The 66396-nt window shown below is 39.4% G+C and overlaps 4 protein-coding genes across 8 annotated transcripts in view; 2 read left to right on the top strand and 2 right to left on the bottom strand.

Moving 5' to 3' along the window:
- Positions 1 to 6118: 6118 nt before the first annotated feature.
- On the bottom strand, positions 6119 to 30860 carry LOC148284904 (stimulator of interferon genes protein homolog). 3 transcript variants are annotated; one of them, XR_015823560.1, is made up of 8 exons: positions 24895 to 25079; positions 21685 to 21720; positions 17325 to 17554; positions 15143 to 15430; positions 11175 to 11346; positions 9362 to 9475; positions 7964 to 8129; positions 6119 to 6377 (listed from the first exon to the last, which is right to left on the bottom strand). XR_015823560.1 is itself a non-coding variant. In XM_088233231.1 (7 exons), the coding sequence occupies exons 3-7, from the start codon at positions 17490 to 17492 to the stop codon at positions 8020 to 8022; spliced, it is 852 nt and encodes a 283-aa protein (XP_088089357.1). In that variant the 5' UTR covers positions 17493 to 17554; positions 21685 to 21720; positions 30679 to 30860; the 3' UTR covers positions 6119 to 8019. The 3 variants fall into 3 exon arrangements, 2 of the variants coding, with proteins under 2 accessions (XP_088089357.1, XP_088089346.1); XM_088233231.1 differs by lacking the exon at positions 24895 to 25079 and adding an exon at positions 30679 to 30860 and having other exon boundaries at positions 6119 to 8129; XM_088233220.1 differs by having other exon boundaries at positions 6119 to 8129; positions 24895 to 25092.
- Positions 30861 to 31016: 156 nt separating this feature from the next.
- Positions 31017 to 35065, top strand: LOC148284903 (putative lysine-specific demethylase 4F). The gene has a single exon (XM_088233210.1). The coding sequence runs from the start codon at positions 31258 to 31260 to the stop codon at positions 33382 to 33384; it is 2127 nt and encodes a 708-aa protein (XP_088089336.1). The 5' UTR covers positions 31017 to 31257; the 3' UTR covers positions 33385 to 35065.
- Positions 33411 to 62773, top strand: LOC148284902 (uncharacterized). Of its 2 annotated transcripts, none has more exons than XM_088233248.1 (7): positions 33411 to 33429; positions 51211 to 51252; positions 52736 to 52893; positions 55958 to 56126; positions 58251 to 58451; positions 60783 to 60900; positions 62273 to 62773. In XM_088233248.1, exons 2-7 carry the CDS (start codon positions 51243 to 51245, stop codon positions 62454 to 62456), a joined length of 840 nt encoding a protein of 279 aa, XP_088089374.1. In that variant the 5' UTR covers positions 33411 to 33429; positions 51211 to 51242; the 3' UTR covers positions 62457 to 62773. The 2 variants fall into 2 exon arrangements, with proteins under 2 accessions (XP_088089374.1, XP_088089364.1); XM_088233238.1 differs by lacking the exon at positions 33411 to 33429 and adding an exon at positions 49239 to 49320.
- A 2108-nt stretch (positions 62774 to 64881) lies between these two features.
- eIF2Bbeta (eukaryotic translation initiation factor 2B subunit beta) overlaps positions 64882 to 66396 on the bottom strand; it is a 19313-nt gene continuing 17798 nt past the window's right edge. For both annotated transcript variants that reach the window (XM_088233192.1, XM_088233202.1), the window contains one exon: positions 64882 to 65000. In XM_088233192.1, coding sequence (XP_088089318.1) covers positions 64928 to 65000 — 73 coding nt within the window. In that variant the 3' untranslated portion in view covers positions 64882 to 64927. The remainder of the gene's footprint in view (positions 65001 to 66396) is intronic.

The raw sequence follows: 66396 nt of genomic DNA, 5'->3' as shown, positions 1-66396 counted from the left end.
TAATATCTATACTATTCTCATCATCGCCATCATCATTCTCTTTCCGCACCAAACGGTGCATAGGGCACCGCATCGGCACAGTATCTTGATCATTTTCGTTACATGAAGATAAGATGATCGGTCTTACGCTTCACGTGCCAGTCCAGGGACTATGAAATACTCAAGTGTAAAAACTTTATTAAATAAATATTTCAGGTCAACCATGTCTAGGGTTATCATATGACATCTTGCCTTCATGTAACGGTGTGCGAATACAGTTCCCTATGCACCATTAGGTGCGGAAACGGAATGGCGGTGGAAGTTTTTATTATCTCATGTTAAATGATCATTTAGTGACTTATGTTATATTCTAATTAAGGCGACGATATCTTATTGTGAGGTGAATTGTTACACATATATGTGCTAGCCTTACTTACGCACGTAGATGCTCATAACATCACCAACATGATATGGATTGTTAGCCGGGCTATGTGTTACAATGGCGCCCAACGAGGATCCATGTGTTACAATGGCGCCCAACGTGGGGCTATGTATTACAATTGCGCCCAACATGAGGCTAGCAATGTATGTAAGTATGTGATCCTATGAGCATCTACGTTCGTAAGGAAGGCTAACGCACCTATGTGTAACAGTATCCAGAAAATAAGTTCTGTTCTGTATTTCTTTCCATTGCAGCGCTGCAATGTTCCTGAACTATTGAGAAGGAGTTGACGAGTTCCATTGCGAATTAGTTGTCGTGTACGCTTCGTGGTGCTTGTTTGAAATGCCGAATAAAATTGAAAATCCCGCCGCTTGCGAGATGAGGTCTGTAATTCGTTTCATCAATGCAAAGAACATCAAACCGGGCCCCATTTACCGACCGGGTTCCAATCCGTTTTTGTGTGAGCGCGGGTGGCTATTGTAAGTATGTGGGTGTACATGTGCGTGTAAATTAATGCAAAAGTGTTTGTTTTGAGAAAAAAAAATATTTAATGTTAATTTATCGCAATCAAAAGGGTCAATATAGGATAAATTCTCTAGAGCTGAATGTGTACGCGGAGAGTTCTGGGCATAGTTTGTACGAGCAGCTGGCACACGAGAGAGCCACGGTAGCCAGGGGCCTTTAGAGACAACTCTGATACAAGAGCCGGACTATCAAAGTATATCACACAGAGCCCCCGTGTCCAACAGCAGACGGCGATTTTCTAAACTAAGCGAGCGGTGATTTTCGCAGGAAGACTCGTCGACAATATCGCCATTTAATTCTGTACAAGTTAACTGTTTTAAACAAAAAAAAACAGACGTTCGAACAGAAACAAAATGAATATACTGTAGGCTATAGTGTAAATATACCGCCAGAATAACTGTCATAATTTTGGATTACGAAATTTAAAAAAATATTTTTAATGATTTTCACAAAAATTATTTTGTATTTTTTTTCATGAATTTTGTGTTATTTTTATTGAAATGAAAAATAACTTGTTTAAATATTTCTTTGTACTTAAATTTAAAAACACGATAGTGAAATTTTTTAAATTGCATAAAATGCACGCAATGATTTTTTCCCTAAATATTGGGAAATTTTATTTATATGGTATCTTTTTTTTACTATGGCAACACAGAATTTCAACTGTCATTTACATCGCGGCAAAACTGTTTCACACTTTTATGACGACTGTTTAAACCGTCTTCTTTTCACATCATTTTTAAACTTTCTGCATCGCAATTTATCGACGTGAAGACTTAATTCTTCCTGATCGCGCGTCAACTGCGTGTCACAATTTAGTGAAATGTCAATATGACGCTTTTGTTCAAAAAACTGAAACTTGTATTAAGAAGGATTTAATGAAAAACTAATTGAGGACGCCGAAATGTCACTAAGAATGTATTTGCTTGAGAAATGTGTCAAAATACAATTCAAAATAGTCTTTAAAAAGGTCAAAATGCATTTACTTTGAATTTAGTTTGAGACTATTTTTTTTTACCTTTTTTATTTATTTTCCATTTTGAGCGAACGCGGCGGCGCGCGTCATAGAACAATAATAGTCCAGAAACCGCGTACGCGCATCACACTGAAGCCGACAAAACTACTCATAAATTAGTACTTTTACGTTTCGGCCATTAGTTACTGTGTACACGTAGCTTAGTACGCAACTGCCGATTTAAATTCAATTACGCCGTGTTGTGTCGTTTTTCAGTGTCGCAATACTGCTGGGACTAAATGGGAATGGGGTGGGATCCGGATTTACAAAAAATGTTGTTTAAGAATTCGACTATTTTACCGTCTGTAAGATTGTCAAATAAAACAAGGCGGACATTCTGTCAGTATTGCCAGGGGTAGTCGAATGTTTTACCCGGGATTCTATTAATAAGCCTTAGTATAATATTAGTACAGTATTACCGTGCAAGAGAAGAGGTTTCGGGTTCGATTCCCGACATGTTTTTACACTAGAACATTTCATAGTCCCTGGACTGGTACCTGAAGCATAAGACTGATCATCTTACCTTCACGAAACAAAAAAAAAAGATACGCTGCGATTGGTGTACCAATGCAGTGCCCTGTGCACCATTAGGTGCGAAATGGAATGATGATGATGATAGTATTAAACTGAATACATTTTACTTAATTACTAAATTATTATTTAATGTTTTTTTTACAGTCCATTCAGTAATTTTTTTGTGGTAAAACATAAAATAACACGAAATTATTTTATATATGTGTTATGATAATATATTGTTCGCGGTTTGGCAACATTACGCGGCCACTTCACGCATGCGCGCAGGGGAATGTCAGACTTTTGCACCCTGGTATATTATAATTCTACGTTTGAGACGATATTATTTCGTTTATTCTCTTTTTTACTAGTTTTTTGACACATCGAATGAGTTTCGAAAAAATTTCAACGTAAAACGAAAAATGAAAAAAATGCTAAGAATGTAAATGTACTGAAAAAATATGGGACCTGAACATTTCGGCGTGAAAGTTTTACTGTAATATTAAAAATAATACTGCGGACAGGATCGAAGCTTTGTCCTGGGCCAGCCCGGTTCGAACCGAGCCGAAACAATGGTTTATTTTTCAAAATGGGCGCGATCGCACCGCGCATAGCCGTTAGAATAGTGGAAATACGCAAAAATAATGCACTTCGCGTCGGAGTTCGCTTCCGACACCGCTGTAGGACGATTCGATGCGAAAAAAACTATTTTTAGATTGAATCAATCGCGTCTCGCATAACTTTAGAAAATTTGTAGTGAAACTACACAGAAACAATTATGTATGGCCGAGTCGGGCAGAGTTCGCAAGTTGCTTGCGATTTCTGCGACCCAAGAGTGATCAAATTTCACATAAGATACCGTTTTTGTCTATGGCACGTGTAGTATATTTTACTATTAGTTATATGGAGTTACGGAGTTCCGGCGGCAAGTTTATTTCAATAAAGAAAAAAATCATCCTCTCAGAGAGCTATGAGCCCCATTTTATTGCTCAAAATCCCCCGACTCAAAAGTCAAACCAAATCATCAAAGGGGTCGAGAGTCGAGTTACAGAAAATGGCAGCTTTGGAAAACCGGGAATGCGGCCAGGAACAGCGAATGCCGCATTCAACAGGCTGTCTGGAGATCGGATATTTGCTCGGTGAAAGCCGAATGCCGCCTATATAACGCCTGCACAACACCTATTCTCCTCTACGGATGCGAATCGTGGCACCTCACTAGGGCCCGAAACAGCGAAGTTCGGAGTTTTGAGAATAGGCGTCTCAGAAGAATCGGCAGTTTGTGCCAGAACCACGGGACGAGAACCTGACTTGGGAGGATGCACAGGAGCTGGCATGGAATGATGACGTTGAAATTTTATATACATATAATTTATATAAAAACAAGGTATAACCCTTACTGTCCCAAAAACGTCGGCGCGTTACGGTGCTGTGTAGTCATTACACATGCAAAAGATGAGAGATTTTATATCGGAAAAATGTAATATTCACAAGCAATTGCTTCAATTATTTATGGTTGAAGTCAAGTGATAATATTTTTAATCCAATTGCTAAAAACATGAAAAAAACATTAGCTCATGCTCGCAGCGCGGGCGAAAGAACCGCGCCTGATGAGCCGGGAAGCTACTAACTGGCGTCCGGGAGAAGTACTAGAAACTTTGCTTTTCGCGCAAATTGTCTCTTTCGCTCCCGAAGATACCCGCATCATCGAAAGCGAGACGTGAAGAGTGTGCGAGACAATTATACATTAGGATTAGTCTTACGGGATTAGCACCTGACTCGGGAGGATGCGCAGGAGCTGGCAGCCGACAGAGATGCTAGGAGGATCTTCGTGGACGCCATACGCTCCGACCAGGGAGCGAACATGGACTCTTGATGATGAAATTTTATATACATATAAGGGCGGGCGGGGGCATATTGCCATAAACACTGATTTAAAAAAAAAGGCTCTTAATGTCTCCTCTGAAGTGGTTAAATTTGTTATTTATGTTCAAAGCATTATAATTAATGTTAGCAAATATTTGTATATAACCACTTACCGACTTTTTGTGTCTACCGTTTTCGGGACCACAACCTCGTAGCCCCTCCCATTCCTAACCCCCACCCGCACACATTCTGCAACATATGGCTAAATATTACTAACCTAATTGAAGTGCCTGTTTGGACATGGTGATGTTTGCATTTTTAACCACTCACCGACTTTCTTTTCATGTCTACCGGTTTCGAAACGTACCCGTCTTCGTCAGGACACTCGCTATACTAACACGCAAATAATAAAATACACTTTCACCTTTACCATCATCGTATACATAGTATTTACGAAAAATTAAAGTTAAAGGGGATGCAAACACCACCATGTCCGAACATGCAATAAAATTACGTTAGTAATATTTAGGGATATGTTGCAGAATGTGTGGGGGTGGGTTAGGAAAGGGAGGGGTCGGGAGGTTGAAAGTCACACGATTGGTTCATTTTTAAATTCGTGCATATAAAACTGCATTCGTAACTCAAAACAGCGAAATTTAGACTTACGGCAGTGTACTTCTGAGGTTGGTACTTCTGTCTATTGGGATTAAACTTGCCGAACGTAATTTCGACAGTGAATTACTACGGAAGGATTATTCTGGGAACATTTGCCGACTCTTATTTTACTTATGTAAATCCTTTTAAAAAAAATTATATTTCGTTTTTATATCCAATCGTATTCTGTTGGTGTCCCGGCGAATGAAGAATACAGTTATGTGTGTGAAATAGAACCCAGAATCTTAGAAGAGTGTTCCCCGATCGATAGCTGTCCTGAGACGAAAATACGCCTCGTAGCGAGCGTAGTGGTTAGTACGTCTGCCTGTCGCGCTTCGAGTTCCTTTAAAAATATTTCATTATCATTATTTTTCTAATGGTGCATAGGGCGCTGCATTTGTACACCAATCGCAGCGTATCTAGATCATTTTTGTTACATGAAGGTAAGACGATTAGGCTTACGCTTCAGGGGCCAGTCCAGGGATACCTTTTCAAATGAATGTTTCGCGTCGACCATGTCGGGAATCGAACCCGAGACCTCTTGCACGGTGAGCAGACGCGCCGACCACCACACCACGACGAGGCAATATTTCATGACAAGACATGGCCGATGACACATCACGAGTCCTGCAAAAGCCTCGACTTCCGCATCCTTCTGTAAAATGTTCGGTGAAGCATTTCGATCATCCGCCGCGCGAAGTTAAGGTGATCAGCCTCGCAGTTCGAACAGCCTTTAAAAATCAATATACCCCGCCAGGATTCGAACCCGGGACATCATGGGATCGAGCGGAGAGCGCTCGTCCAGGTCTCTGGTCCCGTTTCACACCCAGAACTGACCGCAGGCCCGGAAGCCCAGTCAGTCAACCCGAGGCTAGTCAACTCGAGCAACGTCAACTCGAGCCACTTTTCTCGAACCTACGACGCGGCGTCTCGGTCTTCCGGGCCTGCTCGCTTCGCGCGCGCGTCCAGGCGTCGGGAACCATTCTTAGATTTATGTTTAGGATTGAATCGATAGTACTTAGTATTTTACGTTTGTTAAATGTTTTCAGATGTTAGGAGAAATTATAGTGAATTGTTATATGTACGTATACAACATGAGAGAGGATGAACGATGAAAAATAAACCTATTTAAATATTTGTTGGGATTTTTATTTGTTTCCTTCGTCCATTCCTTACGCCCGTATTTTATTTATTTATTATATGCGCCCAGAGGGCTTTTACATGACTGATTTAAACTTCATGCGATACGTGCTGTGTTAGGCATTACACACGCAAAAGATGAGAGATTTTAAATCTGAAATGAAGATACTTTTGGCACATTGACTGCTTTTGTAAAGGGTTAGATTATTTTACTATTATGGGCACTGGCAACTCCGGGTGCCAGGCCTACCAACACAGAAGCGCAACGCGTCACTAACGACTGTGAAACAATTCGGACCCCCTCCGCCCAGCATTGATTCCAGTTGTCTTCGAAACAGCAGTGTAACGTTTCAAATAAACAATGTTTGAGTATGTCCAAATGCTTGCAGACTGGCTGGATTTCCTCCCTAGGGAGTTATTCATAATTAATGGTTTCAGCTCTTTTACTTCACAAAAGTCAACAGATGGAAGAACATGGGCGGAATGGTGAAAGTTACACAGTGTGTAAAGTGGCCACTTAAACCAGCCAGTGACAGGTCATAAGCCCTGTTAATGCCTAGACTTCCACATTCCCTTCTCAAAAATGTTTTCCCTCTCTGTTGCAATTAATTTAAAGTTACAAATAAATTAATTTCAATTATTACACTGGTGTCACCATGAGGAACTCAAAGTTTTGTATTTCTGAAAGCACTCCTCGGTCAGTTCCGCCGATTGGTCCGTTGACGGCAAGTAAACCGGAAACCTTCCACAACTCTCTTATCATTGGTTGATTCAATATGAATCATATTGAACTAATGTACATTTTCAAGAAACTTTGTAGTATAATTTGACGCTCTAATTAAGAAAACTTTTTTTGCATCCAATTTCCCGTAGGGCTGAACTTCTTCATTGGTGACCCCGCTGTGATTATTGAAATTAATTTACGTTAAATTTTACAAGTAATTAACAACGTTTCGAGGAGAATATTAGGCATAAGGTGGTTCGATTTTTTTACTAACATTGAAGTCGAGAACGGACGCAGCAGCCTCCTAAAACGAGCGTCTCGAGGATGCGGCGGTGGTCCTGGCTCGGACGCGTACCGCGCATTCCTCGGGAGAACCTACACCCGAGCTGCCTCTTCTTTAAACCTGCGGGCTCACGCCGTCCTGGAAGGCCGATCTTTCGACTTTATTCGGCGGAACTAAGAGGCGCTGGATTGACGAGAGCGCTGGCTGACAGGGTCTCCTGGAGGCAACTGGTGATGTCCACACGCTCCACTGAGGAGCGGATGTGGAAGAAGGGAAATTATGTAAATATTTTCAAATATCTAAATTAAGTAAATGAGGCCTAGAATTTCAATCGCCTATGCGCTCAGTAGCTGCAAGACTTTTTGTAATATAACTTCTATTTTAATAAATTTGTTTTTTATTTAGATTTTTAGAATATCACTTAAACTCTAAACTTCAAATAAAATAAAAATAAAAAATGTAAATAGGGGCTAGATTTCTTACTGTCCATGCGCTCTGTAGCTGCAAGACGTGCTGTAATCTAGCTCCTATATATCATAATTGGAGACGAGGAACTAGAATCCCAACCGTCCATGCGCTCTGTAGCTACAAGACGTGCTGGGATATTTATTTATTGTGCAGCGCCCTTGAGGTGATTTTCACAAAAATGGCGCTCTATAAATTATCCAAACATATATATATATATAAGGGAGAAGAAGAACAACGTTTCGAAGACGGCCGGAATCAATGCTGGTCGGAGAGAGTCTGAATTTAGTTTTTCAGTCGTCGGCGTCGTGTTGCGCTTCTATGTTGATAGGCCTGGCACCCGGTTGCAAGTGCCCATACAAAAACATCGTGAATGTGACAGTATTGATCAACGACCCTGGGATTAATTACATCCGTTAGGAGGAAACGCTGGCGGACTGTGAAAGCTGAAGCTGATGACTAGGACAGCTCGCGTTGATTTGCTGCAGCAAAAGTTTGGCAATATTCACATCGGACCTCCCGTCATCTGGAAAAATAACAAATATATCAACGGCGGAAAGGAAAAATTTAATTTATTTAGTCATTTAAACGCTTTATAAACATTTTTTAATTTGTTGCGACAGAGAGGGAAAACATTTATGACCTGTCATTGGCCGTCTCTGTTGCAACAATTTTACAAAACAAACAAACCATCCCGCCGTTAGGCAGAAAGGACAGAACGCCACATCACTCTGTCTTTGCATACATACCTCGCTCCCTCTACATTCATGCATCTTCTCATGCACGCGCGCCGACTATTCCTACTCTCGACACGTCCATCTTCGAGTATCTGATGGACTCGATCGTGCCACGTCTTTCTCGGTCTTCCCCGTTTTCTGCGTCCATCAACATTCGCGTCGTAGATCCTTTTGGCCGTCCATGCCATGTCCGAACCGACGCAGCGCCCCTTTCTCGATTCTGTCGATGATGCGTGTCTCGGCCTTGCACAGTTCACGGATCTCGACATTTGTGCATAAATTTACCACATATTCGCCCGAGGGATCGCATTTCGACAGCACTTAACCTTCTTTCATCGTGGTCAATATAGTGCAGGCAATTGGTAAAATAAACCAAAGTAGGGAACAAAATCCCGAACACTCCTCTAGTGGAACGGCAGGCCCGTTGACTGCTGCCAACAGGCCGGCTTCTCTTGAAGAGTTTTAAGTGGTATCCTCTCCACGTGAGCAAATGCTGAGAAGTTCCCGATTGGTCCACATAAGTATATTCCTCCTGATCCTAACAGTTTAGATAAATTTAAAGAAATTTAATTGCAGAAAAAACCACTTTTTTAAATATAAACCTTGTATATTATAAGCAAGGTAAATAATAAAGCAACTCCCATATAAAAAAATATATTTATATGAAAAATATATAAAAACCTTCTTTCATCATTATTTTTCCAATTCCATACATTAGACTCGGCACTAGAACTCCATTGTGAACTGCTAGTTTCACCTCCTGCGATAAACATTTGTTTGCCAAAGTAGATTTCAGTGCGCCGTTCACCCTGTTCCCGGCACTCCCCCTCCTTTCAATGTCTTTCTCAGTCTTTCCATCCCTAGTAGAATTATGTAAAAATTTACTATATATATATATTTTTAATTATGCACGAAAACATTTCCAACAAACCATCGGTATTCGTAGTATATAGGTGAATTATTCCTAGGTACTCAGATTCAGACATTCCTAGAAGTATTGGGAGAATAAAATGGCACTTACTTTCAAAGAACACAATCTCACACAGATCGCGGCACTCGGGATCGGCAGCGATTATTTCCTTGAGGGCGAAATAAAAATTCAGGGCGGAATCTCTTTTGTACATTTTGTATTCATCTGGAAAAAGACACATTCATCATCACATTTAGTGCATGTTCGGACATGGTGGTGTTTGCATCCATAGCCGTAACTTCCATAGTCTAGCGAAGATTAGGCAGTACAGTACAAAATTGCATTTTGCCGATTTACATGCGGTTTTCAGCGTAATGTAGATCTTTACCACGAGCATATTTATAGCTATTAAAATCTTTGATTTATTAAGTAAAAAAAAGTCAGGAGCATACATGTTTTTTTATCTCTCGCCAGGGTTGCATTAGACGAAAATACATAAAACAAAAATTTGGAAAGATGTCATTTTTTAGTGTATAAATTTTGATTATTTCCTTGAATTCCTTATAATTTCTACGCATTCATGTCTTTTTACTGGATTTTTGATAATACTAAAATAATATCAACCGACATTCGATACATTTTTGAAAATCGCATTCCTAAATAAAGTGCACCCCTGTTGGTGAGAAGAGCAGAGTTTGACATTTGCAAAAAGAATACTATATTTGAAAATTAATTATTTAAAGTTTTGGAATCAAACCATAAACAAGTGCCTAGGTACCGACTTAAATTCAATATTTGAAAACTAATTATTTTATACTCTGAAATTCGATCATGAACAAGTTACCAATGAAGTTACACTATCTTTTTTACGTTTATCCGAACGGTTTTTACACGCTTTCACGACACAATCAAGCATTTTGGTTTCCAATTAAATGTCAAGCTCACGTCTCGCGGTTAAAGAACGACTAAATACGCAAAGGGCAGGACAGAGCGTTGGACATGAGTTCAGAGTCGTAATTTAAGAGGACCCCGGGTGCGTTCATGTATGTAAATAGGTCGCTGGTTTGTAAGTATACTTAATAATGTTTAATCTCAAGAGGAAACGTGGTCTGACTTTTCTTCATACAAACGTATTCTCGTATTTTCTCTCTGGATTATGGCACTCGAACAGTAATTTTTTACAGAATTTAGATATTATGGAAACTAGAACGTTATTTATTTAACTTTTTGTACATAATGTTATTTGTACATTGGCGGGCTTATTGCCAAATGGCAATTTCTTCCAACCAACCAATAAAATAAAAGTTTTATTTTTATAATTCAAGTTACAGAACATATTCCATAGAAAAAAATATATTAAAAAGCCAAAGATATATAAAAATAGAAATAAACGTATTTCTTTATAAATTACCTTAAATCAAAACTGTTACTCAATGAGAAAAAGGAAAAAAGCGGAAAGAGGAAAAAGGAAAGGAGGAGAGATTAAGGAAGAGAAAGAAGATGTTTCTTCAGACGTGATTTAAACAGAGATAATGTAGTAACATCTTTGATGGTGGATGGGAGATGATTCCACAGTCGAGCCGCGTAAACACTATATGAGTTAGAGAAGTAAGAGGAATTGTGGATGGTTATTAAGAGAGTGCCTTGAGAATTAGAACAAAGAGGTAAACCATGAACTGATAAGCGGCGACGCAGGTATATAGGAGCGTTAGGACTATGAAGTACATTGAACAGAAGTAAGAGGGAGTGATAGTCTCTCCGCTGTCTAATTTTGAGCCATTTCAGTTGACTACGATAATCAGAAATGTGGTCATTTATCATTTGTCAAAGTAATAAAACGTTCCAACTGTTGCGTATATTTGATTATTTACTCTTTTCGCCAAAGCGCTATTATCTCAGTTTCGACCTGTCCCTGTCTACGTACCGCTGTGGGGCCCCGGCCTGCTCGCGACCTCGTAGTAGCGGCTGAGCGGGGTGGCGCCCTCGGCGACAATGTACACGGGCAGGCTCCCGTCGCTCTGCACTATCTTGTATATGGAGTGCTTGTACCCGCGTTTTATGACGCCAGAGTTGTTGTGGGAATCCATGTCGAGACTCTAAACGAAAAAACTGGGTTATCATCGTAAAGTACCCAAATATTGCACCAGACAGGAGAGAAGTTCGCACATTAATGATACTAAAAAAAATTAAATATTATGAATAATAAAAAGGAGTAAGATGACAACACGTCTTGCAGCTACTAAGCGCATAGACGATTGGAATTCTAGACCCCATTTACAAAATTTAGGTATTATAAAGGTGATATATGAAAGCTAGATGACATAATCATCGTGCAGCTACAAAGCGCATGGACGAGGGGAATCCCAGCAAAGCTAGAATGATATCAATAAATTTACAAAAAATAGAGCATAGTAAGTTTGTCAAGTGTTCATGCCAAGAAGCAATAAGAAACTAAATAAATAAAGCACTGTTTCAACTCCACGGTCAACAAAGGGAGATAGATGTCCGAAGAGAATCTTTTATAAACAGTAGGTAGATACCGTCGCCATGTGGCCCACTGGCTGCGGGAGAATTTCTGGAAACGCACGTGTGTAGACTGGGGGAGTATGCCTATAGTTCCAACGACTTGGTGTCCATTTTGGTCCGTTTAATGAGACGCAACATTCCTGTTCAATTCACTTTTTACATGAATATTACACAAACGCGTGTGTGAGCGGTTTGATTTATCATTTTGTACGTTATTCAATAATAAGGCGTTTTCTAGTAGGTGAATTGGTTCAGCCGGATGAATCTCACCCACATGATAAAGGTTTCAGCTCATTTACTTCACAAAAGTCAACAGATGGAAGAGTTGAGGAAATGTGGATGTTCAAACATAGGCAGAATGGCGAATGTCACACAGTGTGTAAAGTGGCCACTTAAACCAGCCATTGACAGGTCATAATCCCTGTAAATGCGTAGACTCCCATAATCCTTTCTCAAAAATGTTTTCCCTCTCTGTTGCGCAAATTTAAATATGAACAACTCCCTAGGGAGAAAATCCAGCCGGTCTGCAAGCATCTGGACATACTCAAAACAACGTCGGCTATTTTCGTTTGTGTTTGAAAATGGATCAAAGAATTTGTATCTAATTTAAAATTAAATGAGGTGTGTGAAATGTTCATAAAGGCCTATGGTGAGTCTGCTACGAGTAAAAAAAGAGTTTGCGAGTGGTATAAGCGTTTCCAAGGTGGCCGTGAAGGCGTTGAAGATGGCGAACGGCCCGGACGCCCCAGCACATCAACAACCGATGAAAACGTGGAAAAAGTTAATGAAATGGTTATAAACGATCGCAGAATCACAATCGGAGAAGTCGCTGATGATGTTGGCACATCGATTGGCTCGCGCCATGAAATTTTTTGGAATGTTTCGGGTATGAAACGCGCGGCAGCAAAATTTGTTCCAAAATTGTTGAATTTTGAACAAAAACAGCGGCGAATGGAAGTCAACGACGATGCAGAATTACTGAGACGTGTTATAACAGGCGACGCAACATGGGTTCACGGATGTGACGTCGAAACTAAGGCTCAATCGTCCCAGTGAAGGCATTCTGGACCGCCAAGACGAAAATCGCCGAGCGCGCTGAACACGTCCAACCTTAGCGGCTGCCACAGACAAAGTAACCAATGAATACAGCTGAAATTTTGAGCATACTTCAGGGGCATGTATACCAACATAAAAATACAATCGGACTCTCCAAATTCGAAAATCTTATAAGTTTCTCTTCCGCCGTTCTTCCAATGGTGTCTGTGGTGAGGCATCCTTTTGAGTGATTTGGGGATTTTTGTAGACCATCTTTTGAACCTTTTCCAGTAGCTCGATGTCTTTAGTAAAGTGGGGACTCCATACTTCAATAAAGGTCTGACGTAGGTCATTCATATTTCAAGAAATATCTGGAGTAATATTTTGGAATGCCCTTTTAGTCAAGTAAATTATTGACTCGGCTTTCTCGGCAATAGACGTGATGTAAGCTTCCCATTTAAATCCATTGATATGATTGTGCCGAGATCTTTTTGATGCTTTACGGGTTTGAGTTGGACACCACCCAAAAGTATACTTAGGGTAGTTTCGGCCTATGTGAAGAACGGTTCGCGGATTTGGTGTTGCTATGCGTTATTTTATTTTATTTTGTTTATTCAGAAAAACAACAGCAATACAAAAAAATATACACAACATTATAAAAAAAACATAAAATAAAGCTAAATCAGTTTTCCACATAAATACAATTATAAAAATTTAGTTCAGTTAGATATTAATTTATAGAAGTGCATGTGTGCGAGTTTTTTTGTGTGAGGATGCGTGTGTAAGTGAGTGGAGTGTGGTTTTGGTAGGTATGTGAATATGTGTGTGAGTGTATATGTGTGAGGGTGGGTGTGTGTTTGATATGAGTGAATAGAAACATCTTAAATTTATCTTTATTTACTTTGCCACTGAACCCTAATACAAATGAATGCGATTACCCACCTTGTACTGGGATTCTTCCGACCTAATACACTAAATTTATTTGTCAATTTTTAAAATGTGTAAATGGGGGCTAATTTTCTAACTGTCTATGCGCTCTGTAGCTGCAAGACGTTCTGTAATCTAGCTCCTATCTGTTATATTTTTTTATTGATCTTAATTGAAAACGAGGAACTAGAATCCCAACCGTCCATGCGCTCTGTAGCTGCAAGACGTACTGGGATATTTATTAATTGTACAGCGCCCTTGAGGTGATTTTCACAAAAATGGCGCTACATAAATTATCCAACTATATATATATAATAATAATAGAAACTTGGCTACGGTTTCGACCTTAGAGTAATAATGCGTAACCTAGAGAGAAGCCCTATCACTATGTTTCATAGAACGCAAGCAATGTTGGTTAGCAACAAATTGGTAGCCATTTCGTTTTGCTTGACAACAAAAACATAACGGTTCGATCGGATGCTTTTGTCGCTGTGCTTGGCTTTGTTTGTAAATAACGATATTTACGTTGTAATAAATAAAAATCTACTATGGCGAATTGCAGTATGTTTGGTTGCAGAAATAGGAGCGTCAAAGCTGTTAAAGGAGTCAGTTTTCACAGGGAATTGATTCCCAATATTTTCCCATGATTTTTGGCATTTATTGTCCCGACACGTGTATTATGTTGCTTCAAAACTTTCTTTATATCAACGTATTTACCTCAGATACTATTTTTTCTAAATTTAGGGGATAAATTTGTGAATTAAAGCATGTTTACTGTTGATAATGACAGTTGATTACGGGCAATATGTCGGGGCCGCACTAGGCATCCATGCAAAGTTTGAGTCTTTATCGAGTAGAGGTCTATTCAAATTTTACTTGAAATAGCAACGTTAACCTTGAAATCGCATCTAAAATGACGTGTCCAAATTTCAGGCCGCTACGACTCGCCGTTTCGGAGATGTGACGGACAAACAAACAAACTCAACACGGGATTTTGGTTCCACGGAGCTGGAATTTATGTCTCAATAAATGCAACATAAGTATACTGTGAATAAAATGAATAAATAAATAAAAAAAATAAACACACGCGTGTATTTTCAATTTTATAAAATAAATATAGGCGAATTGTGGAAAAATAAATTGGAATAACCCTGCAATAATCAATAAACAGGTACATATTTACAATGTGAATTAATATTCATTTGGCAATTTGTTGGCCCATTGTTTTGCTGCGAACTGTAGCTAACTTAATACCCAATAGTCATAGAATGGTTTTCTAACGTTTGGGCTTTTCTCTAGGTTACGCATTATTACTCTGAGGTTTCGACCGAAAATAGAACCCAACTTGAAAGCAGTTTTGGCTGAAAATTGAATGATTTAGAATTGAAAGACGATTCAACTTACCACGGCGTTCTCCAAGCGGATATTTGTGTCACTATTGTACTCCTCGAGGCTGGTGGGGCAGGCCATGGAAGCCTGGACCACTACGAACAGCTTCTTGACGGGGACGGTCACGTCGTGGTTGGCCTCGAACGTCTGGATCATCTCCAGGATGCCGGAGTTCTGGTCGCCCCTCTCGGGGAGCGTCATCTTCAGGTACCGCAAATAGTAGCCGTACGCCATGGAGGTTCCGAAGTCCAAGCCGTCCGACTCCTTGATGAGGCTCGACTTTATCTTGGAAGTTATGCCGTTCTGGAAAATAAACGCGCATCACGCCTCGTGCACGTTCCGACCGAGAAGGAGAACGCAACAATGTTTTGAGTATGTCCAAATGCTTGCAGACTGGCTGGATTTTTTCATTATGGAGTTGTTCACATTTAAAATTGTCGCAACAGAGAGGGGAAACATTATTAAGAAGGGAATATGGAAGTCTAGGCATTTGCAGGGCTTTTGGCTGGTTATGGCAACTTTACACACTGTGTGACGTTCACCATTCTGTCTATTTTTTACCTTTATCAAAGTTTTCCCTCTCTGTTGCAACAAATTTAAATATGAACAACTCCCTAGGGAGGAAATCCAGCCAGTCTGCAAGCATTTGGAAATACTCAAAACATTGTAGAATCAACTACCTGGTAAAAGGAGAAGTATAAAAAATTGGAAAATTGTTTTCAGGCATCGCCCAGTAGGTGATTTGGTTCAGCCGGATGAGTCTCACCCGCGTGATGAAGGTTTCGGCTCCTTTAATTCACAAAAGTCAACAGAAGAGTTGAGGAAATGTGGACGTTCAAACATGGGCAGAATAGTGAATGTTACGCAGTGTGTAAAATGGCCACTTAAACCAGCCAACGACAGGTCATAAGCCCTGTTGATGCTTAGACAAAAAATTTTAAGGAGAACGTATTTGATGTAGTGACGGACCAAAATCACAACTGAAACTTATTTAAATAATAATATTTAGAGTTTGTCCAATTTTTTGTAGACAAGGACTGGATTAACCTCCGTGGGGAGCTGCTAACATCAACATATTACAACAGAGATGAAGAACATTTTACAGAATGAAATATAAAAGTCTAGGCATCCACAGGACTTGTGACCTGTCATTGGGCACTGTTTAATAATATGCGCCTACAAAAACGCGACATGTTCGGCGTCGATATTTGTGACGTCAAGATCGTGACGATGTTCTATTTAAATTAAAACGGTCACAAACAAATTTCGACTCACGTGTATATACATAGAATTAAGAATGGTCCAGAAGGAGCGTAGAATCATATTTGAATACATCGGACAGTGTCCAAAAATCCCCACTAAGCCCCACTTTCGCCGCGCGCATTCGTGATGTCGCCGCGTAATGTTGCACGACGGGAAAAAATATAGTCATAACACAAAAATAAGGTTAAAAAAAAAGCAATCTGTCACGCGGAAATATTGATTGACATAACGGAGTAAGTAAGTAAAGGGTCATTTAATAAAAGAAATTAACAAACAAATTTAATTTTACATAATACAGATATTTTTACATCATGTTAAATAATATTTGATGTTTTAAAGATAATGTCGGTCAAATGTCTACCACAGAGTTGTTTAATCCGAGGTCCAATTTTCGTTAGTTCTCTCATTAGATGAGCAAAGTAGGGTAAAAAAATTTACTATCCTGGCAACAATGTTCATTTTGTTTCTTCGACAATCTGACAGATGGAAAAATAATTCCATTTTTTTTAATTTTTTTTATAAAAAGAAATATTTGCGTTCTTATGATTTACCCAAATATTTAATTTTGAGGGCCATTTTCAACGAGTTGTAAATAACTCACTATTAGAAAATGGAATCAAGTTGGGGTAGAGTGTGATTCGAACCACAGACCTTTGGTCCGTGAGTCCGAGACACTAGCCACAGGACCACAACCCGAGCAATTTTATGTAATGCATTTGCTACATACACATTCATTTGCTATTTACACATGAAATGTGATTCCATCCTGTTTCTTTTAGGTCCTAGCAGTAATTTTACACTTTAAAAGGACACAACACGGCATAGTTGAATTCAAATCAGGAGTTGCGTACTGAGCGACGTCTACAAAGGAACTGATAGAAATTTCTGGACTATTCTTAATTCTATGTTTAAAGCGTTCGGCCACGAAACTCACTCGCTCCAGGGCCTTGACGAGGTAGTGCCCGCTGAGGAACACGGCGATGGCGCCGTACCTTATCTGCTCCTCGCGCAGCCAGGCCATGCAGAGCGCCGACGCCGCGAAGAGCCCGTAGACGGGCAGCTTGAAGTCCGCCGCGATCCTGGCCGCGCTGTGGGAGGACATCGCCCGCGAGACGACCAGCCGAAGCAGCACTTCGGAGAGCACGAGGAACACGACGAAGGAGGCTGCGAAAGGGAAACACAATTTAACATACATATATATATTTATTCATGTATACGCCCAATGAGCATTTTTAAGGACATATACTACTAGCATCACGCCATTTTCCCGTAGGGGTAGTCAGAGAGAATGGACCGCCATACACGTCTATCCTGGCATACAATCCTAGCCTCTTCCACATTCATTCACCTTGTCATACATGCCCTTCGGTTCCGTCTACTTTTAACATGACCAGACTTAAGATTTTGGTTTATCTGATCGTGCCACGTCTTCCTCGGTCGTCCCCGTCTCACGTCGCCGTTCATTTCCGCCATATATACTTGTTTTACCATTCTCTCGTCGTCCATTCGTTCTACGTGACCAAACGATCTGAAAGATCTCTCAGATTCAAAAGGGTGTTTTTTATTATATGTAACAGTTCTTCACATCCTGACCTATTGAGAAGGAGCTGACGCCATTATGAGTCGGCTGACTGTTTCGTGCGCTTCGCGGTGCTTGTTTGAAATGCCAAATTAAATCATCTCAAAGACCCTTTCCTCAGAGAATAAACATTAAAAAATATTATAAAAGAATGTAGAAAGACACAATGGCACATAGTAGACTCTGTGGGAGTGGAAGCGGGAGAGAGGTGTTTATATTTAATTGAATTTATTCATTTTTTTAAGAATGGGAGCAAAAATGAGTGGTACAACTGTTGACTGTCTTCTGTATGCTGATGATGCCGCGCTTCTTGCTAGCAGCAAAGCAGACCTTCAATTCTTGGTAACAAAAGTCTACGACGTATGCGAGAAAAGCCATTTGCTTATGAATGTTGATAAATCCAAAGTGATGGTTTTTGAAAGGGACGAAAATATAACTAAATGTGAGATCAGCGTGAACGGAGATATTCTGAATCAGGTAGGAGAATCTGTGTACCTGGGAAGTATGTTTACTGGGGACGGAAAGGCCGGGAAAGATATTGACAGGAGGGTGAGTGCCGGGAACAGGGTGAACGGTGCACTAAAATTTACTTTGGCAAACAAATGTTTATCGCAGGAGGCTAAACTAGCAGTTCACAACGGCGTTCTAGTTCCAAATGTATGGGAGCGAAGTATGGAATTGGAAAAATAATGATGAAAGTAGGTTGAATGCTGTCGAAATGCGATCCCTCAGGCGAATGTGTGGTAAAACGACGCACGACAGGTGCGCAAATGTCGAGATCCGTGAAGTGTGTAAGGCTGAGACACGCATCATCATGACAGAATCAATAAAGGGGCGCTGCGTCGGTTCGGACATGTGGAGCGAACGGACAGCGAAAGAACGGCTAAAAGGATCCACGATGCAAACGTTGATGGATGCAGAAAACGAGAAAGACATGGCACGATCGAGTCCATCAAATACTCGAAGATGGACATGTCGAGAGTAGGAATAATCGGCGTGCGTGCATGCATGAGAAGATGTATGAATGAAGAGGAAGCGAGGTCTGTATGCCAAGATAGAGTGTTATGGCGTTCTATCCTCTCTGCCTACCCCTACGGGGAAACGGCGTGATGGTTTGCTGTTGTTGTTGTTGAATTTATTCATTTATTTATTCATATTTTTCTCTTACAAACTATAATTAATAATGAAAATAATGTGTCCTCACTGCCACTGGGGGGGTTCCCCGTGCCGAGGACACTTAACAATATACTATTTTGAAATGTTCTTACATTTGAGAATGAAGACTGACTTAATAAACAGAGAAAATTGACAAAATGTTCAGACAGTTTTAAACATAATTAATTTATACACATCTAACAACAATATTTTGAGTTTGTCCAAATTTTTGCAGACAAGTACTGGATTCAACTCCCTAGGGAGCTGTTAACATTAACATATTACAACAGAGATGAAGAACATTTTAAAGAAGGCAATATGTCTCGGCATCTACAGGGCTTATGACCTGCCATTGGCTGGTTTGAGTGGCCACTTTACACACTGTTACATTCACCATTCTGCCCATATTCGAACATCTGTATTCCTTCAATTCTTTCATCTGTCGATGTTTGTGAAGTTAAAGAGCTGAAACCTTTATTTATGCGGGTGAGATTCGTCCAATTGAATTATTTCACCTACATACTAGACTAGGCAACGCCTAAAAATGTTATTTTTTCAATTTCTATACTTCTTCATGGACCAGGTAATTTATCAACCTAGACTTCTATATTACCTTCTCTTAAATGTTCTTCATCTCTGTTGTAATATGTTAATATAAACAGCTCCCCAGGGAGTTGAATCCAGTCCTTGTCTACAAAAATTTGGACGAACTCAAAATATTGTTGATAAATTACCTGGTCCATGAAGAAGTATAGAAAGTTAAAAAATAATATTTTCAGGCGTTGCCTAGTCTAGTATGTAGGTGAAATAATTCAATTAGACGAATCTCACCCGCATAAATAAAGGTTTCAGCTCTTTAACTTCACAAACATCGACAGATGAAAGAATTGAAGGAATACAGATGTTCGAATATGGGCAGAATGGTGAATGTAACAGTGTGTAAAGTGGCCACTTAAACCAGCCATTGACCTGTAGATGCCTAGACTTCTAAATAACCTTCTCTTATATGTTCTTCATCTCTGTTGTAATATGTTAATATAAACAGCTCCCCAGGGAGTTGAATCCAGTTCTTGTCTACAAAAATTTGGACAAACTCAAAATATTGGTGTAATGTATATGTTTGTGTATGTGCGTTCATGTGTGTGCGTGGATGGCTCGGAGTGTACATTCGATATTTTTATTTATTTTAATTTATTACCTCCATGGAAAACGCAAATGTCAACAATTATTCTTTTCTCACTTGAAATTCTTATTTATTTATTTTTTTGTCACATTTAATGTTTTTTTTACATTTACATTTTTTTTTTTGCACCACTACAGGCCAGGAGGCCCAATTACAGTGGTGAATTACATCACAGAACACCCAGGCTTGAGAAAAATCACATTTTAATTTTTGCGTTCTCACCGGGAATCGAACCCGGAACCTTCCGTGCGTGAGTCAAGCGTCTTGACCACTCCACCACGGAGGCCGCTGTGTTTATATCTTTTGCATAATTTATGAAAACTTAATTAATTTTTGTATGTTTACTAGAGATTCAAATATGGACAAGGATATTGAAAGGAGGGTTAGTGCCGGTAACAGAGTTAATGGTGCCTTAAAGTCTGTCGTAGCAAATAAGTGTCTATCGCAAGAGGCTAAATTAGCAGTTCATAATGGAGTTCTGGTACCGACCCTAATGTATGGAAGCGAAGCATGGAGTTGGAAAAAAAGGGACGAAAGTAGACTGAATGCTGTTGAAATGCGATCCCTCAGGCGAATGTGCGGAAAACCAATGTATGATAGGTGCCCTAATGTCGAAATTAGAGCAGAATGCAAGGCTGAGTTAAGCATTATCGACAAAATTAAGAAAGGTCTTTTGCGATGGTTCGGTCATGTGGAGCGAATGAATGATGAAAGAACGGCTAAAAAGATTTACGATGCGAATGTGTCCGGTTGTAGGAGTCGAGGAAGGCCGAGAAAGACACGGCATGATCAAGTACAACAAATTCTTGAAAGTGGTCATGTGAAAAGTCGGAATAATCGACGTGCGTGCATGAGAAGATGTATGAATGTGAAGGAAGCAAAGGAAGTGTGCCAGGACAGAGTGGTGTGGCGTTCTATCCTCTCTGCCTACCCCTCCGGGGAAATGGCGTGATGGTTAGTTAGTTAGTTAGTTAGTTAATTAATCTTTTTATGATAAAAAAATATTGTTTTTAAAATACTTCTTATGTATGACTGTATGTTTTCTGAATAAAATAAAAATAAAAAAAATAAATAAATAAAAAAAATGTACACACATGTATTAACTTGTTTACTTAGTGACAATGTGCACTGGCAATCGTATAAAAAAATCTTTCTCTTGTATAACGAGTAGCGTTACTAGCGTTTGTATCGAGCAAATGCAGTGGTCTCATCTTCCTCGTAATAACCAAGATTGACTGTTAAAAAAATTGCATTTTTAAAAAACTTTGAAACCGGCCGTTAGAAAAAAAATTTAAAAAAAGTGGTTAAAACAAAGATATTTCAATTAACAAGGTTAGAGCTTTGAATATAAAATTAATGAATTAATTCATTTCTTACCTGTGCCATGGATGGCATTCCAAATGTCTGCGTAAACTGTAAAAAAAAAAATATATTTAAACAATAATTATTGTCAACAATCTTTTGAGTTTGTACAAATTTTTGTAGACAAGGACTGGATTCAACTCCCTGGGGATATATTGTTGATAAATCACCTGCTCCATGAAGAAGTATAGAAATTGAAAAAATAACATTTTCAGGCGTCGCCTAGTCTAGTATGTAACTAACTAACTAACTAACTAACCATCACGCCATTTCCCCGGAGGGGTAGGCAGAGAGGATAGAACGCCACACCACTCTGTCCTGGCACACTTCCTTTGCTTCCTTCACATTCATACATCTTCTCATGCACGCACGTCGATTATTCCGACTTTTCACATGACCACTTTCAAGAATTTGTTGTACTCGATCATGCCATGTCTTTCTCGGCCTTCCTCGACTTCTACAACCAGACACATTCGCATCATAAATCTTTTTAGCCGTTCTTTCATCATTCATTCGCTCCACATGACCGAACCATCGCAAAAGACCTTTCTTAATTTTGTCGATAATGCTTAACTCAGCCTTGCATTCTGCTCTAATTTCGACATTAGGGCACCTATCATACATTGTTTTTCCGCACATTCGCCTGAGGGATCGCATTTCAACAGCATTCAGTCTAGTATGTAGGTGAAATAATTCAACTACACGAATCTCACCCGCATAAATAAAGGTTTCGGCTCTTTAACTTCACAAACATCAACAGATGAAAGAATTTTAGGAATACAGATGTTCGAATATGGGCAGAATGGTGAATGTAACAGTGTGTAAAGTGGCCACTTAAACCAGCCATTGACAGGTCATAAGCCCTGTAGATGGCTAAACTTCTATATTACCTTCTCTTAAATGTTCTTCATCTCTGCTGTAATATGTTAATATAAACAGCTCCCCTGGGAGTTGAATCCAGTCCTTGTCTACATAAATTTGAACAAACTCAAAATATTGTTGATAAATTACCTGGTCCATGAAGAAGTATAGAAATTGAAAAAATAATATTTTCAGGCGTTGCCTAGTCTAGTATGTAGGTGAAATAATTCAATTGGATGAATCTCACCCGCATAAATAAAGGTTTCAGCTCTTTAACTTCACAAACATCGACAGATGAAAGAATTGAAGGAATACAGATGTTCGAATATGGGCAAAATGGTGAATGTAACAGTGTGTAAAGTGGCCACTTAAACCAGCCATTGACAGGTCATAAGCCCTGTAGATGCATAGACTTCTATATTATCTTATATTAAATGTTCTTCAACTCTGTTGTAATATGTTAATATAAACAGCTCCCCTGGGAGTTGAATCCAGTCCTTGTCTACAAAAATTTGGACAAACGCAAAATATTGTTCTATAGTAATGATTAACAAATTATTTGCAAAAGCTACTTATGCTAATGATCTGGTATTTATTCATTTTATTTTTATTTTTAGACCCATGTTTTAATATGGTTTTTTACAATATTTGAGTTTGTCCAAATGTTTGCAGACAAAAGACTGGATTTCACCCCCTCTGGAGTCACTAAGATTAACGAATTACAACAGGGATGAAGAATACCTTAAATAAGGGAATATGGAAGTCTAGGCATTTACAGTGCTTATGACCTGACATAACACCGAATATGCTACTAAAAATATACAAATCCTATGTCAGATTAGATATGGAATCCCTATTTTGTTAAGGATATCAACTTGTCGGAAAGAGTCCAAAGACGAGCTGCAAAGTTGTCGCCGAGCCTGAAACTTCCGGCTTCCGTATGCGGAGACTGGAAACTCTCGGTCTCAGGGCGCTGCAGGAACGGTGAGAAAGCGGAGACCCGATGGAGACATACGAGACACTCGACGGTCACTATGGCTGCCCAAATTTGGATCCCTCGAGCTTAAACGAGACGCTCGCCTTCGAGGCCACAGTCTCAGGCTGGAGTGATTTTCTACATTTCCATTAACAAGACTGGCATTACCATTAAGACGACACAGCTTATATCAGCCTTACATAATGCACGTATCTCGACATTTGCGCATCTATCGTACACAGCTTTACCACACATTCGCCCGAGAGATCGCATTTTGACAGGGTTCAGCCTACGTTTTTCCAGTCCATACTTCGCGCCCATTTATCGGGGCCGGGACCGGGACTCCATTGTGAACTGCTGATTTTGCCTCTCGCAACAAACATTTGATTCAAGTGCACCATTCACTCTGTTCCCGGCACTCGCCCTCCTTTCCATCCCTAGTAAACATACTTCCCAAATACACAAATCCCTCTACTTGTTTTAGTATAACTCCATTCACAGCGATTTCACATTTAGTCATAATCAAACATTGTTGAATTACTACCTGGTAAAAGAAGAAGTATAAAAATTGGAAAATTGTTTCCAGGCGTTGCCTAGTAGGTGATTTGGTTCAGCCGGATGAATCTCACCCACGTGATAAAGGTTTCAGCTCTTTCACTTCACAAAAGTCAACAGATGGAAGAGTTGAGGAAATGGGGATGTTCAAACATGGGCAGAATGGTGAATGTTACACAGTGTGTAAAGTGGCCACTTAAACCAGCCAATGACAGGTCATAAGCCCTGTAAATGCCTAGACTTCCAAATTTCTTCTCGAAAACTTTTTCCCTCTCTGTTGAAATAAATTTAAATAAATAACTCACTATTAGAAAACGGGAATCAAGTTGTGGTAGAGCGGTGTGCGAACCTCGAACCTTTGATCCGTGAGTCCGTGACATTTGAAGAACATTTTCTTACTGCATCCTACTACTGCTACCACCACGCCATTTCGCCGTAATGTTAGGCAGAGAGAATGGACCGCCACACACTATCCTGGCATACATTCCTAGCGTCTTCCACATTCATACATGCCCTTCGGTTCTGTCTGCTTTTGACATGACCAGACTTAAGATTTTTGTTTATCTGATCATGCCACGTCTTCCTCGGTCGTCCTCGTCTCACATTGCGGTTTATTTTCGCCATATATACTTGTTTTACCATTCTTTCGTCGTCACAAACACAAATTCCTCTGCCTGTTTTAGTATAACCCCATTTACAGCTATTTCGCATTTAGTCATACTTTCAATTCTTTCAGAATATTATTTTAAAACGAAAAAAATATCCATACACGCCTGTCACAAAACTGCTTCAATCTACAATCGAATATGATAAGCAATATTAAAAGAACTTACGCAGAATTAAGATAAGAGACACCACTGTAAGAACCGAATTAATTTCAAAGTCCTTGGACTTCTTTTTTTCTGGTTGAGGATACATTTTCATCATATTGTGTCACGCGTCACAAAACTACATACAAATAATTATATTTGAATATCTAAAATTCAATGTTTTGAAAATGGTGAACGTCAGCCGCGACTCAGAGAAAAAACAAACCATAGATTTAAACGCGTTCTGTCCGTTAGTGATGCGAGTCGATTATAGTACTCGAATAATTAAACTGGGTACCTACCTTGATCGATAGCATTTTTTTCCCTTTATTGCGGCCTCTTTCTAAAATATTATGATAATATCGAACGAAAATGCGCACGATGGGAAGATAAAGACGTCATACTTCACCTTGACGGTAAAGTTGAAGATAAATTTCCTCTAGCGATTACGAAAACACACTACCGGCCTCCCACCTTCAAGTTTTGAGTAGGTGCATCGATATGAAACAAGGGAAAGCGTACGTCACGGTACACATATCTACGCACTGAAATGACGTAGCTTCAGTATGACGTCATCGTTGAAGATAAAATTCTCCCGATCGATTACGAATATACACTACCGATCCCCCCACCATTAAGTTTTGATGTAAGTACATCGGTTTGTACCGACGGGTCTAGAACCCCTCGACACGTTGATCTACGCATTAAAAGTGACGAAAAAATTTCCATCGAATAATTCTTTCTTTAATTACGATTTATTCTAATTTAAATCGTTCTGAGGTCGGCTCTTTTTTTTTTTTAAAAGCCTTATAAAAATATGAGAGAGAAATAAGTAAACTTTGAGGTCGAATTAAATTCTGAAATAAATGTCAGTTTTAAAAATGAGCGGCTAGATGAAATATCATATATATTGTTTCCATCTGTTTTAATATTTTTCTAAGTGTGCGTATAGAGAGTCGGCCTTGTATATGAATACAAACGATCGTTGAGTATACCGTCTTGGTAATTGTCAAAAGTCATATGAAAATCACGTTCAAGCGAGCATTTTTTGCAAGAATTGGGATTTATTTGAGTTTAAAATAGTTTTGAAGTAGACACTTTTTATCACAGAAGCTTATTTTTAAAAAAAAGAGAACTATTTTAAATTTTAATGAAGTAAGAAACGCGGACTAATTTTTGCGGTCATTCATTGGTTTGTTGCACAAGCCCTGTAGATGCCTAGACTTCTAAATTACCTTCTCTCAAATGTTCTTCATCTCTGTTGTAATATGTTAATATAAACAGCTCCCCAGGGAGTTGAATCCAGTCCTTCTCTACAAAAATTTGGACAAACTCAAAATATTGTTGTTAAATTACCTGGTCCATGAAGAAGTATAGAAATTGAAAAAATAACATTTTCAGGCGTTGCCTAGTCTAGTATGTAGGTGAAATAATTCAATTACACGAATCTCACCCGCATAAATAAAGGTTTCAGCTCTTTAACTTCACAAACATCAACAGATGAAAGAATTGAAGGAATATAGATGTTCAAATATAGGCAGAATGGTGAATGTTACACAGTGTGTAAAGTGGCCACTTAAACCAGCCATTGACAGGTCATAAGCCCTGTAGATGCCTAGACTTCTAAATTACCTTCTCTTAAATGTTCTTCATCTCGGTTGTAATATGTTTAATATGAATGTTTTTTATTAAGAAACTTACTGTCTGTCTTTAAATTTTATCCTAATTGTCATTTAATCATTGTTGACTGTATGTTTCTGTAAAATAAATAAGTTTTACAATAAAAATAATGTAGGTATGTAGATCAGCATCATTTCTTTTCCACACCTACTTGTGCATAGGGCGCTGCATTGGTGCACCAATCCCTGCGTACCTTGATCATTTTAGTTACATGAACGCGAGATGGTCAGTTGTACGCTTCAGGTACCAGTCCTCTAGCTCAATCACAAATAACTATCGACGTAATTAAAAACATGCTTAGCATTTGAGCGACCACAATAAACAATAATGAACATCGTTAAGTTATCGCGGTCTTAAGTCAACGCGTGTGTAATCTCTAAGTCAACGCTCGTGTCGGTTTGTTTTTTTTTTCTTCTCGTTAATAAATATAGTTCACAGACGAAAAATCGGCGTTTACTTTAAAAAATAATACAATATATTTCATTTATAAAATAGTAAGGAGTATCTATACAAAAAAGTGAAAATTAAATTACAATTACTATGGCGACTGCTTTTCTTGACATTTGGCTAGCCAACCGCCGGCTTAATGCAATGAATAGCGTGATAAATAATAAATAAATACATAAAAATAGCAGTTTTGGAATATTTTCCATATTTACACCGATGACATTCAAATTTGTGATTGCGCAGCAGGATTATACGTCGCGAAACGTAAATATTTTGACATTTAATATTAGGTGTTCACGGATGTTCCATTGTGATCACAAATACGATCAACAACCATGGTGAGACATTATTATCACGTCGATAGTTATTTGTGATTGAGATACGGGTACCATGAAATATTCCAGTGTGAAAACACTCTTTTAGATTAATATTTTATATCAACCATGTCGGGAATCGAATCCGAGACTTCTTGCATGGTAGGCAAACGCTCTGACCGCTACACCGCGAGGCCTTCAATTAAATTATTGCTGTAAATCTTTTTTAGTCATTTCGAAACAAGAGAGATGAATTAATCGAATAATAATTAATAACAGGTTATTCGGTTCACAAACCTATATTTAGGAAATATTTTTTTTGTTTGTTAGGTACTGACGCCCTATTTTTAAACAAACTGACGCATCAGACTCAGACATTTTGTTGTAGGAGGGGGGTTGGCGGATAGAACGCTTCGTCACTATCTATCACATTACATAAATTTGATATGGCCTAGCCTCTATTACTCAGAGCCAAAAGCTAATCGCACGCCCCGCCCGATGACAAATGACATATATAGCATTAACTCTGGCTTTATGATATGTCAAAAAAATATACACCAACAAATTGTGTGACGTCACTGTGTCTGTTAGATCAATGTACGCTGTTGTTAGCTCATAATATTATTGGTAAATTTACATTTCTGAATGACCTTTACATTATTGATTTATTTAGGATAATTTATGTAGCGTAATTATTGTGAAAATCACCTCAAGGCCGCTGTACAATAAGCATCCCGACACGCCTTGCAGCTACAGAGCGCACAGGCGGTTGGGATTCTAGTTTCATTATATAAGAGCTAGATTAGAATACGTCTTGCAGCTACATAGCGCCCGGGCGTTTAGAAATCTAGCCCCCATTTACACTACACAAAAAAAATAGTAAGAGCTGTTTTAAATTTACAAATAACCCAACGATGTTTTGACTATGTCCAAATGTTTGCAGACAGGCTGAATTCCCTCCCTAGGGAGTTATTTAGATCTAAATTTGTTGCAACAAAGAGGGAAAACATTTTAAATAAGGGAATATGGAAGTCTAGACATTTACAGGGCTTATGGCCTGTCCTTGGATGGGTTAAGTGGCCACTTTACACACTGTAGCCTATTCCGCCTATGTTTGAACATTCACATTTCTTTAACTCTTTCATCTGTTGACTTTTGCGAAGTAAAAGAGCTGAAACCTTTATCATGCGGGTGGATTCACCCGGCTGAATATTAGGCAACGCCTGAAAACACAATTCCAATTTGTATACTTCTTTTACTAGCTGTTTACTAACTTAGATGTGTCGTTTCTAAAACTTTAAAAAACCTAGCGTTTGACTAAAATTTGCAAGCGTGGGTTTAGCGCAAAGCGCGTCGCTGTAAATGACGCTAATTGCTAATGCTAACTTTTGACACCGCTGAACCAAAATAGCAAACAGCTGATTCAAGATTCAAGTGACGGGACGCTAACGTCACGCTGCGGCTTCGATACGACGCAACGTCGCGTCGTGTGGATTTATCAAAACATCAACAAACCCGGCGTTGCCCGAGACCACAATGTGCGCCACGAGCCACGCTAATGTCGCGTCGGTCGTGTCGTTCTCTATTTATATAAAGGCAATGTTCGGATGTGTCCTCGATGCAGTGAATAACTACTGGTCCGATTTACGTGCGGTTTTCAGCGAAATGTAGATCTTTACCACGAGCATATTTATAGCTATTAAACTCTTCAATTTATTAAGTATAAAAGAGTTAATATCCATCACCAGAGTTAATATCCATCACCAGGGTTGCATTCGACGAGAATGCATATACAAAAAAATGTAAGGACGATAATTTTTACACGTTACGTTGCCTAGCCGAAAAGATGAAACTAATTATACATAGATGGCACTTTTATCATTTTAAATGGCGGCCTCCGTGGTGTAGTGGTCAAGACGCTTGACTCACGCACGGAAGGTTCCGGGTTCGATTCCCGGTGAGAACACAAAAATTTAAAAATGTGAATTTTCTCAAGCCTGGTTGTTCTGTAATGTAATTCACCACTGTAATTAACGTAAAAATGCCATTTTTACGTTTATTTTCAATGGAAATTTTACACAACTTGGTTTGCGGAAACTCTACACTATATTGATTGTAACAAATATCATAAAAATATAATTTGGTCCTTTTCACAAAATGGTGGACAAAACAAAAAATAACTTGATACATAACAAGCATAGGAAGGATTGAAAATGTTCAATGAATTTTTTTTAAATACCTAGATTATAAAAACAATAAAACGCTTTGCACTTACAGCCAATCTGCCAAACAAAATGGATTTTTTACCCTCGAAAAAAGACGCACTGTATCTGAATCATGCTATTTACATAAATTATTAAATAATAAAGTAGACTCTTTAAACCTACTCTCCAAAATTAATCTTAATGTCCCTTTTCTAAGCACAAGACTCTTTCCTCTATCTATATATTCTTGCTCTAACTACAATGCGCTTTTTCATATATTGATTAACTCAACATGCCCCTTAATTTATTTAAAAAATAATTCTGGCTGCGATACGATCCCACTTGCTATTTAATGACACACCTGAACACTTAACCCACACAAATACACCTCTACGATAATATTCTACGCTCCTTCTGTTCATATTACGCGCACATTACAATTCTTTTCTTTGGTGAGTAAAAATTAATTTAACAACGACGGCAAAAATGAATCAGAAATTATTTTATCTAATAATTAATTACGTAGAATTAATGTTGTGTTATAAATTAAATTCAATATTGGATGATAATATCTCTTAATGTTCCTTCGCGTACTCAGAAATAATGAAATTCTGTTCTGTGGTCATCATAAAACGAATTATGCCATGCGCCTCTACCCAGAATGATTAGATTTGTAAATGAAAATCAAGATCTAAATTATTTTGATTGTAAATTGAGTTTTTTTACAAATAGGCTGAAGAAATATTCCCAATAAATCGACTGTATATTTGTAGAATCATAATCAATGGATTCTATAATAAATCTTATTCAATAAGTACACACGTACAACTTATTTTTTATTGCATTGTATCCTTTATAAACAAAAATATAAAAAAATATGTAGTATAACTTAACGTGTAAATCTATTTTGTGTAATTCTATAATTAATTATGACTATCTTTGTTGAATTACCTAATAAAATAAAATAACGTCTGTCTAATGTATGCTTTTCTTTGCTGTATTCCTTCTATTATTTGTTACTGTATTAATATTGTTTTTCGTTATGTAATTGTTTAAATTGGGCATTGTCGTAAATTTGTTGAATAAATAAATAAATAATGTCAGGGGAGAAAGGCGTCACCCGTTGATAATGTTTACAATACATTGTTTCTTTATTTACTTACCCAATTCATGTATGAAAAATGAATCAATAATTATTTAATTTGTGAGATAGTCGCTCATTCCTGTTGAAATAATTATTTCCGCGACTGTCCCGTGCATTTTTTGATGTCAACTAAGATTTTTCTCACAAATGCTAATTTGGTACAAAAATGCACCCCATTTTATAGAATAAACTTTCTTTTATACACGAACACGCGTTCGGCGCGCTACGACCGAAGCTTCACACGACGTAAATATACGTCCGTCTCTTTTATCTGGCGTTTTTTTCTATGGATTTGAGACGCCCGAGCGGAGTTTCCGTGGTCGCGTCGCGGTCGTTTCGCGTTCCCGATTCGAGTGATTTTTGGCCTACGTGAGGAAAGTGTCGGCCATTATGGGTTTGTTTTCATATCGAAATATTTGATATCAGACTCGGGATTTTAGTGAGTTTTCGTGCGCGATTTTCTACGCCCGCGGTCGCCGGACATTTGTGAACGCGAAATAACAGCGCCCGTCGGAGGAATACGCCCGAGGCGAACGGGACGCTCGTCGCTCCAGTGATGTAATATTTTGACAGTAGCGTGTAAATAACGCCGTCCGCCATGTCTCTCGAGGACGGGGAGTCCAGCTCCACGGGGGCCGGCGTGAAGATACAGACCTTCCGCCCGACGTGGGAAGAGTTCAAGGACTTCAACAAGTACATCCAGTACATGGAGTCGCAGGGCGCGCACAAAGCGGGGCTCGCCAGAGTCGTGCCGCCGCCCGAGTGGGTGGCGCGCAAGGCCGGCTACGACCTGGACGAGCTGGACATCAGCATCCCGTCGCCCATCTGCCAGGTGGTGACGGGCAAGCAGGGCCTGTTCCAGCAGATCAACATCCAGAAGAAGGCCATGAGCGTGAAGCAGTTCGCCGCGCTGGCCAACTCGGCCAAGTACTGCACGCCCAAGCACTCGAGCTGGGACGACCTCGAGCGCAAGTACTGGAAGAACATCACGTACGTGGCGCCCATCTACGGCGCGGACGTCAACGGCAGCATCACGGACGCGGACGTGGGCGAGTGGAACATCAACCGGCTGGGCACCATCCTGGACTACGTGAACCGCGACTACGGCATCGAGATCGACGGCGTGAACACGGCCTACCTCTACTTCGGCATGTGGAAGACCACGTTCGCGTGGCACACGGAGGACATGGACCTGTACTCCATCAACTACGTGCACTTCGGCGCGCCCAAGACGTGGTACGCCATCCCGCCCGAGCACGGCAAGCGCTTCGAGCGGCTGGCGGCCGGCTTCTTCCCGTCCGCCGCCGCCACCTGCCAGGCCTTCCTGCGCCACAAGATGACGCTCATCAGCCCGCAGATCCTGCGCCAGTACAGCGTGCCCTACAACCGCGTCACGCAGGCGGCCGGCCAGATCGTGGTCACGTTCCCCTTCGGCTACCACGCCGGCTTCAACCACGGCTTCAACTGCGCCGAGTCCACGAACTTCGCCGCGCCGCGCTGGGTGGAGTACGGCAAGCGCGCCGCGCAGTGCTCCTGCAGCTCGGACATGGTGAAGATCTCCATGGACACGTTCGTGAAGCGCTTCCAGCCGGAGCGCTACGAGCTGTGGCTGCGCGGGCGCGACGTGGGCTGCCACCCGGAGCAGCCGGAGCGGCTGGCCGCCGCGCCGCACCCCACGGGCCAGGACATCCTGTGCAACCGCAACAACGCCGAGCTGCCGCCCTCCTTCGTGGAGGCGGAGCGCCGCATCCGCGACAAGAAGCGCCACCCGCTGCACGTCAAGCGCGCCGCGCCCGCCCTGCAGGGCTGCTGGCTCGACGGGGCCCCCGCCGCGGAGCCGCGGCCGCGCAAGAAGAAGACGCCCCGCGACGCGCCGCCCGGCGATCCGGCGGCGGTCGACGCGCCGCCCGACGATCCGGTCGATACGGCGCCCAACAATCCGGCCGTCGCGACACCCGACGATACGGCGGCGGCCGACGCGCCGCCCGACGATCCGGCGGCGGCCGACGCGCCGCCCGACAAGAAGACCGCCGAGAAGAAGGCGCGCCCGAAGGAAGCCAAGCTCCCGAAGGCGCCGCGGGTGAAGGAGAACAAACCCCGGCCGGCGAAGAAGGCCGTCAAGGCGTCGACCGTCCCGCCCGCCCGGCCGCCTTCCGAATTCAGGCCGTTCAAGGCGATCGAGTACCCGCCGGAGGCGACGATCGTCCCGACGAGCCGCGTCGCCGTCGTCGTCCCCGAGGAGAGGCCCGCCCCGAAGGCCGTCGCGGCCGACCAGACCTCGCCGTACCAGACAGAGTTCTTCAAGTTCATGACGAGCGCGCCGCAGATGGCGTCGCGGGCGCGCGGCGAGCCGCCGCCGCCGTACAAGTCGAAGACGCAGCGCAAGGCGCGCTCGCCGAAGAAGATAACGAAGACGGAGGACGCCAGGGTGGTCGTCGAGCCGATGGACGCGAGCGCGCCGCTGCGGCTGCCCGAGCCCCGGCCGCCGGCGCCCGCGCCCCCGGCCCCGGGCCCCGCGGCGGACGTCTACGGCCGCGCGCACTCGCAGGGCCTCCCCCGGTGGACGGACCCCTTCCGGCCCGAGTACGACGCGGGCCCGCCGTGCGGCGCCTACGGGGCGCAGCCCCCGCGAGTGCGAGACTTTGACGTGCCCAGAGACGCTCTGTGGTTCCAGCAGTACGTCGACAGAACGAACTCGCCCGGATCCAGCTCCCAATGGCTTTAGTCGAAATTCCTACAAAAACATTTGAAATTCCTGTATTTAGAATAAGTAAGTCCCTTTATGACGCAATCGAAATGCTTAATAGATTAGAGGAATCTGTATTATCGCGAGGTTATAACTTCAACTCGGTATCTTGAAAATCAGCATTTTTGACTTAGCAAATTAAGCCCATATTTCGTCAAGATCGTAGAAAAACGACCCTTGTTTTATTACACTGTACATACACCATTTGAACATACATTTAAACTTGGAGACCGTAGTAGGTTAAACGCTGTCGAGGTGCGATCCCTCGGGCCAATGTGTGGTAAAACGACGTATGCTAGGCGCACAAGCGTCCAGCTCTGTGATCTACGTAAGGCTGAGACACGCGTCATCGACAGAATTGAGAAAGTCGCGAATGTTGATGGACGCACAAAACGAGAAAGACGCGGCGCGATCGTCCGTCAAATACTCGACGATGGAGTGGGAATAATTGGCGTGCGTGCATGAGAAGACGCAATACAGAGAAAGCGACAATGTTTGAGTATGTCCAAATGCTTGCAGACTGGCTGGATTTCCTCCCTAGGGAGTTATTCATATTTAAATTTATTGCAACAGAGAGGCAAAACATTTTTGAGAAGGGATATGGGAGTCTAGGCATTTACACGGCTTATGACCTGTATTGATTGATTTGTTGTATGTTTATAATATAATATCACTTAAACTCTAAACTTCATTTTCAAATAAAAAGGTAAATAGGGGCTAGATTTCTTATTGTCCATGCCCTCTGTAGCTGCAAGACGTGCTGTTATCTAGCTCATATATATCATAATTGTAATATATCATAATTGGAGACGAGGAACTAGAATCCCAACTGTCCATGCGCTCTGTAGCTGCGAGACGTGTTGGGATATTTATTTATTGTACAGCGCCCTCGAGGTGATTTTCACAAAAATGGCGCTATATAAATTATTATTTTTATTAGTGTGTAATGTTACAGCCAATGACAGGTCATAAGCCCTGTAGATGCCTGGACTTCCATATTGCATTTTTAAAATTTCTTCATTTCTGTTGTAATATGTTAATATAAACAGCTCCCCGGGGAGTTGAATCCAGTCCTTGTCTACGAAAATTTGGACAAACTTAAAATATTGTTGACAAATTCACCCGGTCCATGGAGAAGTATAAAAATATCAGGCGTTGCCTAGTATGATGGTGAAATAATTCATTTTCATGAATCTCACCCGCGTAAATAAAGGTTTCAGCTCTTTAACTTCGCAAACATCAACAGAAGATGTTAAAATATTGGCGGATTGGTGAATGTTACACAGTGTGTAAAGTGGCTACTTAAACCAGCCAATGACAAGCCCTGTGAATGCCTAGACTTCCATGTTCCCTTCTCAAAAATATTTTTTTTCTCTGTTGAAATAAATTTAAATAGAGAAAGCGAGGTCTGTATGCTATAGATGGCGTTCTATCCTTTCTGCCTGCCCCTACGGGGAAACGGCTCGATGGTTTGTTTGTTGTAATAATATAGGAACATTGTTTATTCCCTAAATATAGTCGAATTTGGTTATTACGAGGAAGACGGAACCTACTGACTTTGCTAGTTATTTATTTGTTGACGGACGTTGTCCATGTATACAATTCAAAGGGTTTAAATATTACAGTAAAAGAATATTTTAAAACATTAAAAAAAAGAAAAGAAGCTTTGACAAACATAAGGGACATCGAGACAAGATCTGGACTATTTATTTAGTGCTCGTTTAAATCCTCGTAAACTTAAACCCCAAAAAAGTCCAGACAATCTTGTCTCGAGTTGACAATACGACAAGAGAATCAAGGCCATAGCTTGTTATATGCTGATCGATGAACAGTACTTCATGGTTTCTCAATCTACGAGTCGGAATATTGAATTTGACTTGTCCCAGTAATGATGGCACGTCGATTATACCATTTAGTATGCCGAACATATATATGGAGTCAATATTAGTTCTACGTTTTTGTAGACTAGAAATATTTATCATTGACTCTATTTCAGCGTAAGAATAATTATCTCTCTCTAGTCCGAGCATCCACGCTACGTTTCGAAGCGAGCGATGTTGGACTGATTCAATGAGATTTATGCGTGGAATGGAGACCAGCCCACTATTCTAGGAGGCATATTCTAGAAGAGGGCCAACAGTCGAGCATTAAAGAGTTTTGATTGTACGGACATTAGTAAAATGCCATGTCTTTCGTGGTCTTCCTCTATTTCTGCATCCGTCAACATTCGCATTGTGAATATTCTTTTGCTGTCCATTCGCTCCACATGTCCAAACGCAGCGCCCCTTGATTCTGTCGATAATGCAAGTCTCGGCCTTACACAATGTACGGATATTTGCGCACCTATCGTACATAGTTTTACCATACATTCGCCTGAGAGGTGGCATTTCGACAGCGTTCAGCCTACTTTCATCCCCGTTTTTCCGAGTCCATACTTCGCTCCCATACGTCAGGACCAGGACTCCATTGTGAACTGCTAATTTTGTCACTCATCTTGTATCTCCATATACAGTGAATTTCCATCTAAAAATTTCACTGTGTGTTTAAAAAAAATTCCATACTACTTTTGGCCTTCAACCAGATCTTGAAGTTTTCAAAAAAGCAGATTTTTGCGCTAAACCGGCTGTCATTTCGTATCTAAGTAAGAAAATCAGTCCAATTAAATTTAAAATGCGCATTAAACTTTATTAAATAAGCATCTAAGGACGTGAGTTGCACTTTGTTTTGTAATAAATGGGTCGCTTTGTTTTAATGAGCCATTGTTTTCATCAATATTAGCCAGGCGCTCGACAGAATCAGTTCCGTGGAGTGTAAACTTTTTGCAATTCGGTAGTTATAAAACGTGTTTGAATTTGTAATGCGATTAAGTCATATCTTTACTAACAAAAAATAATTTTATCAATATAGAAAATAAACAAAATGTTCAGACAGTGATAAACTTCACATCTCGGTTGAGAACCAAAAATAGTATAGAATATTTTTTTAAATAATTTTTACATTCAATGTGATCCAAAATGCAACTTTTTAGACCCCTTTCACTTGATGTCTAAAAAAAAAAAAATTCCTAGATAATCGGCCCACTCTAGTGAATTGGTTCAGCCGGATGAATCTCACCTGCGCTTTTGGCTCTTTTACTTAAGAGTTGAGGAAATGTGGACGTTCAAACGTGGGCGGAATGGCGAATGTTACATGGTGTATAAAGTGGCCATTTCAACCAACCAATGACATGTCGACTGGCCTGTAAATGCCCAGATTTCCACATTCCCTTCTTTTAGATTGTTGATTCGAATAACTTCTTCGGGAGTAATTCCAGCCAGTCTGCAAACATTCGGACATACTCGAAAAATTTCTAAGACTTCCGACACGTCCACCTTCTAGTATTTATTGGATTTGGTCGTGCCGTGTCTCTCTGTCTTTCTCGTTTTCTGCATCCATCGATATTCGCATGGCGAATCTCAATCGGGTCCGTTCACTCCACGTGGCCGAACCAACGCGTAACTCCGTCGATCCAATGTTCCTTTTAGATTGTCTTTTTAAATTATCTCATCTGGTTCAAAAGTTATCATGCGTTGAAGATCGCCAATCACAAAATCTCCTCTCCTGAATATTTCATTCAATGTGACAATTGGTCGTGCCGTGTCTTTCTCGTTCTATGCATCCGTCGACATTCGCATCGCAAATCCTTTCAGCTGTCCGTTCGCTCTATGTTTGCGCGCCTACGGCACAGATAGCATTCAGCCCCCTTCCATACTTTCCTTCGCCTAATTGATGTAATGTTCATCCATCTTAAATTAATGTATTTTAAAATAATCAAATTTATTCCAAATCTGTGAATCCTCACAATTCCATTCCATGTCCGTTTCCTAGTTAGAGCATATGGTTTCCACAAGGAACCCCCATGCATTTCTATCGGCTGACACGAACAGTCCGGGACGTCGAGAACCCGACGCCTTGTAGAGCAGGCGAGCGTGGTTAAGGCTCTAGCCGATTGCATCGCCTCCGCCGATGACGGCTGCCATCGGGCCCGCTGCGTCCGTTCTCTCATTCCTTCATTCCTCGCAAAGCCCATTCTCAAAACTCGGTATTTTGCTGTTTGGGGCCCCGGTGAGATTCCACGATTCGCGTCCGTGGAGGATTTGGTTTGCACCAAATCCGTTTGATCCGTCGAATGTGGCGCCTGCTACTCCTGGCCGCACTCCCAGCTCTTTTTGAAAGCTGCCGAAATCCGTGAAAGAAACTAGCTAATATTTTTATTATAATTTAATCACACTGTGTTTTATTCCTCGGCCCGTAGGAGAGATCTTGAACAGACAACGTAATACGTTGAAAATCGGTTCAAATTGTCACTGTTCGTCTCTTCAAACACTCATTTCATTCTTGGTTTGATGAAACCCTTTTAGAACTACGCGGGCTGACTTTTCTTCATACAAAAGATGTTTTTAAAATACTTATAATAAACTCTCTGTATGTGTCCAAAATATGAATAAGGATACCGAAAAAGACTCTCAAGTCAAACATTCAAATAGATTTTTCTCAATAGACAATAATGCATTTATAGTCCGTTCATTGTTACAAGAATTTCCAAACAAGCAAACAAACCAGCCGCCAATTGAGTCTCCGTGAATGAACGGTGGATGGATTAAAAAAATTATACCGACGTGTAAAAATTTGGTTAGGGAGTTTAGCAGCAATTTTTAGTATTAAATGTTTTAAATATAAGCGAGTTTTTAAATTTAAGTCAGCACGATTCATAATTCTACGGGTGATTTTGTTTTCGTTTAATTTAATGTAATGAATATTGTAAATCGCTTTCGCGGTGAATGTTGAAATGCGCAGCGGAGGAAAATCATCCCCCGGTAAATCTCATCCGACACCACTTGTTGATTTTTCACCTCTTTAAGATCTTTCTTTGACGTTTTAGTCAACCGTAGTAAATTATTACTGCAATAAATTTTTACCTTAATAAATTATTTCTTCAATAAATTATTGCCGCAATAAATATTCATCATCATCCCCTTTCACACCTAATGGTGCGTAGGGCACTGCATTGCTACACCAATCGCAGCGTATCTTGATCATTTTTGTTGCACAAAGATAAGATGATCAGTCTTACGCTTCAGGTGCCAGTCCAGGGACTATGAAATATTCTAGTGTAAAAACACCTTTTTAAATTAATATTTCATGTCAACCTCTTGCACGGTAGGCAAACGCGCTGACCCCTACACCATTAGGCCGACTAAAAGGCAATAAATTATTACCATAATTGTCAGTCTCGTGGTGTAGTGGTCAACACGTTTGCCTATGCGAGAGGTCTCGGGTTTAATCCTGAGGTGGTTGATATGAAATATTTAAAAGACACTAGAATATTTAATAGTCCTCAGATGGTACCTGAAGCGTAAGACTAATCATCTTACTCTCATGTGACAAAAATGATCAAGATACGCTGCGATTGGTGTACCAATGCAGTGCCCTATGCACCATTAGGTGCAGAAAGAGAAATAATGGTGATTTTTTTTTAGCGCTATAAATTACTATCGCAACATTTTTTTTACATGTCCAGGCTGAAGAATACAGTTCTGTGTTCCGCATTTTGAACTCTCGACGACTAATAATGTTTCACATTGACCCTGCCGGGAAGGCTGAAGCGTAAGATGGATCACCTTGATCGTCAGCATACTCCTATTTGCAGCGCGAAAACAGATGCATTTTAATATTAATTAATTAATCAATTTTAACAAATTACAACAGACATGGAGAACGCTTTAGAGAAGGGAATATGGAAGTCGAGGCATTTACAGGGCTTGTGACCTGTCATTTGCCTATGTTTGAACGTCCATATTTCTTCAATTCTTCCGTCTGTTGATTTTAATCGATGGAATCTTGATTAAACGTAGATATGCCTAAAATGATAAATGTTACGCAGTGCGTAAAGCGGCCACTCGAACCAGCCAACGACAGGTCATAAGCCCTGCAAATGCCTATTCCCTTCTCCAAAATGTTTTCCATCTGTTGTATTTTTATATGAATTATTCATATTATTTTATATTATTATATTAATTAATCGATTTTAACAAATTACAACAGAGATGGACAACAGTTTAGAGAAGGGAATATGGAAGTTGAGGCATTTACAGGACTTGTGACCTGTCATTTGCTATGTTTGAACGTCCATATTTCTTCAATTCTTACATCCGTTGATTTTAATCGATGGAATCATGATGAAACGTAGATAGGCAAAATGTTACCAGTTAACCAGCCAACGACAGGTCACAAGCCCTGTAAATGCCAGTTTCTTCTCTAAAATGTTATCCGTCCCGGTTGTAATTTGTCAATCTCAACGACTCCAGTGTTTTGTCTACAAACATTCAAACAAACTAAAAATATTGTAATTTAAACAATTAATAGTCAAACTTATTGCTTATTTTATTTAAATGAAGGTAGGGTCGTCAGTCTTACGCTTCAGGTTTGGGTTTGACGAAATAAAGCAGTTTGAACCACCGTGAAAATTAATATTTGAATCGAACCCGGGGCCCCGGCATTTCTAGGCCAACGCGCCAACCACTTACGATCAGGATTTTCGAGTCAAAAGATCGTTTAGGATTCCCGTTCTATTTCACGCACAGAGCTGTTTTCTTCATCCGCCCGGACAGAGAATCAACTGATGACTGATGAATATCAATATTTGCCGAAAGGGCGATGCAATCATTCTTTTGTACAAATGTGTGTATATAAAAATATATATCGTGTGTTTAAAACATAAGTGTATTATTAGGAAAATATTTGTTTTATTAGGAAAATTAATCTATTAGATTATAAATAATTAGAAAGAGTATTTAAAGAAATAATATTAATATTGACAGTAAGAGGCTATGTGAGTGATTCAGCGATGTTTTGAGTATGTCCAAATGCTTGCAGACCGGCGGGAGATCCTCCCTAGGGAGTCATTCATATCCAAATTCGTTGCGACAGAGCGAATTTTTCGAGAAGGGAATTTGGAAGTCATGGCATTTACAGGACTCCTGCGCAACATTCACCATTCCGCCTACGTCCCAACATCTGTTGTTTTCCCTCTCCGGTCTGCAAGCATTTGGACATACTCAAAACATTGTTGAATTGACCGCCTGCTAAAAGAAGTATAGAAATTGGAAAACTGTTTTCAGGCGTGCCCGGTGGGTGAATCGGTTCTCGCTCCACAAAAGTCGACTGATGGGAGAGTTGAGGAAATGTGGATGTTTAAACATGGGCAGAATGGTGAATGTTAAGCAGTTTGTACATTCTAATTTTCAATTAATTTCTGTAATATCCCCTTAAAAATTCGCCGCTTGTGCCGATGCATTGACGCCATTGCTTAATCCAATTGTCCATGCACTTTTCATAGGCCTGCAAAGGTATAGCCCTTTGCTCTGGCAGCCAATTCTCTTTCGAAGCCGTTCCTCCTAATGGCAATTTTAGTCTTGGGAAAATAAAAAAGTCGGACGGGGCTGGTCTGAAGAATACGGTGCTCGGCTGATGATATTAGTCTAATTTTTGGCTAAAAACTCCGAAACAATCTTTCACTCATCTCTAGCCACAGTAATTTGACGCTGCGTTTGGACAAATTTCAGGGTTTTTGGGACGACGCGTTTCATGCCCAAAACATTGGTCAAAATATGATCTGCCGATCCATACGAGATGCTCGAGAACACAGCGAGCGCTCGGATTGGTACACGTCAATTTTTCAACCCGATTTGCTTTGCCGATCCGATGCTGCTGGACGTCTAGTATGCCCATGTTTTGACATACACAACTCTCCGAAAGGCTTGATTCAACATTTTCAATGATTCGGCTCACGAAATTTCATTGGTTGCACCAATTTTTTATCCATTGGAAAAATCGCCACACAGCAATTTTTCGACCCACTCAAACGAAGCTGACAGAATATCGAACATCCGATCGCTGTCAAATTTTAAATTTGATTCGATAAAATTAGTACCACTTAGTATTCTTAAATAATGTTCAGAAATGTTTAAAATTTGTTTGGACTGTGTTAAATGAGGTTGAAATTGCAAAATTAGTTTTAAAAGAATTGATATGATTTAAGATGTATTTCTGTATACTGAACTGCTAAACATTCTTGTAAAATAATTTGTATATAATAGAAAAAATGTTTTTCTCTTAAAAATGGCTTTTACTCGTAGAATTATAATATTATTTACCGGAAGGCACGTAGAATCATATTTGCATGCATCGCACTGTGTCCAAAAGTCTGACATCCCGCCTGCGCGCATGCGTGATGTTGCCAGACCGCGAGCAATATATTATCATAACACAAATATAAGATGATTCGGTGTTATTTTATGTTTTATTCCAAAAAACGTTTTACTGACGGACTATAAATTAGGCAAACTGAAAAAAATATTTTGTAATTAGGTTAATTAATACCGTTTAATATTATACTAAGGCATATTAGTAGAAAGCCGGGTAAAAAATTCGACTATCTGGCTATACTAACAAAATGTCCACCTCGTTTTATTCAACAATCTGACTGACTTCAGCGAGGTGAATAAACCAGCCAATGACGGGTCTTAAGCCCTGTTGATGCCTAGACATCCACATTCCTTTTCTAAGATGTTTTCCATGTGCATTTGATATGATTTTAAGTCGCTAGAATTATACTCGTCCATGCGCTTTGTAGCTGCAAGACGATTGGTAATCTAGCTCCAATATATTAATGTTAACAACTATCAACAACAACAAACCATCACGCCGTTTTCCCGTAAGGGTAGGCAGAGAGGATAGAACGCCACATCACTATCCTTGCATACAGATCTCGCTTCCGCTACATTTATGCACTTGCGCTGATTATTCCGACATGGCCATCTTCGAGTATTTGTTGGATTTAGTCGTGCCATGTCTTTCTCCGTCTTCCTCTACTTCTGCATCCATCAACATTCGCATTGTAAATATTTTTTGCCGTTCTTTCGCTGTCAATTCGCTCCACCAACGCAAAGCTCCTTGAGTTTGTCGATAATGCTTATCTCAGCCGTACATAATGTACGGATCTCGACATTTGCGCATCTATCGTGCTTAGTTTTACCACACATTCGCCCGAGACATCGCATTTCGACAGCATTCTGCCTAGTTTCATCCCTGTTTATGCGAGTCCATACTTCGCTCCCTACATCGGCGTCGGGATTGGGACTCCGTTGTGAACGCCTAATTTTGCCTCTTGCGACATTTATTTGCCAAGGCTGATTTAAGCGCACCGTTCACTCTGTTCCCGGCACTCACCCTCCATTCCATCCCTAGTAAACATACTTCCCAGATACTCAAATTCCTCTACTTGTTTTAGTATAACTCCATTCACAGTGATTTCACATTTAGTCATACTTTCATCTCTTGCAAAAACCATCACATTGGACGCCTGAAAACAATTTTCTAATTTTTAAACATCCAGGACCAGCTGATTTAATTACAATTCGTTTTGTTTGTTGATGTTCAAACGTAGGCAGAATGATAAATGTTACATAGTACATAAGTTCATAATTAGACTGTCTGATATTTTCTATGTTCCTAACATTAAAACCAATTTAAACATATTACAACAGAGATGAAAAACATTTTAGAGAACGTAATATAAAAGTCTAGGCATCCACAGGGCGTATGACCTGTCGTTGGTTTGTTTAAGCGGCCACTTTACGCACGGACATTCACCGTTCTGCCCGTATTTGAACATCTGTATTCCTTCGATTCTCTCATCTGTCGATGTTTGTGGAGTCAAAGAGCCGAAACCTTTATTGTTGCGGTGAGATTCTGGGCGTTCTGAATTTTTTTTAAAACAATTTTCCAATTTTTAAACTTTGAGGACCAGCTGGTTAAATTACAATTTTTTTTGTTTGTCGGATGTTCAAATGTAGGCAGAATGATGAAATTTAACTAGACTGTCCGATATTTTCTATATCCCTAACATTAAAACCAATTTAAAACATTTTAGAGAATGTAATATAGAAGTCTAGGCATCCACAGGGCGTATGACCTGTCGTTGGCTCGTTTAAGCGGCCACTTGACGCACTGACATTCACCGTTCTGCCCGTATTTGAACATCTGTATTCCTTCGATTCTCTCACCTGTCAATGATTGCGAAGTTTAAGAGCCGAAACATTTATTGTTGCGAGTGAGATTCTGGGCGCTATGAATTTTTTTAAAAACAATTTTCCAATTTTTAAACTTTGAGGACCAGCTGGTTGTCGGATGTTCAAACGTAGGCAGAATGATGAAATTCACATAGTACATTTACCCACCGTTAAACTACTGGGAGTTTTACTCAATTCTGACCTTTCTCTTGACGCTCAAATTAGTAGGACGATAAGTTCATGCTTCTACCAGCTGAGACAAATTAAAGGTTGATGCCGCCCGACAATTAATAAATGCGTTTGTAGTGTCTAGAGTCGATTATTGTAATGGTATCTACGCAGGTCTACCAATGAACAAAATGACTCGCCTACAATCTGTATTGAATGCCGCAGCGAGACTTATTTTCGGAATCTCTAAAATTTAGTCCTATCACTCCACTACTTCGGGAACTACACTGGCTTCGTTTTCCACGAGGGTCGAATACAAACTCTGTCGGCTTATGTATAAGTCACTGCGCAACTCTGCTCCGGAATATCTAAGGGAACTCTGCATTCAGATGAACTAGCGTCAGGCGTCTAACTCTTAGATCAGCTACGTCTACGGCGAGAGGAAAAGTTATTATAGCTCTACGCAAACAGCGCACTAAATTTAGTGAACGCGCATTTGCGGTCGCAGGCCCTACGGCATGGAATGCTCTCCCAGCAGAGGTGCGAGGCTGTGAAAGTGAAGTGATGTTTCCGAAAAAAATTAAAACCCACTTGTTCTCTAAATCGTTTGAATAAATCCGTAGCATGTGACAACAAAATAAATTATTTTAACTAACAATATTTTGAATTTGTCAAAATTTTTGTAGACAAGGACTGGATTCAACTCCCTGGGGAGCTGTTTATATTACCTTCTCTTAAATGTTCTTCATCTCTGTTGTAATATGTTAATATAATTTATCTGTCTGTCGTATTCCAAATACATCTTACGCTGTCCCTTTTTATGTATACATAAAATTTTATTTTTAAGACTATTTATATTACCATTTATTGAGAAATGAGACTACGTTTACATTATTTAATAAATAATTGTTTTAAATTATCCTGCTGTTTCAATTCGTATTTCTCCGTCGTCCGTGGGGCTGCGGCCTGCCGTGGCCCCCGGCACGCCGAAGCCCCGCCTTCGCCGTGACTACAGCTGAAGATGAATTCTCCCGAGCGATTACGAGGCTACCCCCTGTATCTTCCAGTTTTGTGGTGAGTACAACGATGGCTATCGAGGCGAATCGTCTAAACAGGCGATTATTCGCAGCTTACCATTATATCTGACTTTTGATAAAAAGGCGGCCTCCGTGGTTTAGTGGTCAAGACGCTTGACTCACGCACGGAAGGTTCCGGGTTCGATTCCCGGTGAGAATTTTTATTCACCACTGTAATTGGGCCTCCTGGTCTGTTGTGGTGCAACAATAAATTTAAAATAAATAAATAAAATTAAAAAATGTTTATGGAAAATTAATTAAATTATTTTTTTTATATTTTAATTTATTCCAACAGAGAGGGAAAACATTGTTGATAAGTGAATATGGAAGTCTAGGCATTTACAGGGCTTATGACCAGTCGATGGCTAGTTTAAGTGGCTGCTTTACACACTGTGTAACATTCACCATTCTGTCCGTGTGGATGTTTAAACATGGGCAGAATGGTGAAATGAAGAACTTTTAAAAAAGGCAATATAGAAGTCCAGGCATCTACAGGGCTTATGATCTGTCATTGGCTGGTTTAAGTTGCCGCTTTACACACTGTGTAACATTCACCATTCTGCCCATGTTTAAACATCCACATTGCCTCAACTCTTCCATCCGTTGACTTTTGTGAAGTAAAAGAGCTGAAACCTTTATCACTTAAACCAGCCAATGACAGGTCATAAGCCCTGTAAGTGCCTAGACTTCCATATTCCCTTATCAACAATGTTTTCCCTGTCTGTTGAAATAAAATTAAATATGAATAACTCCCTAGGGAGGAATTCCAGCCAGTCTGCAAGCATTTGGACATACTCAAACTTTGTTGAAAATATTTTTTATTTAAATTTGTTTCTACAGAGAGGAAAAACATTTTTGCGAAGGAAATATGGAAGTCTAGGCAACTACAGGGTTTATGACCTGTCGATGGCTGGTTTGAGTGGCCGCTTTACGCACTGCAACATTCACCATTCTGCCTTTGTTTAAACGACCGCATTTCCTCAACCCTTCCATCTGTAGGCTTTTGTGAGGTAAAGGAGCTGAAACCTTTATCATGCGGGTGAGATTCATCCGGCTGAACCAATTCACCTACTGGGCAATGCCTGAAAACTATTTTCCAATTTTTTATACTCCTTCTTTTTCCTTAGGGACAAAATGCAGCCAGTCTGCAAGCATTTGGACATACTCAAAACTTTGTTGAATTAATTACCTGGTAAAAGAAGAAGTATAAAAAATTGGAAGTGTGGATGTTCAAACTTAGGCAGAATGGTGGATATTACAGTGTGTGTGAAGTGGGCAATTAAACCAGCCAATGACAGGTCATAAGGTCTGTCAATGCCTAGAATTCCATATTCCCTTCTCAAAAATGTTTTCCCTTTCTGTTGAAATAAATTTAAAGGCAATAATTAGTTCAGCCGGATGAATCTCACCCGCATGAGAAAGGTTTCGGCTCTTTTACTTCGCAAAAGTCAACAGACGAAAGAATTGAAGGATTAGATGTTCAAATATGGGCAGAATGGTGAATGTTACGGCAGGTCATAAGCCCTGTAAATGTCTAAACTTCCACATTCCCTTCTCAAAAATGTTTTCCCTGTCTGTTGCAACAAATTTAGATGATTAACTCTCTGGGGAGGATATCCAGCCAGTCTGCAGACATTTAGACACACTCAAAACATTGTTAATTTATCTCATCCTACAGCAGGTAAGGGGCTCGCGTCGGCGCTCTCTCATCCCCAGGCTTAACCGGCGGTCCCCCGAGGATTCTCCGATTCGGAGCATCGTCGAGGCTTAGTACCGAGATCAATAAATAATTTAATTGATAATAATTATCTTTAATTTCAAGAAAGATTTGTTCGCAAGATACTCAAAGATTAACCTTTAAATTAAAAATCAATTGAGGACTATTCTAAAAATGTGTTATTAATAATTTTAAAAAAAAATAAATGTGGATGCAACCAATCACAAAACATCATGCTGTTTCATGTACCTAATGGTGCATAGGGCTTTAAATTTAAACTCAAGATGAGGAAGTTCAGTGCTCCTGGAAATCTGATATAAAAATACGATATTTCGAGTCTGTCCAATTTTTTGTGGCAAAATACTTCGTTAAGATTAACAAATTACAACAGAGATAGAGACCTTTTTAGAGAAGCTTACGACCTGTTGTTGGCTGGTTTAAGTGGCCACTTTACACACTGTGTAACATTCGCCGTTTTGCCCATGTTTGAACGTCTGTATTTCTTCGATTCTTCCATCTGTTGATTTATTGGAAAATTGTTTTCAGGCGATCGGATGAATCTCTTGGCATCAATAAAGGTTTCAGCTCTTTAACTCCGCCAAAGTCAACAGACGGAAGAATTTAAGAAATACGTATGTTCAAACACAGACAAAATGGTGAATGTTACACAGCGTGTAAAGTGGTCTAAAGTTGCCTAGTAGGTGAATCGGTTACGCAGGATGAATCTCACCCGCATTATAAAGGTTTCGGCTCTTTTACTTCACAAAAGTCAATGGACAGAAGAGTTGAGGAAATGTGGATGTTTAAACATAGGCCTCTGCCTAGGTGAATGTTACACAGTGTGTACAGAGGCCACTTAAACCAGCCAATGACAGGTCATAAGCCCTGTAGATGCCTAGACTTCCATATTACCTTCTATAAGATGTTCTCCAAACCTATTGTAATTTGTTGATCTTAAGACTCCTTAGCAGTGAAATCTAGTCTTTTGTCTGCAAACATTTGGACAAACTCAAATTATTGTAAACGCCAATGGGTTTTCCGCACGTAATGGTGCATAGGGCTAATTTAAACTTAAATTAGACATAAAAATAGTTTTCTCAGCAAAAAACAGCAAATTCTGAGTTTTGAGAATAGGTGTCTCAGAAGAATCTCGGGTGTGCGATGGTTTGACTGAGAGTTGGCGGCCGATAGGATGCATCGAGGCTCTTTGTGGACACCATATGCTCCAACTATGGAGCGAACATGTAGTCATTAGACAAGCAAAAAATGATAGATTTTAAATCGGACGATGTAACATTCATACGCATAGAATTAGATAGACATAGAAGAACGGTTAAAAGGATCTACGATGCGAATGTTGATAGATGCAGAAAACGAGGAAGGCCGAGAAAGACATGACACGATCAAGCCCGTCAAATACATGGTCTTTGAAAGGGATGAAAATATAACTAAATGTGAGATCAGTGTGAACGGAGATATTCTGAATCAGGTAGGAGAATTTGTGTATATGGGAAGTATGTTTACTGGGGATGGAGAGGAGGGTGAGCGCCGGGAACAGGGTGACAGTGCACTGAAATCTACCTTGGCAAACAAATGTTTATCGCCGGAGGCTAAACTAGCCGTTCACAATGGAGTTCTAGTGCCGACTCTAATGTATGGAAGCGAAGTATGGAATTGGAAAAATTATGATGAAAGTAGGTTGAATGCAGTTGGAATGCGATCTCTCAGGCGAATGTGTGGTAAAACGATGTATGATAGGTGCACAAATGTCGAGATCCGTGAACTGTGTAAGGCTGAGACGCGCATCATCGACAGAATCAAGAAAGGGGCGCTGCGTCGGTTTGGATATGTAGAGCAAAAGGATCTACAATGCGAATGTTGATGGATGCAGAAAACGAGGAAGACCGAGGAAGACATGGCACGATCAAGCCCATCAATTACTTGAAGATGGACATGTCAAAAGTAGGAATAATCGACGTGCGTGCACGAGTAGATGTGCGAATGTTGAGAAAGCGAGATCGTCGCACATATATTTTACTTTTTGTGCTGTTACATGTTCACTTAATTGCCATGCTTACTACTTCTTTGCTCAATGTATTATTATTGCGTTTTTTTATTATTTTTTATTGTTAACTTTTTGAAATCATTCTTATATTGTTGAAATTCCATTCGTCGATGCGTTTTGTAGCTGCAAGACTTTTTGTGATGTTAGCTAGCATATTATGAAAGCGTTATCAACTATCAAATATCTAAATTTAGTAAATGGGGTCTAAAATTTCAACCGTCCATGCGCTCAGTAGCTGCAAGACTATTTTCTATTTTTATAAATTTGTTTTTTATTTCGTTTTTAAAAATGTCACTTAAACTCTTCATTGTCAAACAAAATGTTTAAAAATAAAAATGTAAATAGGGGCTAGATTTCTCACTGTCCATGCGCTCTGTAGCTGCAAGACGTGCTGTTATCTAGCTGCTATATATCATAATTGGAGACGAGGAACTAGAATTCCAACCGTCCATGCGCTCTAGCTGCAAGACGCGCTGGGATATTTATTTATTGTACAGCGCCCTTGAGGTGATTTTCACGAAAACGTCACTGTATAAATTATCCAAACATTATTATTATTATTGTTATTATCTTCTCTGCCTACCCTTATGGAGAAACGGCGTGATGCTTTGTTCGTTTGTAATATAAATTATATTTTTTGTGCGTATGTTTTGATAGCTCCTCAATAAGATACGAGTATAACATTGTCTGTTTTGAAATGCGTCATGAAAGATTAGATTATTATACAAGTAGCAATGAATGATTTGAAAGTTATATTTTTATTTCATTGCTGAAATTGTGAGTATTTCGATAACAAAGTTATGATTTTATTTGCTTAGCTAGTCAATATTACATTCTGTACAATTTATATTCTTTACACTTTTATATGCACATTTTTTTATTTTAATTTGTCAAGTCAAGCCATCTTAACAAGGATGATTGAGTGTTTTAAACATTTAAAAAAGATTAATGCAAGATTTAAGAATGGTGGCAAAAATGAGCGGCATAATTTTAACTGTCTTCTGTATGTCGATGATGCCGCGCTTCTTGCTGGCAGCGAAGGAGACCCGCAATTCTTGGTAACAAAAGTCTACGCTGTATGCGAGGGAAGCCATTTGCTAATGAACGTTGATAGATCCAAAGTGATGAAAGTATGACTAAATGTGAGATCAGCGTGAACGGAGATATTTTGGATCAGGTAGGAGAATTTGTGTATTTTATTATTTTTATTTAACTTTTTGTACATAATGTTATTTGTACATTGGCGGGCTTATTGCCAAATGGCAATTTCGTCCAACCAACCAGTGAAATGAAAGTTTTATTTTTGTAATTCAAGTTACAGAACATATTCGATAGAAAAAAATATTAAAAAGCTAAAGATATATAAAAATAGGAATAATCGTATTTGTTTGTAAATTACCTTAAATCAAAACTATTACTCAATGGGAAAAAGGAAAAAAGAGGAAAGAGGAAATGAGGAGAGATTGAGGAAGAGAAAGGAGATGTTTCTTCAGACGTGATTTAAACAGAGATAATGTAGTAACAGGGAACTACACTGGCTACGTTTTCCACAGAGGGTCGAATACAAACTCTGTTGGCTTATGTATAAGTCACTGCATAATTCGGCTCCGGAATATCTAAGGGAACTATGCATTCCAGATAAACTAGCTGACAGGCGTCTCACGCTTAGATCAGCTACGTCTACGGCGAGAGGAAAAGTTATTATACCTCTACGCAAACAGCGCACTAAATTTGGTGAGCGCGCATTTGCGGTCGCAGGCCCTACGGCATGGAATGCTCTCCCAGCAGAGGCACGAGGCTGCGAGAGTGAAGTGATGTTTCGGAGAAAACTTAAAACCCACTTGTTCTCTAAATCATTTGAATAAATCCGTAGCACGTGACAACAAAATAAATTATTTTAATTAAATTACAAATTTAAAAGCTTCAATTAAATTAACTTAACAATAGAATCACCGTGTAAAGCGCCCTTGAGGTATTTTATTACGAAAATGGCGCTTTATAAGTTATCCATAATTAATCTCTGATGGTGGATGGGAGATGATTCCACAGTCGAGCCGCGTGGACACTATATTATTTATTATTTATTTTATTTGGGGTTTTTACAGCTATTACATAAACAAAATAAGTAGAAAAATATTAACAAAAGTGGCCACTTAAACCAGCCATTGACAGGTCATAAGCCCTGTAGATGCCTAGACTTCTATATTACCTTCTCTTAAATGTTCTTCATCTCCGTTGTAATATGTTAATATGAACAGCTCCCCAGGGAGTTAACTCCAGTCCTTGTCTACAAAAATTTGGACAAACTCAAAGTATTGTTAACATTTTCTTGTATACCCACGAACAAGCCATGCCTTTGTGGGATTTTTGTCTACTATTTTTACTGTCAATATGTACTTCATTGCTATGTAAACATCCTTTATTTTTTAATGCTCTTTTTTACCTCTTATGTACATTGTAAAAAAAAATGCCAATGACGGGTCACGATCCCTGTAAATGCCTGACTTCTGTATTCCCTTCTTAAAAATGTTTGCCCCCTCGGTTGTGTCAAATTAAAAAATATTTTAGTTCACACAGCTGAATTTATTTATTTATTCAAAGTAACCTAACCTAACCTAACCTAACCTAACCTAACACCCATAATTATTCATATTTTTTCTGTTTCAGATTTGCTCTAAAATTGTACAAATCACCCGGCCATGAGTGCATGTGAGTAAAAATCCAACATTATTTTAATAAAGTCTTTGCAGACTACGTCGACTGAATTTCACGCCCTGATAAGGGTTTTACAGAAGTGCAGAATGTTCAAGAAAAGGAATATGGAAGTCTGGGCATGTACAGGACGTTTGACTTGTCATTGGTTCATGTGTCCACTTTTCGCGTTGTTTCACATTCACTGATCTGTCTATGTTAAAAACCCACATTTCTTAAATTCTTCCGTCTGTTGATTTTGTGAAGTCAAAGAGCCGAAACCCTTATTGCTCCGCAGCAAGATCCATCGTAACTCCCTAGGGCGCGAAATGCAGTATTTGTCTACAAACATTTGGATGAACTCAAATGTTGCTTCGTAGATCTCTTCGCCATTAACACGGTGTGGGATGAAGATGGACTAAAACAAAATAGCTACTTTTGTTGGGCAAATGTAAGAAAATAAGTCAAATTTGTACATATTTAAATTTATTTCAACAGAGAGGGAAAAAGTTTTTGAGATGGGAATATGGAAGTCTAGGCATTTACAGGGCTTATGTGGATGTTCAAACATGGGCAGAATGGTGAATGTTACACAGTGTGTAAAGTGGCCACTTAAACCAGCCTATGACAGGTCATAAGCCCTGTAAATGCCTAGACTTCCATATTCCCATCTCAAAAACTTTTTCCCTCTCTGTTGAAATAAATTTAAATATGAACAACTCCCTAGGGAGGAAATCCAGCCAGTCTGCAAGCATTTGGACATAATCAAACATTGTTGATAATTATTTCATTTATTAGGAATTCTAATTACTTTGCTTTTGCTTTCTAAAGTGGTTATTTTAAACTAAATACAACACAAAAATAATAGACCAATCAGAGGAGCAAATTATTACTGTGAAGACTCCACACTAGAGCAGGCCGATGATGTATGAAGTTTTTTATTTTTTTAAACACCAAAATGAAAGGGGTCTAAAAAGTTGCATTTTGGATCACATTGAACGTAAAAATTATTTTAAAAAATATCCCATACTACTTTTGGCCCTCAAACGAGGTTTGAAGTTTACCACTATCTGAACATTTTGTTAATTATCTATATTGATAAAATTATTTTATTGTTGGTAGACATAATTTAATCGCATTGCAAATTCGAACACGTTTTAAAACTACCGAAACGCAAAAAGTTTACACTCCCCGGAACTGATTCCGTCGAGCGCCTGGCTAATATTGACGAAAACAACGGCTCATTAAAACAACGCTACCCATTTATTACAAAACAAAGTGCAACTCACGCCTTTAGATGCTTATTTAATAGGTTTTAATACACATTATAAAATTTTATTGGTCTGATTTTCTTACTTAAATACGAAATGACAGCCGGTTTAACGCAAATTAATTATTTTTTTGAAAATTTTAAGCTCTGGCTGAGAGCCAGAAGTAGTATCGAATATTTTTGCATTCCGAGTAATCCAATTCCACACTAAGACGGAGACTCGTCTTTCAGTGAGTCTGGAGCAGCTGCTGCAGCAGTACGCGAGCCTGTCGCACGAGGTGAAGTGCGCGTGCGGCGACTACCTGCGCCCGCCCATCCGCCTGTGCGCGTCGGGGCACGGCTGCTGCGCGCGCTGCCGGCGCGCCGTCAAGCGCTGCCCCACCTGTCAGGTACTGTAACCCGCCTTGCGAGACATGTCCAGTGCCTCGATTATGAACGCTATCTTCATATGTATATATCGTGACGGTATACTTAACTTCTGTCCTATCTGTATCTTACCTCAGTATTTATTTTATTTATTCATATTTTAGGCTTACAAACAATAATTAATAATAAAAATAATGTGACCTCACTGGGGTTTCTCGTGCCGAGGACACTTAACAATATATTTTTTTTAAATTACATTTGAGAATAAATAAAGAAGACTAACTTAAAAAAACGAAGATAATTAACAAATATTTAGACAGTTTAAAAAACAAGATATGTAATATGTTTATGTACATCTATATTATTTATATTACAAAACACACAATGAAAATAACAAATACCTAACATAAGCTATACACTTGTGGAGCAGTTGATTCAATATTGGTTTGGGCGAATGAGACAATCCATTTTACTTCTACCTAGCTCCACTATCCATTTTTTTATAGCCTTTTTAAACATTTTCTCGTTACTAATTGTATTAATATATAGTGGACGTAGGTTATAGATTTTAATTGAATAATACTCAAAATCCCTTTGTTTGAAAGTGGTTTTAGTTTGTATTTGTTTAAGTTGTCTATGTGTTGAGAATCTAGTGATTATATTATTTGTATGTGATGTATTGTGGGGGTTATGTCTTTCATTTGAGTAAGAGTAGTTTTTGAATCTGTAAGTGAGTATTGTTTTAGCGTATAATTGCTTTGGTGTCATAAGTTGTGATTTGAGGAATATTTCTTCAGTAGATGTCTGTATCGGGACTCTGAGTATTATTTTAACAGTGGATTTTTGTGCAACAAATACACTATTTAAAACTGTGTCACTCGCACCACCCCAACCGATTATACCGTACTCCAAAATTAATGGTGGGAAGAATCGAATTAAAATAATCGAATTATTCGATTATTAAAAAGATCGAGACAATTCGAAATGCTTACAACTAATCGAGTTCATTCGTACTAATCGGAAAAATAATCGAGATATCTCTAGTGAATTCATTCGAAATGGTTTTCCGAGGCAATCGAGATATGAATTCGGACTTGACATTTCGAGACAATCGAAATATGATTTCGGACTTGAGATTTCGAGACAATCGAAATATGATTTCGGACTTGAGATTTCGAGACAATCGAAATATGATTTCGGACTTGACATTTCGAGACAATCGAAATATGATTTCGGACTTGAGATTTCGAGACAATCGAAATATGATTTCGGACTTGACATTTCGAGACAATCGAAATATGATTTCGGACTTGAGATTTCGAGACAATCGAAATATGATTTCGGACTTGAAATTTCGAGAAAATTGAAATAAGATTTCGATCTTGACATTTCGAGACAATCGAAATATGATTTCGGACTCGAGATTTCGAGACAATCGTAATATGATTTCGATCTTGACATTTCGAGACAATCGAAATTAGATTTCGATCTTGGCATTTCGAGACAATCGAAAAAAGATTTCGATCTTGGCATTTCGAGACAATCGAAATAAGATTTCGGACATGACATTTCGAGACAATCGAAATAAGGTTTCGATCTTGACATTTCGAGACAGTCGAAATAAGATTTCGATCTTGACATTTCGAGACAATCGAAATAAGATTTCGGACATGACATTTCGAGACAATCGAAATAAGGTTTCGATCTTGACATTTCAAGACAGTCGAAATAAGATTTCGATCTTGGCATTTCGAGACAATCGAAATAATATTTCGATCTTGGCATTTCGAGACAATCGAAATAAGATTTCGATCTTGACATTTCGAGACAATCGAAATCAGATTTCGATCTTGGCATTTCGAGACAATCGAAATAAGATTTCGATCTTGACATTTCGAGACAATCGAAATCAGATTTCGATCTTGACATTTCGAGACAATCGAAATATGATTTCGATCTTGGCATTTCGAGACAATCGAAATAAGATTTCGATCTTGACATTTCGAGACAATCGAAATAAGATTTCGGACATGACATTTCGAGACAATCGAAATATGATTTCGATCTTGACATTTCGAGACAATCGAAATATGATTTGGATCTTGACATTTCGAGACAATCGAAATAAGATTTCGGACATGACATTTCGAGACAATCGAAATAAGGTTTCGATCTTGACATTTCGAGACAGTCGAAATAAGATTTCGATCTTGGCATTTCGAGACAATCGAAATAATATTTTGATCTTGGCATTTCGAGACAATCGAAATAAGATTTCGATCTTGACATTTCGAGACAATCGAAATAAGATTTTGATCTTGACATTTCGAGACAATCGAAATAAGATTTCGATCTTGACATTTCGAGACAATCGAAATAAGATTTCGATCTTGACATTTCGAGACAATCGAAATAAGATTTCGATCTTGACATTTCGAGACAATCGAAATAAGATTTCGATCTTGACATTTCGAGACAATCGAAATAAGATTTCGATCTTGACATTTCGAGACAATCGAAATCAGATTTCGATCTTGACATTTCGAGATAATCGAAATCAGATTTCGATCTTGACATTTCGAGATAATCGAAATATGATTTCGGACTTGACATTTCGAGACAATCGAGCTGTGAATTCTGACATGTGGATAAACATTCACAACTTTTAACATTTTTGTGTGTCGTATCATCAGCACTATGATTTTAATTTTGATTTTATTTTGAAATTACTCTGCGTGTGACGTATTAAGTTCACGTCTGTTAGTTTGTTTTCCGGAAATGGGATAACTATCATCGTCATAATCATTCCCTTTCCACACCTAATGGTGCATAGGGCACTGTATTGGTAAACCAATCGCAGCGTATTTTGATCATTTTGTGTTACATGAAGGTCAGATGATTAGTCTTACGCTTCAGGTACCAGTCCAGGTACTACGAAATATTCTAGTGTGAAAACAGCGTGCCAGGCGGACTAATTTCAAAATGTCAATACTTTGAAAAATCATAGCAATGATGACAGTATAAAATTTTTAAAGCCACTGAATTTCGTCGTTTGAGGGCTTCACCAGCTCGCGCTTTGCTCTGCAGGAAGAGTTCACCGAGACCCGCAGCGTGGCCCTGGAGGCCGTGGTGGACAAGCTGCGCTTCCCGTGTCCCCACCTCGGCTGCGCGGAGACCAGCACCCTCCAGGACCTGGACGCCCACACCGAGGACTGCAGCATGCGCCCCACGGGCTGCTTCATGGCCAAGGTCTACGGTGAGCATCTATCGTGGAACGTCTAACCCTCTTTTTGTGACATGTATTTTATTTCATTTTTCATTTTTATTTGCAACTAGCGGACCTGAAAGACGTCGTTCTGCTTGAACGTTGGCTCGCCTTCTATTAGCTGGTTAAACAAACGTTTTTTCATAAATAAGGAGCTATTTATATATTCATAATAAGGGTTAGTTTTTCATTTTTTCTCCTCGTGTGATTGGCTTAGAGTCCTCGTCGTGCTCAAATCAAAATTGTGCAAAAATTGCTGCTCAGTACCATAATCCAGGGAGAAAATACGTGTTAATTAAGAAAATGCATACCGCGATTTACCCTGAGCCTTATAAAATTATGACCCTCAACCCGGGCCACACGCGAATTCAGTCATTCTTTAATCGCCAGCCGTGTTTTGACGCGAGCTTGACATTTAATTCGAAACCAAAATAAATGAAAAGTAAAATTCCTGATTGTACCTAGGTACTGGTTCATGATTGAATTCCAAAACTAAATAAGTATTGTACTAAAATATTTAATTTAATTAGGTACCTAGGTACCTTGATTGTACTAGGTACTAGGCAAGAATTTAATTAGGTAAGTACGTACCTAGGTTTATTGTTGAATTTCAAATTATACAATTATTAATTTTCAAATATTGAATTCTTTTTGCAAATGTCAAACTCTGCGCTAATTACCAACAGTGGTGCATTTTTGTGAAAGAATCCGTTTTTCAAAAATGTATCAAATGTCAGTTAAAATTATTTAAGCATTACTCAAAATCTACCAAAATAAATTCCATACGTAGAAATTAAGATAAGGTAGATAAATCGATTCAGTATCCATTAAAAATAATTGATGTTTGTAAACGATAAAATACAAACTTTTTTTAAGATATTATTATTTACAAACATATTGAAGATAGTATTATTTACAAACCTAAGCAAACAATCGGGTTGTGGTCCTGTGGCTAGTGTCTCGGACTCACGGACCGAAGGTCCGTGGTTCGAATCCCACTCTACCCCAACTCGATTCCATTTTCTAATAGTGAGTTATTTACTTCTCTCGTTGAAAATGACCCTCAAAATTAAATATTTGGGTAAATCATAAGAACGCAAATATTTCTTTTTAAAAAAAATAAAAAAAATAAATAAAAAAAATCGCATGTAAATTGATCTAGTAGTTATTGAGTCTATAAAGGATAAACATTATATATAAATTTATTCTCAATACAAAATATACACATCAGATTGATTAAATAGGAAAGAGAAGAGAAAAAATAGTCATGTCAAATGAACTTACATATTTAAATTTGTTGCAACAGAGAAGGAAAACATTTTTGAGAAGGGAATATGGAAGTATAGGCATTTACAGGGCTTATTTATGACTTGTCATTGGCCACTTTACAAACGGTGTAACATTCACCATTCTGCCTATGTTTGAACATTCAAGTTTCCACAACTCTTCCATCTGTTGACTTTTGTGAAGTAAAAGAGCTTAATAAAAATTTGGAAAATTTTATTTCTTTGCTAATGTCATTAATAAATATTGTAAACAACATTGATCCTAAATTAGACCCCTGGGGCACTCCCGAGGAGGTTTGACAAGCAGCAGATTGATAGAGCCCATATGACACATACTGCTTTCGATCTATAAGATAGCTTGAGAAAAATCTCAGAAGAGTGTCACTGAGGCCAAGCTTATGAAGTTTGCTTTTGAGCTGATGAACCTACTTTATCAAACGCTTTTGAGAAGCCGTTGTACGAGCAGTCTTCCTGAGTACCTTTGCCAAGTGATTTGTGTCCAAATTCGAAAATAGCATCAAATTTGCGATGGCTGAGCACCCCGACCGAAATCCATGCTGTCCATTTGTTATGAATTGCTCTATTTTGGGATTGATAAAATGGTGTATTGACCACTGAAATAGTGCATATATGAATGTGGAAGAAGCTAGGAATGTGTAACAGGGGCTGTCCCCTGTGGGAGGGGAAATGGCCTGATGGTAGTTTCGATCACTACAGATCATAAGCCCTATAAATGCTCATACTGCCATATCCCTCCCCTTTTTTGCCATGGATACATCAGTACTCATATAGCCTTCGATATGATCTTTCACTAATGTTACGCCCCCAGCGGACGGGTGTGACTGGGTGGGCCTGGCCGCGGACTGGCTCGTGCACTGCGAGAGCGCGCACGCGGCGCGCGTGACGGCCCACTCCTGCGCGGCCTTCAGCGGGCCGGCCCTGCCCCAGCGCGGGCCCGTCGTGCGCTACCACCTCCTCAAGTGCTACAGGAGAGTGTTCAACGTGTACCAGATCTACGACTCCAAATCAGGTACGTACCGTTCACTTTCATTCCTCTTCTTGGTCTGCGCTACTCTCATCTTCAGCAGCCGGGACAGCCGCTTGTTGGATTTACTCCCCTTGGGTTCGAACCGGCAGTAGGGTCGCGGTGAGTCACATTTTGCTGGAGGCTGTGATTGTATAAAATGCTGCAATCGCCCAGTTGCATTCCACCGGCAACACTACTGACTAGTCCAACTCGTTAGCGTCCACGTCGCGAACCCCGGGCAATGGGATCACACTCTTATAAGTTACCGCTATCGGTGCGATCACAGCAGATAACGAGAGGATGAAAGGCGAGTTTCTAGCGCCTTCAAACCAGAACCTACCAGCTAAGGGAAGGTAACCCCGACAGAAAAATCCACCAGAGAAGGCAACGGAAAACCACTCTGATTATCTTTTCCCAGGAACCAGGATTGGCATGGGTCAGCCGTTCTTGAATATATTTTGCTACATAGTTTGTGTTATTTTTGCTTAGTTTCTTGTGATAAAAAATAAACGGGAATTTCTCATTTGAAATGCCCGCGCTGCACAAATCGTTATTCAGCCCAGGTTGGCAGCACTGTTTTTGACAATCTGTCAAAGTTTGACGGCGATCGGATACTCAGTAGCCTGTCAGCGTCCGTTTGAGTGAGTCCAAAAATTGCTGCGTGGCGATTTTTACAATGGATACAAATTTGAACAACAAGCGTGCCTCAAATTTTGTGTTGCCAATGAAATTTCGTGTGCCGAATCATTGAAAATGTTGAATAAAGCCTTTAGAGAATCGTGTATGTCGAAAACACGGGCATACGAATGGTATAAGAGGTTTAAAGACGTTCGTAAATACTTAGATGAAGATTAACAATATCGAATTGGCAAAGCAAATCGTATTGAAAAATTGATGCGCACCAATCCGAGAGCTCGCTATGTTATTGAGCATCTCATCATTGAGATGTTTTGGGAATGAAACGCGTCACTGCCCCCCTCGTCCCCAAAACACTGAAGGAATGTGTGGATTTTACACCACGATAAAACGCCGTCTCATACAGCGGTGATTGTTTCGGAGTTTTCAGACAAAAATTCGACTAATCTCATCAGCCCTGTGTTCTCAAGACAGGCCCTGTCTGACTTTGTCCTTTTCCCAATACTAAAATTGCCACTAAGAGGAACGCGCTTTAAGGCGATTGATGCCATTGTATGGATGGGTGCGCGTGAATTGATTGAGGTAAAATGAGAAAGATGGATTACAATTGAAGTTATTATTATCAATTGAGTAGATACACACGAGTTACATCCTTACAACTTTGTACAGAAGGAATTTACAATGGCGACCACTCGTGAGGAGCTGGTGGACGGGCGACACGAAACGCCAAGATGAAATATGCATATTCTTTCGCTGCACGACGTTTAATTACTTGTCCGAGCTGACGTTGCGTCGGGTTACGCATTGCGGGCCAGAACGGTGTTCGGCCCTGTCAACTTTACGGCTTGATGGTAATGACCTCCACACCATAAAAGAGAATTGGCTGCAAGAGCTTAAGGCCATGACTTTGCAGGCCTATGAAAAGTGCATGGACGATTGGATTAAGCAACAATATTTTGAGTTTGTCCAAATTTTTGCAGACAAGGACTGGATTCAACTCCCTGGGGAGCTGTTAACATTAACATATTATAACAGAGATGAAGAACATTTAAGAGAAGGCAATGTAGAAGTCTAGGCATCTACAGGGCTTATGACCTGTCATTGGCTGATTTACACACTGTGTAACATTCACCATTCTCGCCCATGTTTAAACATCCACATTTCTTCAACTCTTCCACCTGTTGACTTCTGTGAAGTAGAGCTGAAACCTTTATTTATGCGGGTGAGATTCATTTAGATGAATTATTTCACCTATATACTAGACTAGGCAACGCCTGCAAATTTTATTTTTTCAATTACTATACTTCCTCATGGACCAGGTGGATTTATCAACAATATTTTGAGTTTGTCCAAATTTTTGCAGACAAGACTGGATTCAACTCCCTGGGGAGCTGTTGCAGCTGAACATTAACATATTACAACAGAGATGAAGAATATTTACAGGTCATAAGCCATAAGACAGGTCATAAGCCCTGTAGATGCCTAGACTTCTATATTGCCTTCTCTTAAATGTTCTTCATCTCTGTTGTAATATGTTAATTGGATTAAGCGTTGGCAGCAATGTATTGTTGCAAATGGCGAGTATTTTAAAGGGGATAAAAATAAATTGATCGAAAATTCAAATTTTGTGTTTTTTTGCCAAATTTCTGTTTATTTTTTTATTATAAAGTACGTAATAAATATGTATGTACATTGCAGGCAAAATGATGTGGTCTGTCGTGATGACGGGAGACACAGAAGAGGAGGAACCTCACCAGTTCTACTTTGACCTGGAGCTCTACAACCCGGATGACCCAACAAGGAAAATAAGCTTTAGGTATGAATGGATTATCTTTACCAGCATCGGGACCATCGTCGACCGTTTTCTAACTTAGCTGTTTGACTGAGACTTCTGCCTCAGTCAAACAGCCCTTCGGCCATAGAATTAAAAAATAGTCCAGAAACCGCACACGCGCATCAATCAGAAGGCGACTAAACTACTTTTAAAGGAGTAGTTTTACGTTTTGACCCATTTGTTTCTTTGTAGACGTCGCGCAGTACGCAACTCCTGATTTTAATTCAACTATGCCGTGTTGCGTCGTTTTAAAGTATAGAAATACTACTTGGGATCAAAATGAAACAGGGTGGGATCACATTTTATGTGTAAGTAGCAAATGCATTACTTATTTTTTTATTATTTTTCCATCTGTCAGATTGTCAAAGAAAACAAAATGGACATTTTGTTAGTGTTGCCAGGGTAGCCATATTTTTACGCTACTTTGAGAGAACAAATGGAAATTGGACCTCTCGGATTGAACAACGCCGTGGTGCACATCTGACCGACATTATCTTTAAATTATCAAATACTATTTAACATGACTGAAAAATATCGAAATTAGAGCAGAATGCAAGGCTGAGTTAAGCATTATCGACAAAATTAAGAAAGGTCTTTTGCGATGGTTCGGTCATGTGGAGCGAATGAATGATGAAAGAACGGCTAAAAAGATTTATGATGCGAATGTGTCTGGTTGTAGAAGTCGAGGAAGGCCGAGAAAGACATGGCATGATCAAGTACAACAAATTCTTGAATGTGGTCATGTGAAAAGTCGGAATAATCGACGTGCGTGCATGAGAAGATGTATGAATGTGAAGGAAGCAAAGGAAGTGTGCCAGGACAGAGTGGTGTGGCGTTCTATCCTCTCTGCCTACCCCTCCGGGGAAATGGTGTGATGGTTAGTTAGTTAGAAAAATATCTGTTTTATTGAATTTTATTGAAAGATTGTTCTATTTTTTAAGTTCAAAGTTCATTAATTCAATTAATCTTATTAAAAGACCTACCTACAAATAAATTTACTACCCTGGCAACACTAACGAAATGTCCATTTTGATTTCTTCATCAATCTGACAGATGGAAAAATAATTCAATTTTTAAGTAATGCATTAGCTTCTTACATATGAAAGTGACCCCATTCTGTTTCTTTAAGATCCTAGCAGTATTTCTACACTTTAAAAGGACACAACACGACATAGTTGAATTCAAATCAGGAGTTGCGTACTGAGCGACGTCTACAAAGAGATTAATGGGTCAAAACGTAAACCTACTAATTTATGAGTAGTTTAGTCACCTTCTGTTTGACGCTCGTATGCAGTTTCTGGACTATTCTTAATTCTATGTGTACATCGTTGTATGAGAATGATTGTGTTTGCAGACAGTCGTGCAAGAACGGTAACGACCTGGACATCCTGGACTCCAACCAGAACGTGCTGCTTCCTCTGGAGCAGGTGCTGTACATGCTGGACGGTGAGAAGAACCTACACTTCCGTCTGCTGGTCAGCGAGATGAAGAGTCTCCGGGACGATGCCAACAAAGATTCGCCCGACCTTCCCATGTAGCCCGGCCGTTATCAGCGGCGTTAATTTCATTTTTTAAATGATTTAATACGTCATTTACAAGTACAATTTTTAGTGAATAAAAAAACGAGCCGTCATGCCGCTCCGCCGTGGGGGTAGACAGAGAGGATAGAACGCTGTATCGCTCTGTCTTGGCATACAGACCAATATCAACTGTCTGGTTAGATGTTTTTAACTCTGCAGTAACGTCTATTTTTACTTTATTTATTTATAATTTAACACGACATTGTCATTGTAGTGATAGCTAAAACAAAAAAAATTGTCATAGAAAAACGAATAAAACAAACTGCATCACAAAACTGTGTATTTGTTTTTAAATGACGCAAACACCACTTTAAAAATTAACCAATCGCGCAACTTTCAACCTCCTAGCCCCTCCCTTTCCTAACTGCCACCCCCACAGATTCTGCAACATATCCCTAAATATTATTAACCTAATTTTAGTGCATGTTTGGGCAAGGTGGTGTTTTTTTTTATTTTTAAGAAATAGAAATACTTGAGTTCTTGTTAACATCGTCGTGTCGTGCTCGTGGTGCAGTGGTCAGCGCGTTTTCCTACCATACAAGAAATCTCGGATTCGATTTTCCGACATGGTTGAGATGAAATACGAGTATTAATTTTAAAAGGTATTTTTACACTAGAATATTTCATAGTCCGTGGACTGGCACCTGAACCGTAAGACTGATCATCTTACCTTCATGTAACAAAAATGATCAAGATTGCTGCGATTGGTGTACCAATGCAGTGCCCTATGCACTATTGTGTGTGGAAAGGGAATGTTGATGTTGATGATGACTTATTAACATATTACATCAGAGATGAAGAACATTTTAGAGATGGTAATATAGAAGTCTAGGCCTCTACAGGGCTTATGACCTGTCATTGGCTGGTTTAAGTGGCCACTCTACACAAAGCGGATGCGAACCCCACATTAAAAATTTCAGATTTGAAAATAAATCTATAGTGCAATTTTCAACCTCCTAGCCCATCCCTTTCCTAACCGCCACCCCCAAAGATTCTCCAACATATCCCTAAATATTATTAATCTAATTTTAGTGTATGTTCGGGCAAGGTGGTGTTTTTTTATATTTTCAAGAAGGAGAAATACTCGAGTTCTTATTATTTACTCAAATATTTAAATTTTCAGACAATTTCATGAAAGTCGTAAATAACTCGAGCTGGGAAAATGGAAATCGAGTAGAGGTCGAGTGGGATTTGAACCTCGAGCTTTTGGCCCGCGTTTTTTTAGTACTAAAACAAGCTCGCAGATTACAAATATGTTTTGAAGATTCTCAATTTGGAAACTAGTATTTCGAGCATTATTTCCGAAGGGCTATTTTTCTTCGATAGGATACCGTTGACGTATTACGTATCACATAGGACATGTGGCGTTCGAAGTGTCCGCTTTTGTCATTATTCGTTTTAAAAGGAATCGGCCAGTGCTCAGTGTTGACATTTCAATCATAATGGAAATATCCGCCGAATATCATTGTGGTATTTTTAATAGACTTTTGTACAAGTATTGTATTAAAATAGTGTAGAAATAAAGCTACGTATATCGCGTGGTTAACATTAATTGTTATTTGAGTTGATTTTCACAGAACCACAGAAAAAATAGCCATATTACTTGTACAATAGGGAATTACCACTAAGGGGAATATCGGATTTAACCTACTCTACAAATTAAAGATTTTTCAAAGATTCTCCTAGTGTTTATATAAGCCCTTATAATGAATATTTTCATTCATAATTTTCGTTTGGAAAATAAGATCTTTCGAAAAAGATCGTTTCGTAAGTTGGTAATAAATTTTGTCACAGAAGTTCACGAGTAATGCATTCATTTTAATGTTGGTAATGTCACAGGCCACAGATACAAATATAAAGAGAGTTGTCTATGCATATTATCTAAAGCCCCCCCCCCCCCTTACCCACTCCACACTCCAGTTCCCGGCACTGACAGATGAAAGTGAAAACGGATTACATCTTACATCTCGAATATCTTTCATTATTTTATGGTTCCAAACCTCTTCTAAACATTAATTTACTATGATAATGATAAATTATACTATCAATTTACCATGAAAATTATAAATCACAACTCGTAGCGTTTGATAAGTGACAGGACGCCGTAAATGTAAACAAACGACACATAGAAAAAGGAAGCTATCTAACAATACTCTATAAAATCCATAGACATTGATGAAAAAAAATCCGATGACGTCACAAAACATCCGAAGACGTCATACTCGATGACGTCACGAATTGTTTGTTTTTGGCACCATTCAAATGACTAGAATTTAATCCTTTAAGTCTCCCTTATTTCTTAACAGATTTTAATAAGAATTAATTTTAAAGCTTATAAAAAATCCATGATAATTGCCCATTGAGTAAATAAATAACAGAGTAGTTTGCTTGAAAACATAATTTATTTATTTTACAAAATAGTTTCGGTCTTATAAGTCGTAATCGTCCGGGTGGTAGAGTTCGGAGAGAAGACGATACACGTACGATGGGGCGTTGCCTCCCCTGAAACAAAGCAAATTTTAATCGATTAATTTTGTAGGGTCCATAGTCCATAATTGATGACACACACGTGTTAAATTAGTTCTGAAGTAGACTAATGACCGACGATGCAATGTCATAATTTTCTATCGAATCCAATACATTCGTATAATGCAACTCTTATAGTATTGCACGTTTAACCGGGAGCATTGTTCTGCAGTACATTCACATCGTCCCTACCACGAAGAAATGAACTACAAAGGAACGTCATCAACGAGTTCAATTCGCTCAGTTCCAGCATGGTGCAGTCTCTTCAACCCATCATCGCCGCTACGCTCGCGCTACACAACCAAGTGCTGTATCTTATTCGCCATGTTATAAATACGCATTAAACAGCAACCTCGTGTCTTCTCTGTCGATCTCTAACTGGGGTAGGAGCTCCAACCAACCCTCAACTACTTGTTCCTACAAGTTCATCGATCGTTCAGTCTTGCCTGACTTAGTCAACTCTATAGATACATTGAAAGTTTATGAAGACAACTCAAATCATCACAAGAGTTGGTTCAACAAAAGAAAAACAGTAATTCAAAACGAAGAAACCCCTGAAACATTTCTATATATCCTCAGAATCCTGAACTCCTTGTATTTTATTGTTTTGAAATACGAGGTCTGTTCAGAAAATAACGGCAATTTTTTGATTTTGCAGGTTTTGAGAGTCCGATTGTTATGTTGTGTTGGTATACATGCCTCTGAAGTATGCTAAAATTTTCACCTGTATTCATTGTTTCCTTTGGTCTGTGGGAGCCGCTAAAGTTAGACGTGGACGGCGTGCTCGGCGATTTTCGTCTTGGCGACATACACGCGACCAGAAGAAATATATATATATATATATAAAATATAAATTAACTAAGACATAAGAACACACGTTATTTATTTTTACCTATTTATATATTTGTCATAAGGGTTCGTTTTTCGTTTTATTTCCTCATATGATTGGCTAAGAATCCTCGTCGCGCTCAAATCAAAATCGAGCAAAATCACTGCTTTTGTCCCATAACCATGGAGAAAATACGGAAATACGTGTTAATGAAGAAATGTCAGACCACGTTTTACCCCGAGCCCTCTAAAATTATGACACTCAACTCATGTCCAACGCGAATTTAGTCATTCTTTAACCGCCAGCCGGGTTTTGACGCGAGCTTGACATTTAATTCGGAACCAAAAGAAATTAAAATAAATATGCCTGATTGTGTCGCGAAAGCGTGCAAAAACAGTCAGGATTAAAAAAAATACTTTTCATTGATAAGTAAGTACCTAGGTACTTATGTACTTTTTAATGTTTGAATTACAAAACATAATATAAATATTTTTTTAATACAGAATTCATTTTGCAAATGTAAAATTCTGCTCTTCTAACACC

This window comes from Micrasema longulum, unplaced genomic scaffold (genome assembly GCF_059751315.1).
Source record: "Micrasema longulum isolate JH-2025_06_02 unplaced genomic scaffold, ASM5975131v1 h1tg000079l, whole genome shotgun sequence".
Lineage (NCBI taxonomy): Eukaryota > Metazoa > Arthropoda > Insecta > Trichoptera > Brachycentridae > Micrasema > Micrasema longulum.
Note: the sequence above shows the minus strand (reverse complement) of the source record. Positions and strands in the feature narration are given on the sequence as shown.

Coding starts and splice junctions, on each gene's coding strand:
- LOC148284904 (XM_088233220.1), bottom strand. CDS start 24,988: ATGATGAAAATGTATCCTCAACCAGAAAAAAAGAAGTCCAAGGACTTT. Junction 17,555..21,684: donor GAATGCCATCCATGGCACAG/GTAAGAAATGAA, acceptor TCCCTTTCGCAG/CCTCCTTCGTCGTGTTCCTC. Junction 15,431..17,324: donor TCGTCAAGGCCCTGGAGCGA/GTGAGTTTCGTG, acceptor TTTATTTTCCAG/AACGGCATAACTTCCAAGAT.
- LOC148284902 (XM_088233248.1), top strand. Junction 56,127..58,250: donor CTTCATGGCCAAGGTCTACG/GTGAGCATCTAT, acceptor TTACGCCCCCAG/CGGACGGGTGTGACTGGGTG. Junction 58,452..60,782: donor GATCTACGACTCCAAATCAG/GTACGTACCGTT, acceptor TGTACATTGCAG/GCAAAATGATGTGGTCTGTC.
- LOC148284903 (XM_088233210.1), top strand. CDS start 31,258: ATGTCTCTCGAGGACGGGGAGTCCAGCTCCACGGGGGCCGGCGTGAAG.